Genomic DNA, 72,089 nt, shown 5'->3' with positions numbered 1-72,089 from the left:
TAAGGGTAGGCCCTAGCCATGGTCCACGGTTGGAGCAGTCTCCTACAAAAAAATGACAATGGCTACTCTGGCTGATATCACTTGAATAGTTTTCATTGTTGAAATGAAATTTGTTGTGCTTCAATAGATTCTGGAAGGATGATAGTGATACATGCTGATACCTCTTACACAAATGGAAAATAGCAAGGATTTTTCTTCACTTTTATCCTCATTCATCCCCAAATTTAAACTAACCAGAACAAATCATTGTCCCAAGCATTTTGGTTAATTGAAGATGTACTCCATTTAATTTCACATATCTGGTACAATTTCATCTTCTCTATCAAAAATGCTTACACTTCAGGTTTTCCAAAGGAATGAAAACTTTTCAGAGGCCAGAGTTAAAATATGGTTAGTACAAAAAGCAAGCAAGAAGTAAATTACAACTAAAGGCTGAGTGAAAAAAAAGCACTCTAGGTTCTTGAAACCACATAAGGACAAAAGATAAATATTACCAATTGACATGGTCAAAAGGCTTGGCTGAACTTAGCAAGAAGACAAAAAGCAGTTCCTCTCTATTTTCAGCCAAATGCATTAAATTATCCTGCTTCTTGGCATCAGCTAAGCCATATCTTTGTTAGAGAGACTACTTGTTCTGGGTAAATGAACTTTTGAATCACTTGTAGTAGCAAAAAAAATTGGCCTGCATGTTACTAATGCAATTTCTTAAGGAAATGGGTCTGTAAATAAAAGGTTTTTTGACATCATGGTTTCTGTGTAGGCAAAAGCATATCATTCTCCAAAAACTGAAATGGAAAATTGGTCATAGTAGCAATTACAAAGAGGGAAATTAAAAAAAAAAAAAGCAAAGTTCTTTCAGCACGAACAAATCTTAGGATTAATGAGGCTATGTTACATGGTGTAAGTTGTTGAATTTTTAGAGTATGAAGTTTACCAAAGGTTTCAGAGTATGAAATCACTTGGTTTTGCTAGTGCTTATATGCATATACATACACAAACACAGGCATACATTCAAATGCATGTAATACACACACTAAACATATATAAAAAGAAGCAAGTTCCAAAAAACCTTCTCTCTTGGATGATGCTTCCCAAGTGTGGAAATGTGATTTCATCAGGGATGGAAAAGGATAATCTTTCTCTATCCCCAAAATAATGGTAGCAAAAGCTATTGTTCCCCAAATGAAATATGAATTTAACTAGTCAGGCTTGTACCAAAGGCCCTAAATACCTCCTGTGCTTGTCCCTCTTTTGTGTTTTCTTTCTTTAGTATTGACTTTATAAGCAGAAAAGGCAGGAGTAGATTATAGCAGCAGTGATTGGTTTCTCTTCTCTTGCACCAGAATCATAAGGGGAAATATGCTTATTTAGGAGCAAGAGGAGATGAATATGAGAAGAGGAGATAGAGACAGATATAGAGACCAACAGAAGCAGGCAGAGAGAGAAAGAGAGAGAGAGAGAGAGAGAGAGAGAGAGAGAGAGAGAGGGGGGGGGGTGGTTAATGCCCACCAAATATCAAGGTTAATTTTAATTTTTAATGAGTGTTCTTAATAGAGGTAAAATGTGAAATGACTAATTAGTAACTGTAAAAATTATCTCATTTCTCTGAAGTATCATAAGATTTCTAGCTGACTGTATCAGTCATAATGATTAATCTGCTGAATTGTCTTATCATTCTGCAAACTCTACTATGATTCTCTGGAATTTATTATGACTTTCAATAGAAAAAGAATAAATTACCTAGCCATTCCAAAACTGGTTTCTACCATTTTTACTCTCTCCCATACCCTGTGTTTGAGGGAGTCAAAATATATACTGTTACTGTAATAATTGGGTAAAGGTGATAAGCCATTGAATAATGGAGTGTGGGTAGACCTCCCTTCCCAGGTGTCCTTAGAGCTGAATCTAGGAAAACTATGAAAACTGGTAAAGGATGAGAATTTGTACAGGTCACTAGATCTAAGAATGTAGCAGAGTATTTGTCTCTACTGTAAAATGGAAATAAGAGAGAGAAGCATAAGATGGAAAATTGGCTTTGAGGAACTGACATTGGCACATGCCAACTAATTTTGGAGAAAGTATTCTAGAAGCCAGGGGGAGTGGAAGAAGAGTTGACTGATAAACAACTGTCACTTGGTCCTGGATTTTGGTCTTGGACTGGCATTGAGATTGTGGTCCTACACAAGCAGAGGGAAGAAGAGCCACTCCTAGGAGGTTTTTTTTCTGTCTCAACTCTTTGGAAGAACAAAGGACAACCCTTCAATCCTTCCCTATGGTTCCTGATCAGCTGAAGAGCAGCGTGGAATAGATCATATTATCCCTGTTGTCTGTAAATGTGTGCCAACTTGCCTGGGCTTTATTTTAAGTAAGGTTTGGCTTTGGGGTTCATTCCAGGGTCAAACCCTTCAGAGTGAACTCTGTCATTTTGAGCCACTGTTAACAAACCCTTGAAACCAACTTTTAGGAGTAAAAGGAGGACTTTAGCCAGCAAATCTTAGATTCGGGGGGGATGATTTAGTTAGATAAGGGAGTGTGTCACCTAGCTTCAAGAAATTGAAGAGCTTCATCTTGTGACAAAATGTAGCCAAGGTGGAAGGAGAGGAGAAATTTAGAAGTAAGAGGAGCCCCTCTATTCCTAATCCTAACCTCCTAATTTATTTTTAATTAAATAGCTATTTTTATATATCTAAATATCTCATTGGTTTCAGGGCCTAAGACAATAAATATCATAGAAGGAAATGAATGGGAATAATGAAATGATTTTATAGAGAGTAATATCAGTTCCATTTTTGTCCTCCAAAGTAAAGTAGAAACATAATATGTTTTTGGAGGATTCTACTGATATGTTATGATCCAATTTGCAATGTGTTTTTTTTTTAAACCCTTGCCTTCCACCTTAGAGTCAATACTGGGTATTGGCTCCAAGGTAGAAGAGTGGTAAGGGCTAGGCAATGGGGGTCAAGCGACTTGCCCAGGGTCACACAGCTAGGAAGTGTCTGAGGCCAGATTTGAACCTAGGATCTCCTGTCTGTCTCCAGGCCTGACTCTCAATCCACTGAGCCACCCAGCTGCCTCCTCCATTTTCAGTGTTAATAGCTTTGTCCAACAGAATATCAGGAAACCTTGATTCTAGTCTAAACTGTGGTCATATGCATATCATTAATGGCTTTATACCCCAAGTACCTAATCCACTGTTTCTTTCTATCTTTTTTTTCTATTGAAAAATATATTTCAATTGAATGAGCTTAGAATTGTGTTTTCCAAAAATCAAACCCAGAAAACAGCTAAAAAATAACAATAAACATAATTGCGACTAACAATTCACACAATTTTATACTTTAATATATCACTTTACCATTTATTTAAAGGGAAGAATGTGTACTTGACCTTTAATGAGTGCCAAAGTAGCTCTTGTTCTAAATTTCCCTGCCACTTGTAATTACCTTTATTCGTTTAGTTAGAGCCATTGTGTACCTTGTTATTTTTTTCTACTTTCTTCACTCTACATTATTTTAAATGAGCTTTCTCCTCCTTTCATTTCTTTCCAGGTTTCACTCTGAACTACTGCCCCTCAGTGCTTCAGCTTGATGCTTTCTTTGGCACTAGAGTTTAGACGTTGGATCTGCTTCCTGTATGTGAGGCTTCTTCTGGTTGAATGTTTCTTCCTAGAACTTCCACTTAATGAGGAAGCTCACACTAGACTTGCTTCATTTCTCTTCCACATGTTCTCCCAATCTTTTCAGCTTCCTTTTATATATCATCTTCCAGCCATCAGAATATCAACTCCTTGAGGGCAGAAACACCTTTCTATTTCTATTTTAACTCCTAGTTCTTACTACCTTTCTGGGAATATAGTAAGGACTTAAAAATACTTGTTAACAGACTAACTTTACCCTCTTTGAAATTTTCATTATAATTGTTGCTTATATTACATTATATTCATGTAGCATAATTTGATTACCCACTTCCCCATTTTAATGTTCTTTTCCTATTTTTATATTTAATCTTACATTACATCATTTTAATAATTTTATTTTTCAACTTTATTTCTAAAATAACTGTATTCATCAGTCCACAGATAAGTTGGAGTAATGCTGGCACTATTGTATTACCATTGCTAAGTATGAACAATGAATAGTATCTCTTCCATTAAGATTTCTTTTAATTTCATTGTATTTTTACAGGCTTGTATTTCCTATCCTTTTACTCCCTGCAATTGAAAAGAAAGAAACATAATTGCATTGAATATACATAGCCAAATGGAAGAAATTGCCATGTTTTCCATGTCAAAAATATATTTCTCAATCTGTATCTTGAATCTATCCCCTCTCTAGCAAGAAGTGCGCAGTTGATATCATCATTATCTCTGTGGAATTATGGTTGGATGTTGAGTTGATTAGAGTTCTAAGCTGTGTGATAGAATTGCCTGCTTACTTCTGTTCTACATCATCAATTGATTCTAATACCCATATCTTAAAACAGAGAAACAGGAGAATGGGCCAAACTCTATTCTATAGTTCTTTCCTTCGTCAATTGACTATGGACTCTATTCATGATCTAGGCCTGGGAAAGAATCTGCAGTGACTTCTCCTTGGATCTCACAATGACTATTTGATCTACAGTTCTTCCTAAATTGCTTTTAAAGTAGTTGTGGGAGAGCTGAGCTAGACTGCTTCTTCCTCTTTTACCATCTTTGTCAGTCTCCTTTCCAGTTAATGTCTTCCTTTTTAAAAAATTAATTTGCAAATAGTGTTTTCTGTTTTACAAGTAAATATATCAAGGAAAGTTCCATTTGCTTTTAGATTTCTTGAAAATTTAAGGAAAAAATGAGTATTATATTTTATATATGTCTTTTTCTATACCTATTAACTTTTAATGATTTTTATTCTAAAGACTTACACATTTTAAGCTTGCATTTCTGATTTAAATTAAACTTAACCATAATAAATATTTTGGATTTATCCTTATAGATCTCTTTCACAGTGTTTTATTTCATAGTTTCTCATAAATATTCATTCATATTATTGATTTACATTTTTCTTTTTCCATTTTTCCATTTCTCCTTTGTTAGTCAGGACTATGTTTGTCTCCTGGAAAGCATTTGGGAGAGGACCATCTCTTTTCTTTTTAAAAAGTTTCTTTAGATAGGAACTATTTGTTCTTAAATATTTCATAGAATTTGCTTGTTAATCTTGCTGATACTGTCCCCCCTCCTTTTTCTTTAAAAACGGTTTTTTAAAGATATCTACTTCCCTTATTTATTTTAGAAGTCTTTCTTCTTTCTTTTTAAAAATCCAATTACTATAATTATGTGAATTTCATTATATACTATAACTTTTATATTATACATATTTTGCTAATCATATTAAATTCTTTTTACCTTTATTTTCTATTTTAGTAATAACTCTATGATAAAAGGTCAAGGGAGAGGCAATTGGCTTTAAGTGGATTCCCCAAGGTCACACAGCTAGGAAACTTCTGAGGCCCAATTTGAACTCAGATCTTCTCAACTCCTTGCATGACACCTATCCACTGATCCACTTAGTTGCCTCATTTTTTTCAGTGATTCTTGAACCATGGTATGTTTACTAATTGTTAATATATTATGCATAATTTATATATAATTAGTTAATGATACCAATTCTATTACTATTCTTATATTTTTATTTTGTTTATCTCTCCACAGCTAGGATGATCAGGAAGAGTTTCATAGAGAAAGAGGTGGTTTAAATGCGTTCTGAAGGTAATAAAGGATAGTGAGTAGAAGGTGAATGTGCCTGTCTTAATCCATTGGGATAGGTGGTGAAAAAACCTTCCAATATCATTTCCAAGAAAGCCCCGTGGACAGTATTGATGAGCTATGGTGCATACAAGATCACAAAAGTTCAAACAAGACCGAGCATATGAACAATGTGCCAAGTGTCATGTTAAGGATTAAGAGTACAAAGAAAAGCCAAAGGCAGCTTCTACTCTCAAAAAGTTGAAAACTAATGAAAGAGATAACACACTCACAGTTTTATACCATTGAATTACATACAGAATAAATTCCAGATAATCTACAAAGGGAAGGCATTAAAATGAAAGAGAACCAAGAAAGGATGAACATGAGATTTAAGATAAGACTTGAAGGAAACCAAAGGTTCCAAGGAGAATAGATAGATGGGAGGGAAAGAATACCAAACATGAGACACAAGCAGGCAAAATTCCCAGAGTGAGGAGACAGAATAACTTGTTCAAGGAAGGGCAAAGAGGGCAATGTCACAAGATCATAACTTATATGTTGGAGTGGGAATCTGGAGGGATATAATATGCAAAAATGACCAGAGAGGTGAGAAGGTGATCCTTAAGGTTTATTTTTCATGTGTGTGAGTATAGGTGCATGTGTGCATGGGTTGGCAGGGTGGGGAATAACATGGATAGGTACACAATTTGGCAAGATCATTTTGGCAACTAAATAGAGGATGAAATGAAGTGGAGAGAGTTGCGGTAGAGGAGGTGACAAACAGACAATTGTAATAGTCCAGACATGAGATGAAGAAAGCCTGTCCCAGAATAGTGGCTCTGTTAGGAAAAGAAAATGGAATATATTTATGAAAGATATTATAAAGGCAATAATATTGGGTCTTGGCAACTGATTGAGTATAGTTGATTATAAAGCCTAAGAAATTGAATATAATTGTAGATGCAATCTTAAGTGACTGGGAGGATGGAACTATCTTAGATAGTAACACTAAAAGTTAAAAAAAAAGAACAGGGTTTGGGTGAAAAGGTGAGTTCAGGAGGACAAGTTTAATGTGTCTACAAGAGATATATCTAGTTTAAAAGGTATAAAAGGTAGTTAGAGATAAAAGACTGAATGACAGCAGAGAAGTTTGGGGTTGGGTAAGTAGATTAGAGAATCATCAGCTAAAAGATGATAAACCAAAAGTAGATGATGGAATCACCAAGTGAAATAATGTATAGGAAGAAGAAAGGCAGGGCAGAGCCTTGGGAGAACCCACATTTAACACATATGAATTAGATGGAGACATAGCAAAGGAGACTAAGAGGGAACAACCATATAAGTAGACAGAGACCCAGGAGAGAGAAGAGTTTCTATGTAAAAGACAAGAGAGTTTTACCATGTCAAAGGCTGCAGAGAACTCAAGGATAAGGATTAAGAAAAGACCATTAGATTTGTCATTTAAAAGCTCATTGCCAAATTAAGAGAGAGCTATTTCAACTGAATGATGAGGAAAATCCAGACAGTCAAGATTGAAGAAGAGAGAATAGAAAGGAAGTACAGGCATTATATTCGGTATTTTTCTCAAGAACCTTAACACAAATTGTATTTCTGTATATAATATACATATGTATTCACACACAGACATTTGTGTGTAGTTAAATTCATCTTTTTAGAGTTCTGTTTGAGTAATTCACTATGTAATAGAGGTACTTATATATTCTTGAAGCTTTGTCATTGTTAAACAAATTCTAACAGTGCACCAAGTTTCAAAACTTCAAGAACAATGTCCACAAAACTGTGTCTACTATATAACAAGTTAAGATAAGCAAGTTAACTACTAAATAATGAATTTATTGCTCTTTGTGGCCCCTTTAGGCTGCTGTAATGATAATGATAGTAGCTGAAAGGGGCCAGAAAATGCTAAGAATAATACACTTTTATATAATATGCAAATCTCAGTGTAGCTATTTCTAACCTAAATGTAAAATCTTTGCCTAGTGACCAAAAATTAGTGCTAAAGAATCCAAACATTTGTTGATGCATTATTTCCATAAATATATATCACAACCTAAAAATGTTATAGCTAAGTGGACAAAGTAAATAACAGAGTTGGAAGATTATTTTTTAATTTTGTGTCCCCAAAATAAAGTTTCATGGTCATTCATATGGTCATTTTACCCAATTGTGTCCTCAGTTATTCTAATCAAGCAGACTATCTTGAACATACCCCAATGTATAGTATAGTGAATGAAAAAGGAGAAAAATTTTATGTAGAATTTAATATGAATCTGAGCCACATTAAGAGAAACCTTGACACTGATAAGTGATTTCAACACTTACTTAACACAAAGAAAGACTGTGAAATAAATGTGGGCAACTATGGCTCATAGTTAAGAAATTAAAGCATTCAAAAGCTTTTAAATTATTTGTAAATCTCACACCTGTATTTCATGGATTTTTTTTCAGAAAGAAATGGAAGATAATGGACACAGTATGTTTATAACAATATTTGAGGGGGAGTGAAAAAAATACCTGTATTTTAGTAAATAGGAAACTATTGTCTTACAGGGCAGAAGTCATTTCAGAATCAGTTATTTGTGGACAGATTGATCATTAGTTATTTAGAAAAGAAGTTTAAATTGGCAGATTAATGAAAAGAATATACTCTGTACTTCTCATTGCATTTGACACCATAACAAATTACCTCCTTTAAAAAAGGATTATGAAACAAATAATGAGCTTTTTTTCTGTCCACCTTTGCTAGAAAGAATAAATAACATCTTTTTTTTCAATATATCTCGAAAAGGATTGCCAGACTTTGTTGTAGAATAATCTGTAATGGTGGGAGGGGAGTGAAATTCACTCCAGGAATTTTAAACCTTTAAAGTGCATTAGATATGATGATCTAAATCTATATCATCACTTAATGAATAAAGAAATTGAGGTCCAGAGAAGTTTTAATTTGCCTAAGCTCATGCAAGTAACTATGGGTAGATCTGGGAATGATGCTCAGGTCTCTTGACTCTTTTTCCATTGATTTCCAGAAGCTGAAAGTCAGCATAAGTCAGAGCATCAAGGGTGAGAAGATCTTTGTTAATAGATTTTTGGAATATAAGTCAAACTTACTTCAGAAGAAAACATGTTTAACCTTTAAAAATTACCATATGTACCACAATACAATGTATCACCAGATATAAGATGGTTGTCTAAGAAACAACTCTTAGTACTCTTTCTAATTTCAGAAAGTGACTGAAATCAAACAATTGAATTTATCTCTAAATGTCCTTTTTCTCATTCTGCAAGGGTCTGTCCCAATTGTCTGCTATGCAGAAAAAAGCAAATAAAAACCAACTGTTCACGTAAAAAGAGACTTGGTTTGAGATAGAATTTACATCTATATTACTATATAATTTAAATTGATATGGGAATTTGGAGGAATCATTTACCCTTCAATAATGATTATGGAATAATAGAGTTCAAATTGGAACAATCCAGATTGGTTGTTTATACCCATATTCAGATTGCCATGCATCTCTCATAATTTTTGTGTTTATGCAATAATTCTACTTCCTTCCATTTCATTGTAAAACTGAATTTCTCATATTTATTTTGCTTTGGGGGTATTGAGTACATATTTAAGCTTATATACTCAGGAATAGACTGTAGATCTCTTGCTAATGACCAGTCTAGTTAAGTTCAGACAGAAGAACAACATAGTGATCTGTACACTGTGACAATTCTCAAAAATCAACCACAAACTATGGGGACATTGTCGTCTACATGAGTTGAAACAGTATCCACATAGACAGGATTAAAAATTCTGAAATTAAGTGAATGTTTGTAGCTCACTGAGGAAGCTTTTTCTGATGTTATACAAAACAGAAGGACCAAAAGAACCTAAATAGCTATAGAAAATTTTCTTACTTGGACCCCATACAGGACAGTTCACATGGCACTGGTCAACATCAGTAAACATTTGTCCTAATTGTAAGTCTTTCTTGATATCTGTGATTAGGATATCATTGAACGAGATTATCTCTGTGATGAACTCTATTAAGGACTCAGATAATCTCAATATATATATATATATATATATGAAAAACTATATTGGAGGAAAGTCTTTAAGACTGAATTGTATTCTATTGAATCGAATGCTTTTTTACATGAAAAGAAAAACTCACTAGGAGATTGAATTTCATTTGTGTGACTGAAAATATTCTAAGAAAATTGCTTCTAAAAATCTGCCTAATTTCTTCAGAGAGAGAAAGAGAGAAAGAACACAGTGAGAGAAGGTGTGTGTGGGAGGCATGAATAGCATTACACTACAGAGTTCAATGGCTGTAATTCCAGATAGGTTCACATATAGTTCACTTCAATTGAAAATGAATGATTCCTTAAGATCATTATCAATGGACTAATAAACAGGATGGTGAAATATTTAACATATGTCCAAATTTCATGTGTTTAGATCATGTGAATTCAGTTTCACCTCTCTTGGTAAATGTGAACTTATCTTTAACAATTTTATTCTTTCTCATGATTGCTCTTGAATCATGGATGTGAAGGGTTTTTTTTTCTGAAAAGCAAGAGAAAATCATAGATTATATAAAAGGAACCCAAAGAAGAAACAGGACCAACATAGAATTCACACTTTCCATTCAGAATATTAATGTGTGGGATTGCAACAGTGAGCAAGAAGCAATACGATACCTTGGAAAGAACTCCTTGGAATCAGAAGACCTGGGTTCAAATCCCATCTCTAATATCAGCACTATAGCCTTCAGCAATTCACTTAACTTCTTTGTGCCTAATTCTCTTTTCTATAAAGAAAGAGATTGAATTAGATGATCTATAACAGACTTCTAGCTCCATGAAGGAAGAACACACACAATCAATTGAGTATAAAAATATATTTTACCTTATGGGAAAGTAAGAGGGGAAGGAGATGAGAGAAGGTGAGTAGGGCTAATAGGAAAGGGGCCAAATTAGAGGAGGTAGTGATCAGAAACTAAATGAGAGGAGAAATAGGATAGACACACAGTAAACATAATGATACAGTTTTTTTATGTCTCTCTAATAAAGGCCTTATTTCTTAAATACATTTAGAAATAAGTTGGATGTATAAGAATATATTAATTCCTCAATTGTTAATTGGTCAAAGGATATAAATGGACAGTTCTCAGACAAATTAATTAAAGTTCTCTATCATCATGCCAAAAAGTGCTCTAACTCACTATTAATTAGAGAAATACAAATTTAAACAACTTGGAGGTTCCACCCACACCTATCAAATTGACTATGACAGAAAAATAAAATGAGAAAAGTTGGAGAGGATATGGGAAAATTGAGAGAGTTAATGCATTTATTAGGGAAGTTGTGAACTGATTCAGCCAACTTGGAGAATACTTTGGACCTACACCCAAAGGACTATAAAATTATACATATCCTTTGATCCAGTCATACAATTACAAGGTTTGTATCCCAAAGAGTTAAAAAACAAAAAGGGGAAGGAGGTATATGAACAAAAAATATTTAAAATCAACTCTTTCTATAGGGGAAAAGAATTGGAAAAATAAGGGTTACCTATCAGTTGGGAAATGTCAGTCAAGTTATAATAGATGATTGTGATGAAATACTACAGTGATATAAGAAATGATGAGCAGGAGGAGCTCAATAAAAGCTGGAGAGGATTACATGAAATGAAGCAGACTGAAATGAGCAGAACCAGGAGAACATTGTACACAGTGGCAGGAATACTGTAGGAGGAACAACCATGAATAGCTTAGCTATTCTTAGCAATTCAATGATACAAAATAATCCCAAAGGACTCATGATTAAAAAAGCCATCTGCTTCCAGAGAAGAAAGACTGAGGGAATCTGAATCCAGAAAAAAGCATACTTTTTGACTTTCTTAATTTTTTTGTTTAAGTTTCTTTTCATAAAATGATTAATATCATAAAATGTTTTACATGAATGCACAAGTAAAAATTTGGGGTGGGGGGGATGGACCAAAAGAGGGATAGAATTTATGATTCAGAATTGTTTTCAAAATGTTAGAAACTGTTTTAATGGGGGGGGGATAAAATAACATTTTAAAAAATTAGTGTTAAAATTTTTACATGTAATTGGTAAATATTTAATTAAATAAATATAATTTCAAAATAAGAAAATATAATTTAAGTTAAACAGAAATAGAATGATCTAGCACAGAAAGTAGTAGATTGCTTATCAGTGAACATCTTTAAGTAAAATTTATCTGTCAAGCTGACAGGGGTAGCATTGTAGTTGACATTTCTTTTGTTACAGTTGAACTAGTTGACTTCTATGGTCACTTTCAATGCTGAAAATCTGTGATTCTGCCACTTAATTTTATTTTTTTTGCTGTAGGCTTTTTGCCTTCTGTCAGCCAGTGAAGAAAGAATGGCTTGAATGGTATGGCCCAGATGCCAAAATGCATGTATGCTAAGGATTAATTGACCCAGAAACCAGACATTGCCTGTCCTCACCAACAACTTGGTTGTTGTGCTACAGTTAGTTAAGTTTCCTGATTCCTTGCCCTTCATTCCTTATTCTTTATTAAGCAATTCAGAAAATATTCTGATTTCAGTGGTCCAAACCACTAAACTGCTTTATATCACTAAAGAAAGGCAGTATTCCATTAGTGTCATATAGAATTAGAAAACAACAACATCATCCATCTTAGAATCAATACCTTATTGGTTCTAAGGCAGAGTGGTAAGGATTAGGTAATGGGGATTAAGTGTCTTGCCCAAGGTCACACATCTAGGAAGTGTGTAAGGGTAGATTTGGAACTAGGACCTCCTGTCTCTAGGCCTGTGGTTCAATACACTGAGCCACCTAACTGCCTCTCTCATAGATGCTTTGCCTCAAATTCTATATGAGTTTGAATCATGAGCCACTTGTAGACCTGGATCAGAGTATGGATCTTACTGCATGTCTGAGTAACTAAACTGTCCATAGTGAAAGTGGCAAATGAGGGAATATCTACCTATGTTGTTTCCTTCTGGCATTTGTTTTCCCTGCATTGCTGTACCACTCTTTAAGAATAGCTCCCTCCAATTGTGTATTGATCCAGTCATTCTGGATGTCAATTTGCAACTATGCGCAAAGGACTTTAAAAGATTGTCTTCCCTTTGATCCAGCCATAGCACTGCTTGGTTTGTACCCCAAAGAGATAATAAGGAAAAAGGCTTGTACAAAAATATTTATAACTGTGCTCTTTGTGGTGGCAAAAAAAAAATGGAAAATGAGGGGAAGCCCTTCAATTGGGGAATGGCTTATGTGAAGATTAAATTTAATTCTCCCCTGATTATAACAATGAAAATACTTAACTCCCCCCTGATTGTGAAGATTAAATTATAACCCCTGACTGTTTTTATATTTAATCCCCTTAAGTGTAAACATGGTACTTAAAAGTTAAGTATGAAGATCTGTCCATTTAGTTCTAATCACCAAAAGTGCAAATATCCCACTTAATCATGAAGTGGGAGGTCTGTGACACACAGATGAGATAGTGGATGACTCATCAGAATCGACTGACTGCCTTCTGGGCAGTCCTAGAGCAGAGTGTCAACTGTTATTTGGTAGACCTACAATTAGGGGAAGGTACAGGAAGTGATGTGAGACAAAATGACTTTAAAAGGAGCTGTTACTTCCTGTGAGAATTCAATTCTTCATGCTTTTGAGTTGAGGCTGGAGAAGAAGGGCATAAGGATCTGCTGGCTGGACTGACACATGGTGAGTGAAAAATCTATCCCTTAACCACTGGCTTTTCTCTGAAGAGACTGGCCTCAGGAAAGACCTATCCTCTTGAGAGATACTTCCCAGGTCCTCTGTTTTGCCAATTCTCCCTGCCCATAAGGGCCTGGAGTAAATTATTTAGTACCGATGCTAGATATCTTACCCTATCCTCTCTCTGATTTTCTTCTTCATTCTTTCTATGTTTTGTAAATAAATCTTTTGGAATTAATTAAATTCTTAGCAACTACTTTTTAATATTCAAGTCCAACCATTTAAAAAATAACTCCTTTTCCCCTTATACTTAATAAATTGTGGTATCTGTTTGTGATGGGATACTAATGTACTGAAAGAAATAATTAAGTGGAGGAATTCCATGTGAACTGGAATGACCTACAGGAATTCATGCAGAGTGAAAGAAACAGAACCAAGAGAACCTTATACACAAAGACAGATATACTGTGGCACAATCAAATGTAATGGACTTCTCTACTACTAGCAAGGTAATGATCCAGGACAATTCTGAGGGACCTATGAAAAAAAATGCTCTCCACATCCAGAGAAAGAACTGTGGGAATAGAAACACAGAAGAAAAACAACTGCTTGATCATAGGGTTGATGGGGATATGATTGGGGATGTAGACTCTAAAAATCACCCTAATGCAAATATTAATAATATGGAAATAAATCTTGATCAATAACACATGTAAAACCCAGTGAAACTGCTCATTGGTTACAGGAATGGGATGGGAGGAGGGGAAGGAAAGAATATGAATTGTGTAACCATGGAAAACTATTCTAAATCAATTAATTACCTAAAATTTTTCAAATAAATAAAAGAATAGCTCACACCTCTTTTGACTTGCAATTAGTCTATGGGGTAAAGAATTGTAGCTTTATTCTATATAGGAAGAATGAGAAATTCTATCTTTTCAAGGAAGCAGGCAAAATACCATGGCTTACTTCCAGGTGGTACAGTGAATAGAGTGCTGTTCCTGGAGTCAAATACCAGGTACTATGCTAGGTTCTGTAGTACTAAAGACAAAAATGAAGTAATTCATGACCTGAAGGAACATACGTTATTAATGGAGAGAATATGTACATAAATAAGTCTATACAAAGGAATTCTTTTAAACATAAGGATTCTAGCATCTAGAGGGATGAAGATGTAAAAGATGCCACTTCAGCAGTTTCAAATAAAACCGGAGATCCTAAGAGGTGGAAGTGAGCTGGGAATAGACAGAATTAAGGTGATGAGACTAGACACCAGAGACAATTATGCACTGCAAGGTAGTGAGGCTTGAAGAAATATTTATTGAGCTCCTGCTATGTGTACTAGGCATTTTGTTAAGCATTTCACAAATATTATCTCATTTGATCTTTACAGCAACCCCGAGAGGTAGGGGTTATTATTACCCCCATTTATAGTAAAGAAAACTGAGATAGATCGAAATTAAATGAGTTGTCCAGGACCACATAGTTAACAAATTACTGATGCTCAATTTGAGCTCAGGTCTGTGACTGTAGGCCTAGCATTCCAATACCCAATGTGTCACTTAATTGCCTCTTGCTTATAGGTCCACCTGATAGAAGTCACATTATCCCTAGGCTTCACTTATTTGTTAATACTGTCTTTTTTACTGACAAAGAAAATGTTCATAATTCAGAATAAATTTTAAAATGTGTTATGCATATTTTTTTCAGAAATCCAGCTGTAAAATATTTACTAGCACAATACTGGTTATGAGACTAGTTGATATAATAGAATAAGATTGATATTCTCTATTAGGCCTAATTCCAATATAACTGAAGGAACAGAGGGTAATTCTGACTCTTAGTAGTTACCAACTACCAAGTGTGACTTTGGGAGAGTCCTTCCCCTTTTCTTGGCCTAATTTTGCCTTCTTAAAAATAAGGAGTTTGAGACTTATGACAAAGAATGTTATCTACCATCAGAGAAAGAACTGTGGGAGTCAGAATGCAGATGAAAGCATGTTATTTTCCTATTGTTTATTTGGGTTTATGTTTTGGGAGTTTTGTTTCATAAGATTATTCACTTACAAAAATTAACAATATGGAAATACATTTTATGTAATAAATATATAACCCAGATTGAATCACCTATCAGCACTGGGCATGGGAGGGAAAGGAGGGAGATAAGTTCAATTGTATCACTTGTGAAAACTTGTGTGGAAATTTGTTATAGCATGAAATTTGTAATAAATAAACATTTAAAAAAATAAGGGTGTCTATATATGCAACAAAGTCTTTGATAAAATACAATTTTTATTAAGAACACTAGAAAGCACATGAATAAAAGAAGCCTTTCTTGAAATTGTAAGTAATATCTATCAAAAACCAAGAGCACCTACTATCTGAAATAGGTGTACATTGAAAGTCTTCTCAATAAAATCACAAGTGACTATGGATCTTCATAATCACCACTATTTTTCTATCCTGTACTAGAAATGCTAGCTATAACAATAAGACAAGAAAAACAAATTGAAGAAATAATATGCTATGAGAAATTATGAGCAAGATCATTTCAGAAAAAACTTGGGAAGACATATAGACTCAGGCAAAAAAGAGCAGAATCAGGAGAATATTGTACACAATAACAGTAATATTGTAGTGATAATCGACCTTAAATACTAATATACTTTAATCAGTACAGTGATCTAGGACAACACCAAAAAAAAAATGATGAAAAATACTATCTACCTCCAGAAAGAAAACTGATGAACAGATTGAAGCAAACTTTATTTTTCTTGGGGTTTTCTGTCTGTTTTCTTGGGAAACATATTTGCATAACTTCACATGTATAATTAGTGTTCAATTGCTTGCCTTTTCAAAATTGGGACATTAATGCATTGCTGGTGGAGTTGTGAATTGATCCGACCATTGATCTGGAGGGCAATTTGGAACTAAGCCCAAAGGGTGATAAAAGACTGTCTGCCCATTGATCTAGCTATAGCACTGCTGGGTTTGTACCCCAAAGAGATAATAAGGAAAAAGACATGTACAAAAACATTCATAGCTGTGCTCTTTGTGGTGGCAAAAAAAATTGGAAAATGAGGGGATGCCCTTCAATTGGGGAATGGCTGAACAAATTGTGGCATATGTTGGTGATGGAATACTATTGTGCTCAAAAACTGGAGGAATTCCATGTGAACTGGAATGACCTCCAGGAATTGATGCAGAGTGAGAAGAGTAGAAGCATGAGAACATTATAGACAGAGACTGATACACTGTGGTACAATCGAATGTAATGGACTTCTCCATTAGTGGCAATGCAGTGATCCTGAACAACCCAGAGGGATCGATGAGAAAGAACACTATCCACATTCAGAGGAAACACTGTGGGAGTAGAAACACAGAAGATAAACAACTGCTTGATTACATGGGTCAAGGGGATATTACTAGGGATATAGACTCTAAATGAACATCAGAATGCAAACACCAACAACATGGAAATAGGTTCTGATCAAGGACACGAGTAATACCCAATGAAAGTGCAAATCGGCTGTGGGAAGGATGGGTGGAGGGGAGGGAGGGAAATAATGTGATTATTGTAACCAAGGAATAATGTTCTAAATTGACTAAATAAATTATTTTTTTAAGTGAGAAATCTGCAGATGCCACACAAATCAGGGCTTGATTTCTTTTGCCAATTGTCTAGACTTTTAAAAGTGATGAACAAAATGCTAATAATTTCAAAATATGTCATATGGATATCTTTTGGGGGAGTCAGTTGTTAGACATTTGGCAACATACTCCTGGTTCTACCCTAAAAAAAATTGCTTGCCTTTTCAAAGAGGGGGAGAGTGAGGGAGAGCAAAATAATTTGAAACTCAAAAAAAAATTTAAATGAACTTTAATCTTCAAGGTAGCACAGTGAATAGTGATCCAGGCCTGAAGCTAGGAGGACCTGGGTTCAAATCTGGCCTCAGAGACTTCCTAGCTATATGCTTCTAGACAAGCCAATTGCCTAGCCCTTAACATATATTCTAGGACAAAAAGCAAGATTTAAACATGAACATTAATTTTTTCATGTAATTGGAAGATATTTAACATAATAAATAAAAATATATTTAAAAAATAAAATGAAAGGACTGGACTATACTAAGTAGTTGTGTGTGTGTGTGTTTGTGTGTGTGTGTGTATGTGTGTGTGTGTGTGTGTGTGTTTCTTTTTTTTCTGGCTTTTATGAGTCTGTTAGGATCTTTATCCTTTGTTTTCAAAATTTGACTTAAGGCATTTATTCACTGAGATCCAGAACTGACAGAAACTATACAAGGTGAATTCTAAGGCCATATTCTCCTGATTATATATGTCTGACCTAGCTTAAAGGGTCAATATTCCTCCTTTGTGTCCTGTTTCTTCTTTCTATAAAGGCATTTCCTCCCAGGGAGCACAGCCTCTGCTACTGTTGTGGTTACTCTGCTCATCATATTTTGGGGAATGTATTATGAAATGCCAGATAGGGTGACTCAGGAAGAATAGGGTGGGGGGCAGAAGAAACCAATGTGAGTCTTTTGGTCTTTCTTTGAGTATGTAATAGAACACCAGTGTGGGAAGTTCTCTTTGCCAGAAGAACAGTTCTAATATGCTGTGCTGATAATATTTTCCACTATCAAATACAAGACTATGAGACCACATAAAGAAGGAACATGTGTATGAAATGTTCTAATAACTGAATTCATGGTAGGAACGTGGAAGTGGGTGTCCCCACGACTGTCTAGAGTTCTGTCTGGTGCTTATATAGACTATGTATGACTTGAGAGATGGAAAAATTGGAGATTTCATAAAAAAAGTACTCAACCCATTTTAAAAATGTATGCTTTGGAAAGTGCTTTCCATTCAGGGAGAAGTCGGCCTTGAGGTCTGTCAATGTATTTTAAAGAGATGATTTGGCATTTGGGCTTTTGCCAACTTAGAATGCTCCAGCTCAGACATTTAGCTCTTCCAGAATTTCCTTTATCTTAATCATTTCTGCTTCCACACTTCAAAACTAATTCATGTGGGTGGATGCAGAAATAGGGCTCAAGACAGGAGGGAATTGAATGGGGTTGTGGGAAATGAAAGAAAGGAGACTGTTTCCATAAACAAATCCTTGCTCAAGCAAAGGAGCAATGTCTAATCTGGACCAAAACCTAGTAGGAGACCATAGTGGAAAAAAAGTAAGTAAACTGACATATATAGTACTTTACACATAGAAATGTATGAATTAAATATTTCTAAAATATTCAAACTTTCATGTTTAAAATTCCTTTCCTATGCTAACTATAACTGACTCAACATCAAGATTATTCTGTGCTTATTATTAATAAATCATTATTAATGATCATCCACAATTATTTATTTTAGTTTTTCAAAGAATTTTGTCTTGCTTGGATTATCTCATTTTTATTTATAAAAATACTTATTTTGTACATAAATGTTTTGTTTTATAATCACAAAACATTTATGTAAATGCGTTTTCATTTGCCTACTTAGCAACCCTGAGATATAGGTAGTGGAAATATTTTTGTCCTGCTACCTATATACCACTCTCCTTTGAATTCACATGGATTTCAGATGATTCAAATTTTGGGTGTACTTTTTGGATTCTAATTTGCCTTATCTGTTTCATTTGCTTCTACATTTGGTAAACCAAATTGGGAACTTCTAAATATAATTCCCCCTAGATATTCAGTTTCATCAGGACCTAGAGGGGAAAAAAAAACACAAATAGGTACTGAAAGGTACCTTGACTCTTTAGGTCATTGCATTACTAAAACAATGTTTGTGAACTAAATACAGCTAATATTATTGTTTTGTTTTCACGTGTTTGTACCAAGGTGCTCTTTTCAGATATCAATACCCTGACTGGTGGAAATATGAAGGAATAGAGACATTTGAAAGAAAAACACTGAAATACTGCACCTCATACATAAAAGGCACATACTCAAGGTAATAGGATCCAAAATACCTATTTCCCTGCTTCTAAATTAAATATGAAGGAAGGTAATTTCTGGGAAATCCTAATACCCAGAAATATCTAGTGATCATCAGACAAATGTATGCTGACTGATTATAGTAGTTGGAACGAATTCGCATTTTTATTTTTCACCATGAGGTGAAGGTGAGTGATAACAGTAAAAAAAAAAACAACCCTCTTTTTAGACAAGGAGGATAGGTCACCTGAGCTAAATTTAAGGCTCCTAGAAGAGATCAGAGCTGAGAGATAATTTCAAGAGAGATCTTGGGTTCAGTCTTGAGAGAAGCCTATAATCTTTCATTGATACCTTTCATTGATACTATCTACAATAGTGGAAATTCTTCAGAGACTATAAGGATATATAATCCAAGCCCCAGAAAGCAACACCTTCTAGGAGGCTCATCAGTTTAATCTGACCACTAATTAAATGAACTCCAAATAGATGTATGATTCCTTTTCATTACTCATATGTTTTTCTTGAAGAAGCCATCTGGAAACTACCATACCACCTCTTCTCATATAAGAAGAATTTTGTTGCCATTTATCTTTCTTTTTACCATTGACTAACAGTGACTTTGCATTCTGTCCTAGGAGGAAACAACATAGTCTCTGTCCTGTAAGCCAAGCAAGACAGTGGCAACCCTAAATTTCCAAACTTTCTTTGCCAAAAGGATCCTCTCATGTAAAGGAAATTCAGATATTTCACGTGACTGGGTATAAAGTTGATCTCCCCTTTCCATTGTTATTTTGCTGAGTACATCTTAAAAAAAAAAGAAAAGAAAAAGCAACTTCTTTTGGTTGCTACTTTGCCCTGAGGGGTTTCTAATTCATGTTTTGATTTGTTGCTGCAAAGTTACTTTTGGAAGCTTATTCTGTTGTGCTTTATTTTTTTCCAGTCTTCATTCTGTGTTGAAATCAAACTGTATACCCCATCTAATTTTTAAACTCAACATGTCCAAAGCAGAAATCATTAACTTTCCCCTAAAATTTATCACTTTTCTAAATTCCCCTATTTGTGTGCAGAGCACCACTATGTTCTCATCCACACTGATTTGCAACTTCTGTGTTATCTTCACTCTCATTCACACCTTATATTCTAGTTATAAAATCTTATTTATGCCTTTGCAGCCTTTCTCAGATATATCCTCTTCTTCCCACTCACACAGCCCCCTTCAGCTCAGGCCCTTTTCACCTATTTACCTGTAGTCTTAAAATAACCTTCTAATTAGTCTCCCTTTATCAAATCTTTTTCCACTCTAATTTATCCTTCTCAGAGATACTAAAGTTACTTTCAAAAACATTACTATATTACCCCTCCCCACAATCAATAAATTGCTGTGTCTCTATGGAGAGACAGTTCTTTCTCAGACTCTTTTGGGTAGTGAAACTGAACCTGATAATCTCTCTTTTCATATAACCAATAATTCCAGTTTTTGCTTGATTTTTTTTGTTTGTTTTAAGCAAAGTCTCTGTCCTTGTGTAATTAGGAGAGACAATAGAGAGGTTGGATTCCTAAACATTTTTTCATAGACCCATTTGACAGATTGTTGAAACTTATGAACTCTTTTTCAGAGTAACATTTTTAAATGATTGAAAAAATGTAAAAAATTACTTAGAGGTTAGTGGAATAAGGATGCAATTTTTTTCTATCCAAGTTAACCCACCCCATGAAATTTATCTTGTATTTGAAAATTATTCTCATTTTACAGTTGAAGAAACTAAAACAGAAGTCAAGTGACTTATTCAATAAGTTGATAAGTATCTGAGGTTGAATTTGAGCTTAGTTCTTTCTCACTCCAAATCCAGCACTCTATCAACTACACCAATAGCTACCTTCCATGAAAGGCAGTGTTACATCATGAATAGAAGCCAGTTTTATACTAAGGCAAATATGAGTTCAAAGTCCTGAGTCTAATATTCTTAGTCATGTGACTATGGACATGTCATTTAACCTGTAAGAGTCAGTGAGAAATTGCTGCTATGACTCGGTGAAGGTACTTTATATACTGGGAGTTCCCTGCACCCAGGCAATGATGGGTCTCATCAAAAAGTAATTGTAAAATTATATTATGTATTTCAGATGAGTCAGGTTGGGATGAAAGATGGTAGAAGATTTGATCAAAATCACATTGCTAGCAAGGCACAGAGTTGGAATTCAAAATCAACATCATTGGTGCACTCCCTTTGATAAAATCTATGGCATAGATCTCTATTTTGGGTTACAAAACCTAGTATTACTAGGTAGAAAATTAGTGTTTTTTTCAAATATTTCTACATAGAGTATATGAAAGAAAGAAAACAATACAGAGTGAGGAGAATTAAATTTAGATATTAGCAGGAAACGCAGAATTTGAAGCCCCTGTGGTAAGATTGATACCAAAGGGAGATTTCAATAGTAGAATTTAAAAACGCATATCGTTTTTACATTTAAGCAGTTTGTATTGTATATATTCTTATCTAAATATAAGATTCAGGGCTGGATAATCTCTGGATACTCCCTTTTGACCTATCCTTTAGCATTTTTTCTTCAAATAATGTTTCACTGTTATGTTAGAAACAGCTCATAACTACTCTGTGAACTACACCAGAATGAAAAACACAGAGAGAAGTCTGGGAAAGAATGTAACTTTATAACTTTTGAAGTTGAAGGAAAATCTTGAACAATTAGAAGAAAAACAGTACAAGCTGAAAGGTTTTTCTTTTTCTCCTTAGAATTAATGACCGTCAGTTTTCCTTTTGAAATATAATGGGGATCTGGTGCATACACAGAATGCATCAGCTTCCTTGGCTGACCCAACCTTTCCAAGGGGAAAATGCTTGGGAGGTTTGTTACAAAATAGTGATGATACGCCTTGTAGAGACTGTGGAGAATTTGTAGGAATTTACAAATGTTTCCAGTCTGTGAACTGCATAGTGGAGGAGAACTTTTGGAAGTATTCAGAAAGGCCTGTTAACATTAGCCACCTGCTCCTTGCTTCATTTGTATTTGGGGGAATTTGTTAATTTTTTTTTTGCTTGTGACATTTGGTGAATGACCATGAAAGAAAAGAAGAAAGGTTTTGGGTCTTCACTCCTCTTGATCCATACAACTCCAAGAAACAGAGCCTGGTCCTTGGTTCTTTGTTCTCTTTCATTTTGGTTGATGGGAATAGAATCTATAACTGAGAGTTTGAAAGGTTGGCAAATTAATCCAAAGGAATTCAGGAGTCAAAATCAGGCCAGATTTTTCAATTAGCCCAGCATCAATGTCCTAAAGATCAAAGAGAGCTCTTTAAGTATGTCCTCTCTGGACTCCAGCTGAGCAGAAGAACTTATCTGGCAATTCTGCCATATCCCGGCATGAACTAATGGAACAATGCTATGTAGGTATTAAGCTAAATTCTTAGCCTATTTTTCCAGAGACAGGGGCAATATTTTGGGGAAAAGTTTTGTATTTGGCCTTGGCATATCTTTAAAGTAAATGTCTCTTTTTTAAAACTGATCAATGTTAAATGATTAGATGGAAATTATACTTCATCATCATTACTATCTTGTTATTACTGTGTACAGTGTTCATATTGTTCTGCTCATTTTACTTTACATCAGTTCACAAAAGACTATAGCTTTTTCTGAAACCATTATGTTCATAATTTTAATAGAACAATAGTATTCCATCACAATTATAAACCACAAATTATTGTCATTCCTCCCCTTGATTTCAATTTCTTTGGTACCACAAAAAACCTGTGGTAAATATGAATAGATAGATAGATGGAGAGAGAGACAGGCAGAGGAAGAGGGAGAGGGAGAGGGAGAAGGAAAGATAAACAAGTCCTTTTGATTTTATTTCTTTAGGATACAGAGCCAGTAATTGCATTACTTAGTCAAAGGATATACATGATTTTTTAGCTTTTTGGGAGTAGTTCCAAATTATCTTCCAGAATGGCTGGACTAGTTCACAACTTTACCAACAGAATGTTGTTTATTCATTTCAGTTGTGTCCATTCTTTGTGACTCCATTCAAAGTTTTCTTGGCAAAGATACTGGTGTGGTTTTCCATTTTCTTCTCCAGTTCATTTTATAGAAAAGGAAACTGAGACAAACAAAGTTAAGTGACTTGCCCAGGGAAATACAGTTTCAGAAAATAGTTTGAAATCTTGATCTTCATTTTCTTTTGTGGAATCCTTTCACACAAAAGCGACTGGAAATCTGAGACTACATTCTGTCTGTTTTGTATGTAAACTGTCTCCTCCAATAAAAAAAGAGCTATTTTTGATGAATAGAGATATCTTAGAAAGACAGGGTCTTTTTCATTTTTGTCTTTGTGTGATCAGGGTCTAGCACACTGGTTGGTTAATAGTAACTATTCTTAAATGCCCATTGATTTATTAATTAATGCATTCTAAAATGAAAAAAATGGGGTAAAAATCTACCATGCACAAGAAATTGGGAAGTTAATGATAACCTCTAGAAGTAAACAAATTTTTAGGGGAAAATAAGTTTAAGTTTTAAAATTACTTATTTTAAAGCTGACAGAATGATTTGTAAATAACTTTCTAGTAATTATATTTTTAAATGATCTATTTTGACTACATAGGAGGATTAATTTTTTCTTGGGGGTGAGAAGCTAAAGTGGGTCACTTCTGAGGCCCCTTATAGTTCTAAAATTCAATAATTCCATTATTTTACCTTTGTATATAGGGATGTTGAAATCTACTATTTTAGAAATGAGAAATATTCAATTTTCCTTGTCAAAAATTTCAATTTTATGTTAAAATCTCCTTGAAAATGATTTTTTTAAAAAAGCTTACCAAAATATTTCCAGTCTGAATTCTACTACCAGGACTCTGGAAAGAACATAAATGACATGAATATTTTGACAAGTATAAATTACTAGTGGTAAAATGAAAGACAGATTTATTCCAATGACTAAATGACCTAGAAAGAAAAAAAAATGAGTGTATTGTTATTAAGTGTCATTTGAAAACTCCTGATTATATTTGCCAAGTTTCATAGTTTTCTGTTTATGATAAATCAAATTCTTAGTTAACATTTCTATAGGGAAGGGCATAAGCATTTATTCAGCTACTTCTATGTGCTGGGCATTACACTAAGCACTTTACAAATATTATTTCATAAAACAACCCTGAAAAGTAGGTGCTATTATTATCTCATTTTTATTTTTGGAAACTGAGATGGACAGTGATTAAGGTAAACTATAAAAAGAGTAATCTTTTTAGTTCAAGTAAAGCTATATGTAGAGGTCAAGGGATACTGTGGATTTAGATGACTGAATGAAAATTTTTGTATGAACACACTTTCTGGAAGAATTACAACTCATTGACAAAGCAGAAATCATTTGAAAGCAGTCACCCAACATGGTGAAAACATCAATGATCATTCCATACTAGGATTGATTTAAGGAACTGATGGTGTTTATCCTAAAGAAAAGAATAATTTTGTTTATAATGAACAAATATTTGTTTTCTAATGCCTGACACTGTGCTAAGTGATGAGGATAGAATGAACAAAAGTAAAATAATCCTTATTCTCAAGAAATTAACATGAAGGATTTGAAGGACCTTTAAATGGAAATGTAATTAGACTTCTTCTGTATCTCATTTCAAGACCAGGAACATGAAGCTTTTTCCCTCCCTGTGATCCCCTTGTTAGGAAAATACTCAGCATTTAGGCAGAGGTTTAACTCTTTGCCTTCAATTACATTTACAATTATAATACCTCGGTTTAACCTTGTCCTCTAAAGTTGAAACGAAATTCAAGTTACCCAAAAGATTTAGACAAAAATGCAGCAAATTATGACAAGTACTGGAAAAGAAAGTTGAAGAAAGAGGGAAAGAGTGCATCTTTAATTTAAACTTCACTCTATCCTTGAGGAGGTGGATGATGACATAAGCCCAAATCTTTTCCTCTAGGATGATTGTAAGGCCACTTGATTGCCCTCAGCAACCCTCTTCCCTGCCACTGCTTGGCCATCACTTTCTTTTTGTCCTTTTTATAGTTTCTCCTAGACTCTGCATTCTTTGTAGCGTAGCTCTGGATACTCTAACCCATTCATCTGTATGACCAGACCTTCAATAGCTCTCTCCAGTTGAAAACAAGCTCCTGCTTTCATAGAAACATATCATGACACATGATTAAGTCCAATCAGCATTTGCTTCCTGTCACAACTAGTTTTGATTGATTGATTCAATCAATATGTATTCCCACTTAATAAAGATGAAGACAATCATCAATAAGTGGAAAAATGTTAAAAGTAATGGAAAATATTCTAAATAAAAAAGTAAAATAAATAAAAATGTTATAAGTAATGAATAAAATTTATGAAGTAGATTTATGCTTGAAAAAATACTGAACAATTAGAGCTATTCAGAGGTTGAATGCTCTACTTCTAAAGATCCCCTTCCACGTCTGTCTTCAAGTATATCAAATAGTCCCTTTCAAAAACGTTTTAGAAGACTTTCTGTTCAGCTGAGCCTTTAGATTCCTATACTAAATTCCTTTTGACTTTTTTTTGAGGTCTAATGTCTTTTTTCCAGATGACATGTCAACAAAATTTTAATAATCATTTTCTAAGATTTTTTGATCCATATTCTCTCCCTCCCACTATTTTCCTGTACCAGCAGGTAATATGATATAGGTTGTATATGTGCTATTAGACAATACATATTTACATGTTCATCATGTGATGAAAGAAGACATATATCATTTACATTAGAGGAAAATTCATGGATGAAATAAGGTTAAGGATCTGCTATCAAACTCAGTTCCATCAGTGGCAGTGGAAAGCTTTTTCAGTCATGAATTTCTTAGAATTTTCCTGGATCTTTGCTTTGCTGATAATAGTTAAAATTCACATTTGATAACTATACTTCACTGTTGTAACTGTGTATAATGTTCTCCTGGCTCTGCTCACTTCACTTGCATCATTTCATAAAAGTCTTTATAGGATTTTTTTGTGATGATATTGTTTATTATTTCTTATGGCACAATAGCATTCCATTACAGCCATATATCACAACTTGCTTAGTCATTCCCTAATTGATGGAGATCCCTTCAGTATCCAGTTCTTTGCCACCATGAAAGGCGTCTATGCCAATGTTTTGTAGAAGGAAGTCCTTTTTCCCAATCTTTGGTCTCTTTATGATAGAGATCTAGTAGTGATAAATGCTGAATCAAAAAGCATGCACAGTTTTGTGGCCCTTTGGTAATGATTTCAAATTGCACTCCAGAATGGTTATATCATTTAATAACTCTGCCAACAGTGTATTAGCATCCTGGTTTTACTATATCTCCTCTAACTTTTATAATTTTCCTTTGTGATCATGTTAGCCAATCTGATAGGTGTGAGGTGTTAGAGTTGCTTTAATTTGCATTTTTATAACTAATAGTGATTTGGGAGCTTTTTTCATATAACTAAAGATAATTTTAATTTCTTCATCTGAGAATTTATATGTTCATATCTTTTGACCATTAGTCAACTTGGGAATGCTTTGTATTATAAATTTGACTCAATTCTCTATAGATTTGAGAAATTAGGCCTTTGTCATACACTTGCTATAAATTTTCCCTCAGTTTGTTGTTTCCTTTCTAATATTGGTTGCATTTGATTCGTTGTCCCTTTCAACACTAAGATAACTAGATTCTATGATACTCTAGTAAGAGTCAGACAGATACTAAGTAAAACACCTACTGTAAGACATCAAGTCACCAAACATTGCTTATATATGGAAATAGCCAAAAATAAACAAAGGTAAAGTAAGTCAGTTTTTTTCTTGGGAGATATACTATAACATCAACCATAAGAACTAGACATGAATTCTTTCCAAATAAAGTCCTATAAAGTTTTGAACCACTGATTCAAGTTTACAAAGAATATCACTGAAAGACGGAGATTATTTAATCAACACCCTATTTGATAGGTTTAAGAAAAGTGCTGTCAACACCAGGTCCCTAGAGTTATAGTTAGGACATCATCATAGAACAAAAGAATGTGGTGCCTTTAGAAAACTGGTGATGTCACCCAGTCTGTTCATGCACTGGATCTTCCTCTGCATTCTGTGTGGTAACAGCTCACCCAGAAGGTACAGATGGACAAAATTCCACTTTTGACCTTCCAGTTTAGTCAGCTAAACAACATAAGTCCTTTGTCATACCACACATATCAAACAGGAAATATTTGCAAAATGATTATCTCCAAGCTTATTCTTGGGCCAAAGATGATCCCTGGAAAAACTGTTGGTATGGAAAGATAATGCAAGTCAGTGAAACAAAGAATGCAAATCCGGATTCAAAAACCTTTACTAAAAATATTCCAGGTTGGAAAAATGAATGATTGGAAATGACTTCACTTTTTCATTTCCATTACCTGTATTCTGAAACTTGAAATGATATGGAGACAGTTCTTTATGAGAACAATACACCAGTGTTCCACCTGAAGATAATGTTCAAATTCATAAAATTGAGAGAACACAGAGATGTTTCTGCTTAAGCCATGGATCATGATGATGTGCTATTTATCCTTCAATTAAATTGGAAATAGATTTATATCTCTGTCATTGTGACAATTTATTATAGACAAAAGACAAAAATGAAAGGTTTATGTACCTGAATGTTAATTTTAGATGATGCCTCAGAACCACCGCCTCTCAAATGCTGAAACATCACTACACAAACTGATTAAACAAATACCTTTCCAATGAATGATTGTAGAGGGAAAAAAGAATTGTGTACATACACAGAAGAACACACACACACAGTACAACCACTTAAAATAAAGAGATAATTTTTGTGTCTTCTTTAGCAGTTGTATTAGATTAAATACAGTCATTAATAACATATATTTATAGCCAACAAATAAAAGATCATCAGTCTATGAGATTGCAAAAGGGAAGGTGGATCTTATAATTAGGTACAATAATGAATATCAATTAATGCCATCATATTTAATGAAAGACATCATGGTATGTAGGAAGAAAATGAAACTGATGCCTAGAGAGATGAGTGACCTGGATGTGAATCCTGCCCCTGTCACTGACTATATGACTATGAATAAGTTATTTAACCTCTATGAGCCTTGGTCTTTTCATCTGTAAAATACAGGTTGAAGTATTTGCTTTATACCTTATTGTGTGCATCAAGTGAGTTGATAGCCCTAAATTGCTTTGTAGATCATAAGGTTTATTTAATTTAAACAATTTCAGTTAATATTTTCAGTAGGTACAATGGAGTAAATGCTATGCTACAATATTGTTGTACTCTGATACTCAAATGGAACTAGGATCTCACTCCTCTTGTAGATATAGATTACACCTTATCTCTGTCAAAGTTGGGAATTGTTTTTGTTCAATCATTTGAGTCATTTCTGATTCTTCCTGATTTATTTGGAGTATTCTTGGCAAAGACACTGGTTTGCCATTGCCCTCTTCAGATCATCTCACAGTTGAGTAAACTGAGGCAGTGTTAATTCTTTTAAAAATGGGATTAGATGAACTTCTGGTCAAGATGGCGGCTAAGAGAAAGCTAAAGTTCAGATCTCCGGAAAACCCTTCCCGACTGATCTCAAACTATAAGCTCCTAAGGCGCCGAAATTCAAAACGATCAACAGCATAGACCCTGGGAATCCTCCTCCTGGACCTGGACCTGGATCAAAAGGTACGGCCCCCTCAAAAGCCAGAACCCGAGATCACTAGGACCTAAGGGGTAGGAGCGCAGAGTCCAAGGCTCCAGGAAGCAGCAGCCCCTCCCCGCTCAGAGAGCAGGGTCATCTGAAACAACAGCAACCCTCAGGGTGGGCAAGACAGCCTCATGGGCTGGATCCTTCTATCGGAGTCCCAGTGAAAGTCACTGCCCTCGGGGCTCCTGGAAGCCGTGGCCCATCCCCCCCGCAGAGAGCAGGGTCATCTGAAAAAACAGCAACCCTCAGGACCAACAAAACAGCCTCACAGCCAGCTATTCTGAAGGCAACTTCCAGAAAGCAACCCGACCCCTGCAGGGAAGCAGATAGAGCCGGGGGAGAGTGTGGCCCCCTGGTCAGACCCTTCCATTCCAGTTCCAGAGAAAGTCATTGCCCATACTCAATTTAACCCAGGGAAAGCTCATAGAACCAACAATCTGCCCAGGACTAAAGCCTCTGAACACCAGACAGAGACAAGAAAAGCTAATCCTCCACATTCAGAGATGGCAAACTCCACAGAAGCACAGAAACCCCAAAATCCCAAGAAAAATAAGAAGAAAGGGGCAACTTTGGACACATTCTATGGAACCAAAATACAAAATACAGAGGAGATAGAAGACGATGCACAAGAAAATGCTCCGAAACCTTCCAAAGGAAATGGAAACTCTCCACAAACACATGAAGAATTTGAATCAGAAATGACCAAAAAGATGGAAGCCTTCTGGGAAGAAAAGTGGGAAATAATGCAAAAGAAATTCACGCATCTACAAAACCGGTGTGACCAAACTGAAAAGGAAAACCAGGCTTTAAAGGTCAGAATCAGGCAGCTGGAAGACAACAATCGTGTAAAAGAGCAAGAATTAATAAAGCAAACCAAAATACCAAGAAATTAGAAGAGAACATAAAATATCTCACCAACAAGGTGACAGATCTGGAAAATTGAGGGAGAAGAGATAATTTAAGAATAACTGGGCTTCCAGAAAAGCCAGAAATAGATACCAACTCGACATCATGATACAAGATATAATCAAAGAAAATTGCCCAGAGATTCTAGATCAAGGGGGCAATACAGCCACTGACAGAGCTCACAGAACACCTCCTACACTAAACCCCCAAAAGACAACTCCCAGGAATGTAATTGCCAAATTCCAAAGTTATCAAACAAAAGAAAAAATCCTACAGGAAGCCAGAAAAAGACAATTTAGATATAAAGGAATGCCAATCAGGGTCACACAAGACCTTGCAAGTTCTACTCTGAATGATCGTAAGCATGGAACATGATCTTCAGAAAGGCAAGAGAGCTGGGTCTTCAACCAAGAATCAGCTACCCAGCAAAACTGACTATATACTTCCAAGGGAAAGTATGGGCATTCAACAAAATAGAAGACTTCCAACTTTTTGCAAAGAAAAGACCAGAGCTCTGTGGAAAGTTTGATACCAAAAAACAAAGAGCAAGGAATACCTGAAAAGGTAAATATTAAGGAAAGGGGAAAAATGTTATCTTCTTCTTTTACTCAAACTCTCTTCTATAAGGACTACATTTCTATCAATCTATGTATACTAACATGTGGGGAAAATGTAATGTATAAATAGGGGGTAAAGAAAGACCAAATAGAATAATGGTTCTCACACAAAGATTCACAGGGGAAGGGGAGGGGAAGAAACCTCCTATAAGAAGGAGAGGAAGATAGGGTTTTTTACTTAAACCTTAATCTCATGGAAATCAACACTGAGAGGGAAAAACATCCAGATCCATTGGGATCTTGAATTCTATCTTACCCAACAAGGGTACGGAGAAGGGAAAACCAAGGGTGGGAGGGGGAGAGGGAATACAAAAAGGGAGGGAAAGAGAGGGGGAGGGGGAGGGAACAAAAAGGGATGGACTAGAAAGGGAAACATCAAGGGAGGGGTCAAGGGGGACTGATTCAAAGTAAATCACTGGACTAAAAGGTAGAGCCGAAGAAGAAAAGGTTAGAATTAGGGAAGGCTATCAAAATGCCAGGGAGTCCACAAATGACAATCATAACTTTGAACGTGAATGGGATGAACTCACCCATAAAACGTAGACGAATAGCAGAATGGATTAGAATCCAAAACCCTACCATATGTTGTCTTCAAGAAACACACATAAGGCGGGTTGACACCCACAAGGTCAGAATTAAAGGATGGAGTAAGACCTTCTGGGCCTCAACTGACAGAAAGAAGGCAGGAGTGGTAATCATGATATCTGATAAAGCCAAAGCAAAAATAGACCTGATCAAAAGGGATAGGGAAGGTAATTATATTTTGCTAAAAGGGACTTTAGACAATGAGGAAATATCATTAATCAACATGTATGCACAAAATAATATAGCACCCAAATTTCTAATGGAGAAACGAGGAGAATTGAAGGAAGAAATAGACAGTAAAACAATATTAGTGGGACATTTGAACCAACCATTATCAAATTTAGATAAACCAAATCAAAAAATAAATAAGAAAGAGGTAAAAGAAGTGAATGAAATCTTAGAAAATTAGAATTAATAGACATATGGAGAAAAATAAATATGGACAAAAAGGAATAAACCTTCTTCTCAGTACCACATGGCACATTCACAAAGATTGACCATACACTAGGTCACAGAAACACGGAATACAAATGCAGAAAAGCAGAAATAATAAATTCAGACTTTTCAGATCGCAAGGCAATAAAAATAATGATCAGTAATGGTACGTGGAAAACCAAATAAAAAATGAATTGGAAATTAAACAATATGATACTCCAAAATCAGTTAGTTAGAGAAGAAATCACAGAAACAATTAATAATTTCATCAAGGAAAATGACAATGGCGAGACATCCTTTCAAACCTTTTGGGATGCAGCCAAAGCAGTAATCAGAGGTAAATTCATATCCCTGAGTGCATATATTAACAAACTAGTTAGAGCAGAAATCAATTGGAAATGCAAATAAAAAAAACTCAAAAGCAATCAAATTAAAACCCACCAGCAGAAAACCAAACTAGAAATCCTAAAAATTAAGAGAGAAATTAATAAAATCGAAAGTAATAGAACTATTGATTTAATAAATAAGACTAGAAGCTGGTATTTTGAAAAAACAAACAAAATAGACAAAGTACTGGTCAATCAAATTAAAAAAAGGAAAGAAGCAAAGCAAATTAACAGCATCAAAGATGAAAAGGGGGACATCACCTCCAATGAAGAGGAAATCAAGGCAATCATTAAAAATTACTTTGCCCAATTATATGGCAATAAATACAGCAATCTAGGCAATATGGATGAATATATACAAAAATACAAACTGCCTAGACTAACAGAAGAAGAAATAGAATTCTTAAATAATCCCATATCAGAAAAAGAAATCCAACAGGCCATCAAAGAACTCCCTAAGAAAAAATCCCTATGGCCTGATGGATTCACAAGTGAATTCTATCAAACATTCAGAGAACAGTTAATCCAAATACTATACAAACTATTTGACATAATAAGCAAAGAGGGAATTCTACCAAACTCCTTTTATGACACAAACATGGTACTGATTCCAAAACCAGGCAGGTCAAAAACAGAGAAAGAAAATTATAGACCAATCTCCCTAATGAATATAGATGCAAAAATCTTAAATAGGATACTAGCAAAAAGACCCCAGCAAGTGATCAGAAGGGTCATCCACCATGATCAAGTAGGATTTATACCATGGATGCAGGGATGGTTCAATATTAGGAAAACCATCCACATAATCGACCATATCAACAAGGAAACCAACTAAAATCACATGATTATTTCAATAGACGCAGAAAAATCCTTTGATAAAATGCAACATCCATTCCTATTGAAAACACTTGAAAGCATAGAATTAGGAGGGTCGTTCCTAAAAATAATAAACAGTATATATCTAAAACCATCAGTCAATATCATCTGCAATAGGGATAAACTAAATGCATTCCCAATAAGATCAGGAGTGAAACAAGGATGCCGATTATCACCTCTACTATTTGACATTGTACTAGAAACACTAGCAGTAGCAATTAGAGAAGAAAAAGAAATTGAAGGCATCAAAATAGGCAAGGAGGAGACTAAGCTATCGCTCTTTGCAGATGACATAATGGTCTACTTAAAGAATCCTAGAGATTCAACCAAAAACCTATTTGAAATAATCAACAACTTTAGCAAAGTTGCAGGATATAAAATAAACCCGCATAAGTCATCAGCATTTCTATATATCTCCAACATAGTTCAGCAGCAACAACTAGAAAGAGAAATCCCATTCAAAAGCACCTTAGACAAAATAAAATACCTAGGAATCTATCTCCTGAGACAAACACAGGAACTATATGAACACAACTACAAAACACTTTCCACACAACTAAAACTAGACTTGAGCAATTGGAGAAACATTAACTGCTCATGGATAGGACGAGCCAATATAATAAATATGACCATGCTACCCAAATTTATCTATCTATTTAGTGCCATACCCATAGAACTTCCAAAAAATTCCTTTACTGATTTAGAAAAAAACATAACAAAGTTCATTTGGAATAACAAAGGATCAAGGATATCCAGGAAAATAATGAAAAAAAAATACAAAGGAAGGGGGCCTTGCAGTCCCAGATCTCAAACTACATTACAAAGCAGCAGTCATCAAAACAATTTGGTACTGGCTAAGAGACCGAAATAAGGATCAGTGGAATAGACTTGGGGTATATGACCTCAGCAAGGCAATATATGATAAACTCAAAGATCCCAGCTTTTGTGACAAAAATCCACTATTCGATAAAAACTGCTGGGAGAACTGGAAGACAGTGTGGGAGAGATTAGGATTAGATCAACACCTCACACCCTACACCAAGATAAATTCAAAATGGGTGACTGACATGAACATAAAGAAGGGAACTATAAGTAAATTAGGTAAACACAGAATAGTATACATGTCAGACCTTTGGGAAGGGAAAGACTTTAAAACCAAGCAAGACATAGAGTCACAAAATGTAAAATAAATAATTTTGACTACATCAAATTAAAAAGCTTTTGTACAAACAAAACCAATATAACTAAAATCAGAAGGAAAGCAACAAATTGGGAAGCAATCTGCATAAAAACCTCTGACAAAGATTTAATTACTCAAATTTACAAAGAGCTAAATGAATTGTACAAAAAATCAAGCCATTCTCCAATTGATAAATGGGCAAGGGACATGAACAGGCAGTTCTCAGCCAAAGGAATTAAAACTATTAATAAGCACATGAAAAAGTGCTCTACCTCTCTTATAATCAGAGAGATGCAAATCAAAACAATTCTGAGGTATCACCTCACTCCTAGGAGATTGGCCAACATGACAGCTATGGAAAGTAATGAATGCTGGAGGGGATGTGGCAAAGTAGTGACATTAATTCATTGCTGGTGGAGTTGTGAACTGATCCAACAATTCTGGGGGGCAATTTGGAACTATGCCCAAAGGGCAATAAAAGACTGTCTTCCCTTTGGACCAGCCATAGCACTGCTGGGCTTGTATCCCAAGGAGATATTAAGGAAAAAGTCTTATACAAGAATATTCATAGCTGCACTCTTTGTGGTGGCAAAAAATTGGAAAATGAGGGGATGCCCTTCAATTGGGGAATGGCTGAACAAATTGGGTTATATGTTGGTGATGGAATACTATTGTGCTAAAAGGAATAATAAAGTGGAGGAATTCCACAAAGACTGGAACAACCTCCAGGATTTGATGCAGATCGAATGGAGCAGAACCAGGAAAACATTGTACACAGAGACTGATACACTGTGATACAATCAAAGGTAATGGACTCCTCCACTGGGGACAATGCAATGTCTCTGAATAATCTGCAGGGATCTAAAAAACACTATTCACAAGAGGAGGATAAACTGTAGGAGTAAAAACACTGATGAAAAGCAACTGCTTGACTACAGGGGCTGAGAGGAAATGACTGAGGAGAGACTCTAAATGAACACTCTAGTGCAAATACCAACAACATGGAAATGGGTTCGAACCAAGAACACATGTAAAGCCCAGTGGAATTGTGGGCCAGCTATGGGAGAAGTGGGGCGAGGGAGGTGGGGGGTAGAAAAGATAATGATCATTGTTTCCAATGAATAATGTTTGTAAATAACCAAATAAAATAATGTTTAAAGTTGCAAAAAAAAAGATAGGATACTCTTGGATAGTCTATGCATTTAGTTTACCATTGTCATATCATCAATACAAAGTGATAAATAATAAATAATGCAATGCCTACTACTTGGTAGTGCCTCAACAACCTTTTCTAGCCCCCAGCAGTACCTAGGAATTCTAGGAAAGAAGAAACCATAGTTGAATTCTCATTTGAGCAGGCAAAAAGAGTATAGATAATACAATACAGTTAAAAATGACTGCCCAGCATGTATCTAATAGTAATAGTTAACAGGTGAGAACTCAGGAACTAGAAGGCTTTTTGGATCCTCTTCTAGCATGAGGACATGGATACAAGAATCAATGGACTTGAAAGACTTCCAAAATTAATGCTTTCCTTGACCTCTCTTGGGTTGCCACACCTAGCTAATGCCTCATGGAGCAGGGTATGGAGATCTAGTAGCTGACTTTTTGAAGAAGAAGCCTACACTTGCCTTATTCCCTTTGCCTTAAGATCATTATTGTGTTTTACTTTCCTCCTTAGATGCATCTGATTAGTTTCCATTACTAATTTCACCTTTCATTCTAAGCAAAAACCCTAATTTTATATATGAGAATTAGAAGTAGAAAGAACAATAGGAATTCCACATATACATTTTATAAAATTATTTTCCTTCTAAACTCACCCCAGGTACACCCTCCTCTATGAGATCACCCTGAATTCTTTAGTATCAAAATATTATTCCTGTTTTCAAATTTCCTGCAACAATTTGTCTCAGTCCTCCTTTATCCTATGAAATTATGCCCTACAGTGTACTAAATTTTTCCATTTTATGTCCACTGGTAAATTTTATGATCCTTGAGGACAAGCACTATATAATTTTTCATCTTTGTAATCAAGACCTTCACAGAGGAGATAATATACATTTATTATTTTTCATTGACTTTGACTGACTGTTTTTAATTTTATTACTATTCTTAGGTAGCATTTAATCTGTCACTAGATTATTTGAGTTTGAATCACATCTACCATCCCATGTTGGGAAATGATGCATTCTTTTTAATAAAGATTCAGTATTATCCTAGAATTAGTTATGGGTCAGCTGCAGTTTGGATGTTAAATGTAACACTTTCCATCATCTAGTTTAGAAATCTTACAAACACATGCTAAAGTTCAAATTCCTTCAAGTATTTTGGTGGTATTTTTCAAAGCATTCATCCAAGGAGAGACCTGGCTGAAAAGGACATTTATGGACAATAGTACCTTGTTTCCCAAGTTTTTCTTCAGAAAAAAAGCAAAAATATTTTGTACTTACTGTATCCCCTCGAGCCCCAAATTCTCCCTGAATCATAATTCAATACATTATGAAGTCAATAACATCTGTAGTGATACTTCCTTTAGCCATTTTGTAAATCAAGAGTGCATGAAAAACTTTTTTCATGTAGCATAGTCAGCAAGACCAGAAGATTGGGTTTACATGGTAAGAATGACAGATAATTTACAATAACTAAAGGAAGATGTACAACTAATACCTTCAATTATTTAATTGAAAAAATATTCATTAAATGCCTGCCACATACAATACATTTCCCTAGGACATGAATGTTTTTACTTCAGGTAGAGATCAAAAGAAAATTAAGGAATGGTCAGCTATGGCAGAAGGACCACCAGGATTCAGTGAATGAAGAAAATACCTAAGAGGAAATGAGGGCATTCATGGTGTGAAAAACATCACCAAGGTCAAGAACAATGAAAGAAAAGGGAAGGTCATTGGCTTTACACATTAAGAAATTAGTGAGTGTCCTAGAGAGAATAGTGTCAGCCAGAGGGTAGAGTTAGAACCTTAATTGCAATGGGCAGAAAAAGGAATGGGAAATTTAAAAAATAGAAGCAACTTCTTCTGGTAGTTTGGCTGTAAAAAGAAAGAAAAATATAGGACAAGGGCTTGAGGACATGTTAGGATTAAGTGATAAGGTTTTAAGGCAAACCAATAGCTAACTGGGCAAAGGAATCAATAAATAGGGAGACTACAATATCAAAAGAAAGTGGGTAATTGAAGGAGTAAACTCCATTGGGAGATAGGTGGCATAAACAAATGTATTATCCTTGTTAAAAAGGAAAGCTATATCTTTGTCAGATACTTAAAGAAATAGAAGACAGGTGAAAATATAGAGGCTTTCAGGGGAGAAGAGGAAGTGGCCAGCCATTTACTTCTCCAGTTCATTTTACAGATGAAGAAATTGAGGCAAACAAGTTTTAATGACTTTCCCAGGATCACAAAGCCAAAAACAGTGTGTGAGGTCAGATCTGGACTCAGGAAGATGAGTCTTCCTGATTCCAGGCCCAGTACTCCATCCATTGTGACACCTAGCTATCCACATAATTACTTATAATTGCCACATCTTAACAAAATATATTTTATTTTATTTTATTTATTTTGCTAATTATTTCTAAATCAACATTTTAATTTAAGCACTCCAGAGTGTTGTGGGCCACATATGACTTGAGTGCTACATGTTTTGACATATCTCTTGTAGGGGATTTTAGAAGAAGTAGTAAAAGACATTCTGGGGCATGAAATAATCCTTCTAATAAGATTCATTTTAAAAACAATTTTTCAAATATTTTGGAAAATCATGAAAGCTATTCCCTATCTACCCATTTCTATTCCACTCCACTTCCCATCTCAGAAAACCAAAACTCTGTTTAATTCCAGTGTTTTCCTAATGCTGTTGTATGGTTAGGAATTTTAAAACATAAAAATCATTAAAGCATCAAAGTTGTGAGTGACCCAAAAAGAAAGAGAAGAGTATCTGGTGGGCACAAGTAGGCTGCAAATGGGAAAGAAGTGGCATAATGTCAACAAGGATTTGGTTGATCAGGAAAGATGAGAATCATATAGCAAAAGTAAGAGAAAATAGATCAATATCCTGAATACTAATTAGTTCCACCAAAGAAGAAAAATCTTTAGGAAAAGCTAATCAATATCTGGTGGTTAGCTGGATCAAAGCCTTACATCATAGACATCACATTATTCTTCAGGCTATAAAGGAAACTTTTTCAGTTTGGAACTGGCAGCTTTGTAGAAGCCAAGTTCACCATTATGATATGATAAGACAACAGAAGATTGCCTGAAGGTACCATGCTTTTAAGTTCTTCTCAAAACAAACATTCATATATTATTTCACATATATATTTTCTCTATTCTAGGTTGAATTAAATGTGCTGATAGGGAATAGTATACCTGTCAGATCTATGGGAAAGAAAAGACTTTAAGACAAAGCTAGAAATAGAGAATAACACAAAATATAAAATGAATAACTTTGATTACATTAAATTTAAAAAGTTTACACTTTAAAAAGTTACACAAATACAACCAATGCATCCAAAATTAGAAGAGAGGCAACAAATTTGAATAAAAATATCTTTATAATAAAAGCCTCTGACACAGGTCCAATTTCTCAAATATATAAGGAACTAAATCAATAGTACAAAAAATAGTACCATTCCCCAATTGATAAATAGAACATGAATAGGCAGTTTTCAGATAAAGAAATCAAAACTATCAATAAACACATTAAAAAGTGTTTTAAATCTCTTATAATTAGAGAAATGCAAATCAAAACAACTCTGTGGTATCATCTTATACGTAGCATATTGGCTAAAATGAGAGTAAAGGAAAGTAATAAATGTTGGGGGGATGTGGCAAAATTGGGACATTAACACACTGTTGATGGAGTTGTGAATTGATCCAACCATTCTAGAAGGCAATTTGGAACTATGCACAAAGGGCTTTAAAAGACTGCCAGCACTGTGCCCCAGCCATAACACTACTGGGTCTGTACTCCAGAGAGATAATGAGGAAAAATATTTGTACAAAAATATTTATAGCCTCACTCTTTGTTCTAACAAAAAAAATGGAAAATTAAGGGATGACCTTTGTTTGGGGAATGGCTGAAGAAATTGCAGCATTTGTTGGTGATGGAATACTATTGTGTTGAAAGAAATAATGAATTGGAGGAATTCTATATGAACTAGAAAAACTCTAGGAATTGATGAAGAGTGAAGGGAGAAGAACCAGAAGAACATTGTGCACAGAGACTGAATGTAATAGACTTCTCTACTAGTAGCAATGCAATGATCCAGGACAATTCTGAAGGACTTATGAGAAAGAACACTATTCACATTCAGAGAAAGAACTGTGGGAGTAGAAACACAGAAGAAGAAAACATTTCCTTGATCATATGTTATGATGGGGATATGATTGGGAATGTAGAATTTAAATGATAACTATTGCAAATATTAATAATATGGAAATAGGTCTTGATCAATGATACATGTAAAGCCCAGTTCAATTGCTCATTGGATATGGCATAGGGGAGGGAGGAGGAGAGGGAAAGAATACAAATCATGTAACCATGGAAAATATTCTTAATTAATTAATTAAATTTAATAGAAAACAAATATGCTGATGGGAAAAATCCATCCCATTTAATTACATTTTGATGGTATTTGAGACCAATACATGCAAATAAATTCAATAAGAATTTAGGACATTGATTTCTCTTCCTACAAAATAAAAGTATTATATACGAAATTATAGTGACATCTTTATAGATCTAAATATATGATCATATATGTTAATTAACTTTTTATTATATTTCAGGTACCAGTCTATGCCCTAAAGTTTTATAGAATCTGGTTTGAGAATAAACCTCTGATTTCATTGGTACATACTAAGGATACAAAGACAAAAAAAAGTCTGTCTACAAAGACTGGAAAACCATAAGCATGCATGTAAAAGATTGCAATATCTATGCTTTTAGAATCCTTACCAAATAATCCACATTAAATGTTTGAAAGTAAAGATGATTTAAAAGGGAAAACTTCAATAGAAGAGAGAAGGGAATGAGATAGCTATAAGGTAAGAATTAACTTACCAATTAATACACATTAAATGCTTGAAATTGAACACTAAATGTCTGGGGCTACAACATCTTGATGTCTTTGCACTCATGCTATAACTAGATTTATCATGCTTGCAGGACCAGTGATGCTGGTCAGCTAGATGCAGGGATTTTACTCCTTCCCTTTTATCATGTGAGTTGAGTAACAGTTTTCATCATGTCCCAGTGAGAGCCAGCCTGACTCCAATTGTTGCTGTTTTGTATTGCACAAGAATCCTCTGGGACATGTAGCATGTAGATAGGAATGCTTTACTGCTCAACTTTGTCAGCCAACTAACTAAACATGAGTCATGGTCTCTTGCAGAGTGAGAGTAAGGCCAAAGTGAGTTCTGTACTCTCCTTAATGGACCAAGCTGCACTATAAACAGAAGCATGAGTCTCCAGATTAGGTGCAAACAGATTGTGATATCCATCAGACTTTTTGCCAAGTCCTCCATTCAACCACACATCCTTGTCAAAGGTTATTTTCATAAGAAAATGATGTCTTAAAATCATATTCTTGCATTATTTTATTATTTATTATTTTATTGCATTATTTTATTATTTATTATTGCCTTCCAGACAGCTTCATGAACCATCCTCAATCTTTCTCCCTCCCCAAAAGGGTAAGAATGATTTCATGCTTGGGAAGATTTATTCTTACTCTATCCCTTCATACTTCCCACTCACATACTCCAACTCATCAGGTACTTCTCTTATAAATTGGCCCAAACTTATTTCTATATTGTCTCTCCAGCACTTAAGAAAGGATTCTGCAATGAATCCAAGAATAAAAAGTGACATTGGGGTGATATCATTATTGTTAGCTGCTAATGCCAGATTTATCAAACTGGATGGATCTTCAGGACTGTGGTCTTAAATCTAAAACTCTCTACTTGTTTTCATAGTTTCAGATAGCATGCCATCCTTACTGGTCAACAAAATGAAATTCTAAGGAACAGCTAGAATAGAGAATCAGGCCCATAGATGGGAGATCTTGGGTTCAAATATGACTTCACATACTCCTACCTATATAATCCTATGCAAGTCAATTAACCCCCATTGTCCAAGCCCTCCCTTTTAAAGTTTTGGAATCAATATTCAGTTGTGATTCCAAGACAAAATGTAAGGGTTTTAAAAAAGAAAAAGAAAATTCCATTGGCTAATAGAAATGCCCTTTCTCTTGCTGTGCTTTCTAATAATTTAAACCTTTGTATTAATTTGTGCTCTGGGAACAATTATTTTCAAGATGTGTGCCAGAATAAGATGTAAGAGATCATCATGAAAAAAGTATTTAAATAGAAAAATAGTATTTCTCTAGCATTCTGAAGTGATAGAAAATTTAGAATGATACCTATTTCCAGTTCACAAAAGGTGAATTGGACAACACACTCAATTTGAATTTGAAGGATCAGGGCTTGATAATAGAACTATATGTTCTTAGGTGTCATCCTCTATAAATGTTTTTATGCAGATAATGTAATTGAGAGACTAAGACTAGAAGATATCTAAAGTTCTACATTTTAAAATTCTATGAGCTAAAGAACCTGAGAGGACTTCTTATGATAAAATGTTTAGGAAATTAGGAAATACAATTGAGATCAGCAGTGATTAAGCAGAAGAGAATGATTATGATTAAATGTCAAATCCTTTTTATTATACTTTGAACACTACCTTTCCTGAGACATAGGCAACTCACCTTCTAAATAGTGATTAGTTCATTTGTTACATATGGTTCAATTATGCTTTCATTACTTTGGAAACCTTCCAGTATTTCAATACTACAAAAATTAACAATAATTACATAATATGAATAAAATTAAAATCCTATGAGCCTATAAAAACCCAAGTTGAATGAATCATATATTCATTAATTTAGAGCTGAAAAGAAATCAGGAGTTCATCCAGCACAATCTTTGCTTATAGATAAAGAAACTGAATCAAAGAGAGATTGAATCACTTGAACAAGATCACTCAAGAAATAAATGGCAGTAGAATTTGAGACCAAACCTTTGACTCTAAATCTAGTACCCTTTTATCATCATCTAAGATGTATGTATTATCTGAGTTGCTTGAATAGAGGGGTTGTTTGATATTTGCATTTGTATCCTTAAATCCCTAGATACAGACTTAATAAATACTTTTTTATTGATTAATTCATTGGTTTAGCCTACACTTACCTCAAGATTCTTCACATTTTCATGTTATCTCTCTGTTCCCAATATACTCTATAGACCAGCCAAATTGCCCTACTTGAGATTTTCCCTACAAGACATTCCATCTCTAGACTCCACCCATGAATAGGCTATATTCTATTTTCCTCCACAAGTAGCATTGTTCTTCCTCATAATTTGCACCCCTGAGAATCTTTGGCTTCCTAACATGTTTAGTTCAAGTTCTATCCTTATACAAAGTGCTTCCTATTTTCCAGTTGTTAGTACCCCTCTCCAAACTCATTATTTCAATATGAAGTTTTGTATATTTTATTGACTTGTGTATATGGGCTGTTTTCCATAATCCTTACCCAGTCACACATTCTCCAATATAACTGAAGCCTCTTGAGGACTGTTTCATTTTTTCTTTATATCCCTAGTACTTAGTTGACTGTCTGGCACACATTAAGTGATCAACACTTGGTAGATTGAACTGAAATGAATTTAAAAATGAGAAAATGGGAATGGAAATATTATACATGGCCTATTTTTACTGGAATTTTTATATGCCCACCAAGAAACTAATGTCCCGTGAATGACATTGATGTTTCCATTCTATTAAAGATGTCTTTCTGCTCTTGATTTTCACATAACATAAAGCAAGAACTCACTCCTTTCTTTAGTCCAGAATCCTAATTTTTTTCCACTTCTAAAGTCACCCATCATGTGCCAAATGGTATATAGTCTAACATATGGAATTGCTGAATCAAATTTGAGAAACTCCTGATTCATAGTCTTGAATACCACTAAAAAAAATCCAGTGGTTGCAAAAGAATGATGTACTTAAAAAAGGCAAGGAAAATCCCTAATCCAATGTGACTTGCATTTGGAGTTCACAAACAAGGCCAGATTTATTGTGTCTATGCTGGGAAGAGCTTCTTTAGTGTATCTAGGGACTAACTATTCTTCAGCTGTATGCACATGTGTAGCTACCATTATGAGAAATAAGGGCTAATAGAAGAATAAATCCTTTCATGACCTCACACATATGCATTTTTCCTCTAGGTAGAATATTTGTGGGATTTGCCTAGAGAAATATGGTAACATACTGGGGAAGCAGCAAGGAACAGTGGAATGAATCCTCTCTTCAGAGTTAGAGGATTTGGATTAAATCCTGATTCTGCCACTTTTGGCAATCAACTCCACTCTTCAGAGGCTCCATTTCTGCCTGTGTAAAACAAGAGAGTTGGACTGACTGTACACATTTTGAGATCCCTTCAAGTTTTAAACTAATGTTCCTGAAACCTTGTAGTGAGCTAAAATAATACCTGTTTACCTCTTTTACTAAAGGAAGACTTCCATTTTTATAAGATCATGCCCAAATTATGATTTCTTCATTTATATGTCATTTCTTACAAAAAATCTAAAAGAAATATTGAAATTAAATGACAGATTATTCCCTTTTCATTTTTAAGTATCTCATTTATTTCATTAAATATTTTGTAATTGCTTGTAAAATTTTTAATATACTTTTTAAATTTTGAGTTCCAAATTCTTGCTTTTCCTCCCATCAATCCTCCATCTTTGAGAATGAAATAATGCAAAATAAATTTCCATATTAGTCATATTGCAAAAGAAAAGAAAATCAAAAAGAGAGAAATAAAGAAAGTTATTAAAAGTATTTTTCAAAATGCATTCAGAGTTCAATTCTTTCTCTAGAAGTGAATGTCATTTTTCCTCATCAATCCTTGGGAATTGCCTTGGATCTTTGTCTTGATCAGAGAATCTCTCATTCATAGTTGATCATCCTTAAAATATGTTTGTTACTGTGTACACTCTTCTCCTACTTCTGCTCACTTCACTATTTATGAGTTAATAAAGTCCTCTGAGGATTTTTTCCCATTTGAATGAGTTTATTTAGTTAATTTAGAACATTATTCCTTGGTTACAATAATCACATTATTTCCCTCCTTCCACTCCACACACTCTTCCCTCAGCCAGCAAGCAATTTCGTTGGGTATTACTTGTGTCCTTGATCAGAACCTATTTCCATGTTGTTGTTTACACTAGGATATTCATTTAGAGTCTATATCCCTGATCAGATCCCTTCCACCCATGTATTCTAGCAGTTGTTTTTACTCCCACAAGTGTTTCCTCTGAATGTGGATAGTGGTTTTTCTCGTAGGTTCCTCCGAATTGTTCAGGGTCATTGCGTTGTCACTAATGGAGAAGTCCATTACATTTGATTGTACCACAGTGTATCAGTCTGTGTAAAATGTTTTCCTGTTTCTGCTCCTCTCACTCTGCATCAATTCCTGGAGGTTGTTCCAGTCCCCGTGAAATTCCTCCACTTTATTATTCCTTAGAGCACAATAATATTCCATCACCAACATATTCCACAATTTGTTCAGCCATTCCCCGATTGAAGGGCAGCACCTCACTTTCCAATTTTTTGCCACCACAAAGAGTACAGCTATGAATATTTTTGCATATGTTTTTTCCCCTATTATCTCTTTGGAATATAAACCCAGCAGTGCTATGACTGGATCAAAGGGCAGACAGTCTTTGAGTGCCTTTTGGGCATAGTTCCAAAGTGCCCTCCAGAATGGTTGGATCACTTCACAACTCCACCAGCAATGCACTAATGTCCCAACTTTGCCACATTTCCTCCAGCATTCATTATTTTCCTTTGCTGTCATGTTAGCCAATCTGCTAGGTGTGAGGTGAATTGTTTTGATTTGCATTTCTCTGATTATAATAGATTTAGAACACTTTTTCATGTGCTTAAAAACAGTTTTAATTTCTTTAACTAAAAATTGCCTATTCGTGTCCCTTGCCCATTTTTCAATTGAGTAATGGCTTGATTTTTTGTACAACTGGTTTAGCTCTTTATAAATTTGATTAATTAGACCTTTGTCAGAGGTTTTTGTAATGAAGATTATTTCCCATTTTGTTACTTCCCTTCTAATTTTGGATGCATTCGTTTTGTTTTTAGAAAAACTTTTTAATTTGATGTAATCAAAATTGTTGATTTTACATTTTGTGATATTTTCTAGCTCTTGCTTAGTTTTAAAGTTTTTCCTTTCCCCAAGATTGTGCAAGTATACTATTCTGTGTTAGCCTTCTTTACTTATAGTTTCCTTCTTTATATTCAGGTCATTCACCAGTCTGAGTTTATCTTGGTGTAGGGAGTGAGATGTTGATCCAAACCTAATCTCTCCCACACTATCTTTCAATTTTCCCAGCAGGTTTTATAAAAAAATTGGGTTTTGGTCCCAAAAACTGGGATCTTTGGGTTTATCATAGACTGTCTTGCTGAGGTCATTTACCCCAAGTCTATTCCACTAGTCCTCTTTTCTGTCTCTTAGCCAGTACCAAATTGTTTTGATGACCACTGCTTTATAGTGTAGTTTGAGATCTGGGACTGCAAGTCCTCCTTCCTTTGCATTTTTTTTTCATGATTTCCCTGGATATCTTTGATGTTTTGTTCTTCCAAATGACCTTTGTTATGGTTTTTTTCTAATTCAGTAAAAAAGTTTTTTGGAAGTTCAATGGGTATAGCACTAAATAAGTAAATTAATTTGTCTAGGATTGTCATTTTTTATAAGTTAGCTCATCCCACCTATGAGCAATCAATGTTTTTCCAATTGTTTAGATCTAGTTTTAATTGGGTAGAGAGTTTTTTGTAGTTGTGTTGATATACCTGTGTTTGTCTCTGCAGATGGATTCCTAAGTATTTTATATTGTCTAGGGTGAGTTTAAATGGAATTTCTCTTTCTAATTCTTGCTGCTGAAATGTGTTGGAGATATATAGAAATGTTGATGACTTATGCGGGTTTATTTTGTATCCTGCAACTTTGCTAAAGTTGTTGATTCTTTCAACTAGCTTTTTAATTGATTCTTTAGGATTCTTTATGTGATCATCATATCATCCTCAAAGAGTGATAGCTTGGATTCCTCATTGCCAACTAGAATACCTTCAATTTCTTTTTCTTCTCTAATTGCTACTGCTAGTGTTTCTAGTACAATGTTAAATAATAGAGGTGATAATTGGCATCCTTGTTTCACTCCTGATCTTATTGGGAAGGCTTCTAGTTTATCCCCATTGCAGAAGATGTTTGCTGATGGTTTTAGATATATACTGTTCATTGTTTTTAGGAAAGACCCTTCTATTCCTATACTTTCTACTGTTTTATGAATGGGTGTTGTATTTTATCAAAGACTTTTTCTGCATCTATTGAGGTAATCATGTGATTTTTGTTGGTTTCCTTGTTAATATGGTCAATTATGTAGATGGTTTTCCTAATATTGAACCATCCTTGCATTCCTGGTATGAATCCTACCTGGTTGTAATGAATAACACTCATGATCACTTGCTGGAGTCTTTTTGATAATATCCTATTTAAAATTTTTGCATCTACATTCATTAAGGAGAATGGTCTATAGTTTTTTCTCTCTGTTTTTGAACTACCTGGCTTTGAATCAGTACCATGTTTATGTCACAAAATGAATATGGTAGAACTCCTTCTTTGCTTATTCTTTCAAATGGCTTGTATAATATTGGAAACAGTTGTTCTTTGAATGTTTGATAGAATTCATTTGTGAATCCATCTGGACCTGGGGATTTTTTCTTAGGGAGTTCTTTGATGGGTTGTTGAATTTCTTTTTCTGATATGGGTTTTTTTGGTAATTTATTTCTTCCTCTGTTAGTCTAGGCAGTTTATATTTTTGTAAGTATTCATCCATATCAAGTAGATTGCTATATGTTTTGCCATATATTTGGGCATAGTAGTTTTTAATGATTCCCTTAATTTCCTCTTCTTTTAAGATGTGGTCGTCCTTTTCATCTTGGATACTGTCATTTTTTCCTTTCCTTTTTTTAATTAGACTGACTAGTACTTTGTCTATTTTATTTGTTTTTCAAAGTATCAGTTTCTAGTCTTACTCATTAAATCAATAGTTCTTTGACTTTAAATTTTATTAATTTCTCCTTTGATTTTTTTGGATCTCTAATTTAGTCTTCATCTGAAGATTTTTAATTTATTATTATTATTATTAGCAAATCTGCTAGGTGTGAGGTGATACCTCAGAGTTGTTTTGATTTGCATCTTTCTGATTATAAGAGATTTAGAACAGTTCTTCATGTGCTTATTAATAATTTTGATTTCTTTATCTGAAAACTGCCTATCCATGTCCCTTGCCCATTTATCAATTGTAGAATGACTTGGTTTTTTGTATAATTGATTTAGCTCTTTATAAATTTGAGTAATTAAACCTTTGTCAGAGATTTCTATGAAGATTTTTTCCCAATTTGTTGTTTCCCTTCTGATTTTAGTTACATTGGTTTTGTTTGTACAAAAGCTTTTAAATTTGATGTAGTCAAAATTATTTATTTTACATTTTGTGATTCTTTCTATGTCTTGCTTGGTTTTAAAGTCTTTCCCCTCCCAAAGGTCTGACATGTATACTATTCTGTGTTTACCCAATTTACTTATGGTTTCCTTCTTTATGATTAAGTCATTCACCCATTTTGAATTTATCTTGGTGTAGGGTGTGAGGTGTTGATCAATTCCTAATCTCTCCCACACTGTCTTCCAATTTTCCCAGCAGTTTTTATCGAATAGTGGATTTTTGTCCCAAAAGCTGGGATCTTTGGGTTTATCGTATACTGTCTTGCTGAGGTCATTTGCCCCCAGTCTATTCTACTGATCCTCCTTTCTGTCTCTTAGCCAGTACCAAATTGTTTTGATGACTGCTGCTTTGTAATGTAGTTTAAGGTCTGGGACTGCAAGGCCCCCTTCCTTTGTATTTTTTTTTCATTATTTCCCTGGATATCCTTGATCTTTTGTTATTCCAAATGAACTTTGTTATGTTTTTTTCTAAATCAGTAAAGAAATTTTTTGGGAGTTCCATGAGTATGGCACTAAACAGATAAATAAGTTTGGGTGGGATGGTCATTTTTATTATATTGGCTCGTACTATCCATGAGCAGATAATGTTTTTCCAGTTGCTCAAGTCTAGTTTTAGTTGTATGGAGAGTGTTTTGTAGTTGTGTTCATATACTTTCTGTGTTTGTCTTGGGAGGTAGATTCCTAGGTATTTTATTTTGTCTAAGGTGATTTTGAATGGGATTTCTCTTTCTAGTTTTTGCTGCTGAGCTGTGTTGGAGATATATAGAAATGCTGAGGACTTATGTGGGTTTATTTTGTATCCTGCAACTTTGCTAAAGTTGTTGATTATTTCAATTAGCTTTTTGGTTGAATCTCTAGGATTCTTTAAGTAGACCATTATGGCATCTGCAAAGAGTGATAAAACTTGGTCTCCTCCTTGCCTATTTTGATGCCTTCAATTTCTTTTTCTTCTCTAATTGCTACTGCTAGTGTTTCTAGTACAATGTCAAATAGTAGAGGTGATAATGGGCATCCTTGTTTCACTCCTGATCTTATTGGGAATGCATCTAGTTTATCCCATTGCAGATGATATTAGCTGATGGTTTTAGATATATACTGTTTATTATTTTTAGGAATGACCCTTCTATTCCTATGCTTTCTAGTGTTTTTAATAGGAATGGGTGTTGTATTTTATCAAATGCTTTTTCTGCATCTATTGAGATAACCATGTAGTTCTTGTTAGTTTGCTTGTTGATGTGGTCAATTATGTGGATGGTTTTCCCAATATTGAACCAGCCCTGCATCCCTGGTATAAATCCTACTTGATCATGGTGGATTACCCTTCTGATCACTTTCTGGGGTCTTTTTGCTAGTATCCTATTTAAGATTTTTGCATCTATATTCATTAGGGAGATTGGTCTATAATTTTCTTTCTCTGTTTTTGACCTGCCTGGTTTTGGAATAAGTACCATGTTTGTGTCATAAAAGGAGTTTGGTAGAACTCCCTCTTTGCTTATTATGTCAAATAGTTTGTATAGTATTGGGATTAACTGTTCTCTGAATGTTTGATAGAACTCACTGGTGAATCCATCAGTCCCTGGGGATTTTTTCTTAGGAAGTTCTTTGATGGCTTGTTGGATTTCATTTTCTGATATGAGATTATTTAAGAATTCTTTTTCTTCTTCTGTTTGTCTAGGCAGTTTGTACTTTTGTATATATTCATCCATATTACCTAAATTGGTGTATTTATTGCCATATAATTGGGAAAAGTTATTTTTAATGATTGCCTTAATTTCCTCTTCATCGGAGGTGATGTCCCTCTTTTCATCTTTGATGCTGTTAATTTGCTTTTCTTTCTTCCTTTTTTTAATTAGACTAACTAGTACTTTGTCTATTTTATTTGTTTTTTCAAAGTATCAGTTTCTAGTCTTATTTATTAAATCAATAGTTCTTTGACTTTCAATTTTAGTAATTTCTCCTTTGGTTTTTTGGATCTCTAATTTAGTCTTTGTCTGAAGATTTTTAATTTATTTGCTTTCTAGTTTTTTTTTTTTAATTTGCATGTCCACTTCATTGACCTCTGCCCTTCTTAATTTCCTAATATATGAACTAAAGGATATAAATTCCCAAGTGAGTACTATTTTGGCTGTGTCCCATAGGTTTTAAAAGGATGCCTCATCATTGTCACTTTCTTCAATGAAGTTATTGTTTCTACGATTTGTTCTTTAATTAGCTGGTTTGGGAGAACCATATTGTTTAATTTCCAATTAATTTTTTTTATTTCTCCATGTACCTTTACTAATTATTATTTTCATTGCATTGGTATCTGAGAAGGTTACATTTATTATTTCTGCTCTGTTGCACTTGTTTGCAATGTTTTTATACCCTAATACATGTTCAATTTTTGTGAATGAACCATGTGCTATTTGTTTATCTCCACATATCTACTAACTCTAATTTTTTTAAGATTTCATTCACTTCTCTTACCTCTTTCTTATTTATGTTTTGGTTTGATTTATCTAGTTCAGATAGAGGAAGGTTCAGGTCTCCCACTAGCATAGTTTTTTATCTATTTCATTCTTGAGCTCCACTAGTTTCTCCTTTAGAAATTTGGATGCTATGCCATTTGGTACATACATGTTAAGTGTTGATATTTCTTTATTGTCTCTATTGCCTTTTATCAGGATGTAATTACCTTCCATATCTATTTTAACTTGATTTATTTTTACTTTGGCTTAGTCAGATATCATGATTGCAAAGCCTGCATTCTTTCTATCAGTTGATGCCCAATAGATTTGGCTCCATTCTCTTACTTTCACCCTATGTGTATCTACCTTCCTCATGTGTGTTTTTTGTAGATAGCATATGGTAGGGTTTTGGATTCTAATCTGCTCTGCTATTGGCTTGCATTTTATAGGTGAGTTCATTCCATTCACATTCAGAGTTACGATTACTAGCTGTGTATTTCCCAGCATTTTGATTTCTACTCCTGATCTTGCCTTTTCTTCTTTCACTATTTCCTTCTACACTGTCATGTGTTTTTAATCTATCCCCCTAGTCCCCTACCTTATTTTACTTCCCTTTCTATCCCCCTCCCTTCTTATTCCCCACCCTTATTTCCCTGTAGTCTTTCTAAAATTACCCCCCTACCCTATCCCTCCCTTGAACTGCTTACCTCACCACCAATCCATTTATTTCCCTTCTACTCACCTATAGGGTGTAAATCTATTCTCTGACCCAATGGATTGGATTGTTCTTCCTTCTTTGGGTCAATTTCAAAGCACGTAAGAGTTGAGCATTTCCTATCTTCAATCTCTTTACCCTTCCAGTGTAGTGATTTTCTCCTTACTCCCTCCATGAGCTTCTTTGTGACATAAATTTACCCCCATTTGTTTCTTTTCCCATTTCTTTTAGTATTAACCTCATTTTTAGCTTTGGTTGTATATATATACACATGTATATGTATTTATCCATGCATAGATCTATATACATATTTATGTCTTGTCCGTTCATCCTATACAGTTTTTCACTGTTCCCTCTAAAGGTAATTCTTCTAGCTGCCCAAGTGATAACCACAGTTTTTAAGAGTTACCAGTGACCTCTTTTATTATAGGGATACATGTCATTTTAACTTATAATTTTTTCTTTGTATCATTTTGTTTTTCCTTTTTCCCTCTTTTTAAATTACCTTTTGATGATTCTCTTGAGTTCTGTACTTGGATGTCAAATTTTCTGTTCAGTTCTGATCTTTTTTTTGCAAATTCTTGGAATTCTTCTATTTTGTTGAATGACCATACTTCCCCCTGTAAGAATATAGTCAGTTTTGCTGGGTAGTTCATTCTTGGTTGCAGACCTACTTCCCTTGCTTTCTGGAATATCATATTCCATGCCTTTCTATCCTTCAGTGTGGATGCAGCCAGATCCTGCATTATCCTCACTGTGGTCCCATGGTATCTGAATGTCTTCTTCTTGGCAGATTGTACTATCTTTTCTTTGGTCTAATAGTTCTTGAATTTAGGCTATAACATTCCTGGGTGTTGTCCATTGGGGATTAAGTACACGAAGTGATCTGCATATTCTTTCAATCTCTACTTTTCTCTCTTCTTCTAGAATATTGGGGCAGTTTTCTTGAATAATTTCCTGTAGTATTATGTCCAGCCTTTTTCTTTTGTCACGGTCTACTGGTAGACCAATGATTCTTAAATTGTCTGTCCTCGAATGTTTTTCTAAATCCTCTGTTTTGTGAATGAGATGTTTCCTATTTTCCTCAATTTTTTCATTCTTTTGGTTTTTTTTTTATAGTGTCCTGTTGCCTTGTGAGGTCACGTAATTCTAGTTGTTGTATTCTGGTTCTTAAAACATGGATTTCATAGCTGGCTTTTTGGTCATCCTTCTCTTTCTGGTCTAATTTTTTATGGAGGTCATCTTTCATCCTCTTTAGCTCATTTTTCATCTCCTTTGCCTCATCTTTCATCTCCTTTGCCTCATTCTCCAGCTGATTAATTTTGGCTTTCAAGACAGTGTTTTCTCTTTCCAGATGACTTATCTTGCTATAAAATTTGTCTTTATCCTCTCTTAATTATGTTTTGAATTGCATTTTGAGTTCTTCCACAGCCTATAATCCTATTTGCTGGGATTTCTGATTTATCGTTTGTTGATCTCTCCCCCTCTGTTCTGTTCACTGTATAGAAGCTATCTATTGTAATTTCTGTCTTCTTTTTCTGTTTTTTGCTCATATTCACCCCCTTTTTGCTCCCCATATTTGTCTGTGCTATTGCTCCTCTCATTTTTTGGTTTTGAGGCCTTCTGTCAGTCTCCCCTCTTAGAGCTTTGACAGAAGATCTCTTGGCACAGTCTCTGGGGGAGGGTTGTTTGGGGTTTGAGCTTCCCTGTCCTCTTGAATCTTTTGATTGGATCAATGTCCAGCAGTCAATGTGGGATGAGTGTGAATCCTGGACTTCCTTGAGTTCTGAAGACTTTTGATGGTATTAAGTTCAGTGTGCTCTGAGGCCAACACCTCCTGGAAGACTGGAACAAATATGGAGGATCTACATAGCTCTGGCCAGGCTGCCAGTTCTATGCTCCCTCTCTAGCTCCTTCCCTTACATCTGTGTTAGATGTTCTGAGCTTGGCACAACCCTGCCCACAAGGTATACCCACCAGACTAGCACCTTTGCCCACCCAGAAGTTCCCATTGCCCATGGAGTCTCAGCACTCTAGGTGGCATTGGGACAGGTCCTAGAACCTTCCTTCTGCCTTCCCCCTAAACCCGAGTGTTCTCAGATTCTGGATTTTCAGGGGAGTATACCTTTTGAATTGAGTCCAGCAGGAGGGTTCCTTGGCTCTGTCTTGTTAGATTTCGTTTTCAGTCCCCTAGGAGCATTCAGTTTGTGATCGATATGGAAGGGTATTCAGAGGTCTGAACTTTTGCTCCTTTTGTACGCCATCTTCCTCTCAGGATTTTCTAAAATCATCCTGTTCATCATTTCTTATAGGATTCCATTGTCTTTCAGAATAATTACATATCCAGTTCTTTGCCACCACACCAAGAGTTGCTGAATATATGGATCCAGGACAACCTCAAGGGACTCATGACAAAAAAATTCTATCTACTTCAATTGAAGAAATTGAGAATCTGAATACAGATTCAAGCATGCCATTCTTCACTTTATTTACCTTGGGAGCAAGATAAATATTCTTTAATAACATGATGAACATGAAATATGTATGGTATGAACCTATATCATATTACCTGCCATATTAGGGAGTGGGAAGTTCTGAGAAGAAGAGAGGTAGAGAATATGGATCCCAAACCATCAAAAAATTATTATTGAAAATTGTGTCGACATGTAATATAGATTTTTTAAAAAGATCTATTTTCTTTTTCTTTAATTTCTTTCAGATACAGACCTAGAAGTCGTATTGCTGGGTCAAAGGGTATAAACAATTTTATAACCCTTTGGGCTTAGTTCTAAATTGTATTCTATAATGGTTAGACTAATTTACAACTCAACCATTAAGACATTAGTGTTCCAATAATATCACATCCCCTCCACCATTTATAAATTAATTTTTCTTTCATGTTAACCAATCTGAAAGGCATGAGATGGTATCTCAGAGTTATTTTAATTTTCATTTCTCTGGTCAGTAGAGATTTGGAGCATTTTTTCCTGTGATTATTAAAGATTTTGATTTCTTCTTCTGAAAACTGCTTGTTCATACTATAACATTTCATTCAATTACAATTAAATTTTGTGTTCCTAAACTGTTCCATTGCACTCTATTTCGTGGTCAGTAGCAGATTTCTTTGATCATTAGCCCTCTGTAATTTAAAATCCAGAACTAATAGTGCACCTTCATTCCATTTTTTTCATTGATTTCCTTGATATGCTTGACCTTTTGTTCTTCCATATGACTTTTGTTGTTATTTTTTTTCTAGCTGTATAAAGTAATTGTTTGGTAGTTTGGTATGGCATGGAATAAGTAATTTAAAAGGTAGATTTGTCTTTTTATTATATTGATTCAGCCGACCCAGAAGTGGTTAATATTTCTCCAATTGTTTGACCTATAAACATGTGAAGTGCTTTGTAATTGTGTTAATATAGTTCCTGTGTTTGTCTTGCCATACAAACTCTGAAGTATTTTATGTTGTCTGGAGTTATTTTAAATGCAATGTCTCTAGCTTCTCCTGTTGGTTTATTGTTAGTATTATATAGAAATACTGATCATTTATGTATTTTTATTTTTTAACCTGTAATTATGCTGAAGTTGTTAATTGTTTCAACTAGATTTAATTGATTGTCCATGGTTATCTAAGTATACCATCATATTAACTGCAAAAACTGATATTTTGGTTTCATCATTGTCTATTTTTATTTATTCAGTCTTTTTTCTTGTGTTAGCTAGAATTTATACTATAATATAGTATATATACTATAAATAGCTAGCATTTATACCAGAATACTGAATATTAGTGATGATAATGGACATTCTTGTCTCACTCCTGATTTTTAAAAAATATTCAAATTCATCCTCATTACAGAAAATTCTTCCATTTGGTTTTAGAATAATGCCATTTATCTCTTCAAGGTAAGTATGTACTCTTATGCTTTCCAGTGTTTTAAATAGGAAGGAGTGTTGTAGTTTTAGGAATTTATTTTCATTAATTAATTTTTGTATCTTTTTTCCATTGGACCAATTATGTTTTTAAGGTGTTATTTTATTCAATCTTATTTGTGATTTTTATCAAACTGTTATCTTTTCCAAATTTTCTTTCTTTGCTCTCATTTCTTTACCTAATTTTTCCTCTAATAATCATTTCTTAGCTCTTTCAATAGTTCTTGTTAGGTTTGTGTTCAATGTTCTTTTTTTGTTTTGCTTTGCACCTACCTGTTTTGTTTAATTAATTAATAAATTTGTTTGTTACATTCCCTCCATCTCTCCCCACCCCACATTAGAGAAGGTATTACTTGTCAAAAAGATATATGTATATATAAAACTATGTCTTACTTATTTCTAGGTATTTCTTTCTCTAGAGGTAGAAATATAGAAGTCTTTCTTCAAATAATATTTTGATGCTACATATAATGTTCTTTTGGTTCTGCTCATTTCCCTGTTCATAATTTTGAGTAGGTTTTCCCATGTTTTCCATAATGAACTTGGTCATCATTTCTAACTGTACAGTAGTATTTCAACATAATTATAAGCCACAACATGTTTAGCCATTCCCCAAATGATGGGTATCCCTTCAATTTCCAGTTCTTTGCCATCACAAAGAGTTGACATAAATATTTTAGAACACATATGTTCTTTTCCTTTATTCTGATCACCTTAAAAAAATAAACCTAGTATTGCTATTGCTGAATTTAAAAGTATACGTTGATTCATAAGCTGAAGCATAATTCCATATTTCTTTCCAAAATCATTGGATAAGCTCATAATTCCACCAATAATTTATTGGTGTCCTAATTTTTGAATATTACCTTCAGCATTTGTCATTTTGTCCATTAATCATTTTAGCCAATCTGATTGATGTCAGATGATAGTTATTTTGATTTTCATTTCTGTAATCAATAATGGTTTAAAGCATTTTTTCAGATACTTATATACAGATTGGATTTCTTTGTCCAAAACCTTTCTGTTTATAACTTTGGAAAATTTATTCATTGGAGATTGGCTCAGTCAGGGGGGATAAACTTGCTATTGAATTATTTTAATTATTTTTGCCAATATCATGCAAAACTCAATTGTATCTATGCTTCTTAAGAGCATCAATGTAAGAAGTAAAGGATAGAGTAAAATTCGTGGATTAGCTTTAAGAGGAAAAAAGGAGAATTTGGATATAAGTCCTGAAAGAAAAGAATCTGGAAAGAAGAAGAAGAAGAGAATCTTGGTGTTTGACTTGTTTTAACTTTCACTCTTTCGGGATCAGGCTTTTACTGAGCTGGAAGCTGGAATTACTCTGGCAGTTTTCCCTTAGAAATGCTAATCTTATGGAAAGGTTAGTGATTCCTGAGTTTCAGAGTTTGCCTTGGAGTATACTGTTTTTCCCAGAAGTACAGAGACCATCTGCCTGAGATTCATCTGTCAGAAATCTACTTGGTGACGATACACTCTTTGGTTTGGTCATTTGGGACTCTGGGTATGCCTAGAAACAATTCAAAGCTTTAGGTAAGGTCTCAAATACATCTGTGAATCCTTCCTCATTACCCTTTTTTGATAATCCATACTAATTAGTATAAGAGGATAGCCTGATAGCTGATTTTTCTGGATCTTAGTTAGAAATAAGGAGTTTAGAGTACCTTGAGTGAATTCTCAAGAAGAAAAAATAATTCACTATGGGGTGAAAGAGATTGGATGAAGATTAGATCAATAGTTTTAGGAACCTACCTATTATTTCCCCTTACTCCTATTATTAAAAATAAACTTTGTTTCTAGAGCCCAAGGGGTTTTGTGCTTTATAGACCCTGAAGAGGTCCCTCTGTGGGTGGTTATCACCTCCCATCCATCTAGTAAGGATTTTTATTTCAGATAGTTAAATACAAGTTTGATTTCTTTTTCCAAAACCTTTCTGTTCATATCTTTGAAACATTTATTAATTGGAGATTGGTTCAGTCAGAAGGGATAAACTTGCTATTAAATTATTTTTTTATTTTAAATTATATTAAATATTAAATTATTATTCTTGCCAACATCGTGCAAAACTCAGTTGTATCTATGCTGCTTAAGAGCTTCAAGTACTGCCATTGCCCTCTGAATTTCACCATCCCTAATAAATGTCCAGAAAATCTTATTTTCATTATAGCTCTCTGTTGATCATACTTTTTGTCAATTGAAGTAACTTTCTTTGTCACTTTTTACTCACATTTTCTGAAAACAGGCATAGATTATGGAGCAGTTTTTATTTATTTATTTATTATCAGAAAATAATATGCAAGTTAGGACACTAAAGAACCACTGAATTCCTTTATCCTTACCTAATCACTAACCTCTCAATTTAAGTAGTACTTTTAAATACTTTGTGTTTAGTATTTGATGTCATGGATTTACTGAGTATTTAAACAACCAAAAAACCCACAATGTCCCCACCTAAACTGACCACATATCCCACAGTTCATACCTCTTTGATATTAAGAAACCCTCTAACTACTGTTTTTCATATTTTTGTAATTTTTGTCCTAGAATTCTTAATGGGAACATTGTTGTTATGTCTGCTTGGTCACTCAAACCTAATAGTTAGGTTCATTTTTTCCTAGAGACCCTTAATTCATGATTTCTCCAACCTAAATTCAACAATAAACTCCTTTTACTAACAAAATTTCAAAAATGTCACATTTAGAAGGGAAATCAAAATTCACTACCATAAATCCAGCCTAACAACTAACCAAATTCAACCCAGAAATCACCTCTACAGCATACCTGAGTAGCAGTCACATGGTTATGAATTCAATTCAGTAAATAAAATCCAACACCATTTACCTTGCCATGAGCAAGACAATGTGTTTGGTGTTGTGGATACAAAACCAAAAAAAGAAATAGAGCTTATTTGTAAGATACTTACATTTTACCAAAGAATTTGAGTAATGGTTAATTCACTATCACTAGAGGATTTCCTTTCCTCTTTTTGATAGCTCTAATATTTGAGACATTTTTCCTCACTTTGAGTCAAGCCTCTGCAAACTCAAGGCATTGCTCCTACTTTTTCCTAGTCTCCAACCAAGCACATGACAATAATGGTATTCTGCTTCCTTTACACCAATTTACAATTCTCTTCAATAGGATGAACATAGCCAGTTCCTACAACAAAAAATTTAAATCCCTCAATCACTTTCTACTGGACACAATCCAATTTGTTCCTCTTTAATTGAAGAATTGAATGCAAAATGAAGATTTCCAGAATTGAAGAAATTATTTAATTTATGATTTAACCAGTATAGACTGTAGCATAGCTGTTTATTCTCAACAACACTTTTCCCATGTTACTAACATTTTATTAGCTTTTTTGACTGCCATATCATATTATTGACTTTTATCATGTTAAAGTAAAACTCAACACTTAACCTCTCTCCCTTTCTACATAGTTTATTGTATTGTGGGATAGAGAATTAGTTTTTTGTCTAGTTTTAATTAATGCAATAGAATTATGGAATAACAAACTTTTTAGAGTTGATGGAAACTTTAAATAACATCTTGTCCAAGTTCCTCATTTCTAAAATAAGCAAAATGAAGGACTACCAGACATTATTCAAAATGTCATTTATATTTTGTAACCTGACACCCAGTCCATTGGATGCTTTTCCTATATTGACCTTGGGACAGGGATTACTGATTGAGAGGTATCATTTTAAAATCACTAAAGAGAATATTTTGAGAGTTTAATTGGAAAAACTACAGGAATATAGAACTCAAAGTGATTAGATTCTGAATAAAAAGAAGCAAGTAAGAGGAGCTAGGGATGAATGTGAAGCAAGCTTTTATATGTCAGATTGCTAGAAATTTTGATAAATCTAAAAATGTTAAGGTTTTATTTATATTTTTTTCAGATTCTTATGTAATCCATTTTTCTTTTCTATGTTTCTTTTTAAAAATATTTATTTAGGTTTCTTTTTCGACTTCCGGTCAAGATGGCGGTGTAGAAGCAGCAAAAGTTCAGACCTCGGAAACCCTTCCTTACTGATCATAAACAGAGTTCTCCTAGGCCACCAAAATTCAAGCTGAACAACAGGATAGACCTGGGGAAACCTCCTCCTGGACCTGGATCAAAAGGTACCACACCCCAAAAGCCAGAACCCTAGATCACTCGGATCTAAGGGGTAGACAGAAAGAAGGTCCCAGGACCCATCCCCCCCCAACCCAGAGTGCTGAGCCCAAGGCAGCAGCGGGAACCTCAGGGCTCTATGGACTCACCTTGAAAGCAACCCAAGCCAGTCTCCGGGGCACCCAACACAGACAGCAGGGAACCATAGAGAGAAGGGGGAAGCCTGTAGCCCTCTGGCTGGGTTCTTCCATCTGAGTCTCAAGGGAGGTCCCAGCTTTAGGGCACCAGCTGAACCCAATCCCATCAGGAGCCCTCAGAGTCCAGGCAAGCCACGACCCCTCCCCCTTTAGAGAGCAGGGTCTTCTGAAAGAACCAGCTGAATCTAATCCCATCAGGAGCCCTCAGAGCTACTGAAAGGACAGAAAATGCAGGGCTGGCAAAGGGGTTGCTCCAAAGAGCTTACCTTGAAAGTAACCTGGGCCATTTTCTGGGCACTCAACACAGACTGTGGAAGAGGAGGTTGCTGCTTTTTTTTTCTTCCTTTTTTTGGCTTGGGGATCTTTCGGCCCACACCACCTGAACCTAATCCCATCAGGAGTAGAGATGGCAGCCTAGAAGGAGCATAGACCTGGCAGCCTGGCCAGAGCTTTAGAGATCCTCCATATCTGCTCCAGCCATCCAGGAAGTTTAAAACTCAGAATAAACCCAGCCCAACTAAGCTGAACTCAATCCCATCAAAAGTCTCCAGAACACAGGGAAGCCCAGGCTCCCCATCCATCCTCATTGACTGCTGGACTTTAAGCCAATAAAAAAAGCCTCCATAGGACAGGAAAGCTCAAACCCCCAACAACCCTCCCTCAGAGATTACACCAAGAGATCCCCTGTTAAAGCTCCAAGAGGGGAGACTGATAGAAGTCCCTAAAAAACAAAAAAATGAGAGGAACAAGAGCACAGACAAATACGGGGAGGAAAGAAGGGGTGAATTTGAACAAACAACAGAAACAGAAGAAAGAAACTACAATAGACAGCTACTACTCACCAAATGGAACAGAGGGGGAGAGATCAGCAAACGATTAACCAGAAATCCCAGCGAATTGGATACAGGCTATGGAAGAACTCAAAACACAACTAAGAGAGGCTGAAGACAGTTGGGAAAAGAACTTAAAAATTAAGATAAGTCATCTGGAAACAGAGGCACTTGAACTAAAACAAGAAAATAGTGTCCTGAAAGCCAAAATCATCCAGCTGGAAAATGAGGCAAAGGAGATGAAAGATGAGGCAAAGGAGATGAAAGACGAGATAAAGAGGATGAAAGACGATCTTCAAAGAAACTCAGACCAGAAGGAAAAAGACGACCAAAAAGCCAAAGATGAAATCCAATCTTTAAGAACCAGAGTAAAACAATTAGAATCAAGTGACCTCACAAGGCAGCAGGACACTATAAAACAAAACAAAAAGAATGAAAAAATTGAGGGAAATGTGAAGCATCTCATTCACAAAACAGATGATTTAGAAAATCTTTCAAGAAGAGACAATTTAAGAATAATTGGACTACCAGAAGACCACGACAAAAGAAAAAGCCTGGACATAATACTAGAGGAAATTATCCAGGAAAACTGTCCCAAAATCCTAGAACAAGAGGCGAAAGTGGAGATTGAAAGAATCCACAGATCACCCCCTGTATTTAATCCCCAACTGACAACACCAAGAAATGTTATAGCCAAATTCAAAAACAGTCAGATAAAAGAACAGGTATTACAAGCTGCCAAGAAGAAACCATTCAGATACCATGGAAACATGGTGAGGATAACACAGGATCTGTCTGCATCCACATTGAAGGACCGAAAGGCATGGAATATGATATTCCGGAAAGCAAGGGAACTAGGCCTACAGCCAAGAATAAAATACCCATCAAAACTGACTATATTCTTACAGGGGAAAGTATGGTCATTTAACACAACAGAAGAGTTCCAAGCATTCATAAATAAAAGACCAGACCTGAACAGAAAATTCGAAGTCCAACCACAGAACTCAAGAGAATCATCAAAAGGTAATTTAAAAAGAGGGGAAAAACAACAACAACAACAAAAAAGGTTTTTTTTAAGAGACTCAATAAGTTAAAATGATATGTATCCCTATAAGAAAAGAGGTCATTGGCAACTCTTAAAAACTGTTGCTATCACCTAAGCAGCTAGAAGAACTATACTCAGAGGGAACAGTGACAAACTGTATAGGATGAAAGGACAAGACATAAATAGGTATATAGATCTATGCATGCATAAATACATATACATGTGTATATATATATATATATATACATGACTAAAGCTAAAAAAGAAAAGAGGTTATGACTAAAAGAAATGGGAAAAGAAACAAATGGGGGTAAATTTATATGTCACAAAGAAGCTCATGGTGGGAGGGGGAGAACATCGATACACTGGAAGGGTAAAGAGGTTGGAGATAGGAAATACTCAACTCTTACGTACTTTGAAACTGACCCAAAGAGGGAAGAACAATCCAATCCATTAGGGAAGAGAATAGATTTGTGCCCTATTGGGGAGTAGAAGGGTAAAAAACAGACTGGTGGGGAGGGAAGCAGTACAAGGGAGGGAGAGGGTGGGGGGGAATTTTTAAAAAGACAACAGGGGAAAATAAGGGAGGGAATAAGAAGGGAGGGGGTAGAAATGGAAATACAAGGGGGACTGATTTAAAGTAAATCACTGGACTAAAAGGTAGAGCTGAAGAAGAAAGGTTAGAATTAGGGAAGGATATCAAAATGCCAGGGAGTCCACAAGTGACAGTCATAACATTGAACGTGAATGGGATGAACTCACCCATAAAACGTAGACGAATAGAAGAATGGATTAGAATCCAAAACCCTACCATATGTTGTCTACAAGAAACACACATGAGGAGGGTACATACCCACAAGGTCAAAATTAAAGGATAGAGTAAGACCTTCTTGGCCTCAACTGACAGAAAGAAGGCAGGAGTGGCAATCATGATATGTGATAAAGCCAAAGCAAAAATAGACCTGATCAAAAGGGATAGGGAAGGTAATTATATTTTGTTAAAAGGGAATTTAGATAATGAGGAAATATCACTAATCAACATATATGTACCAAATAATATAGCACCCAAATTTCTAATGGAGAACTAGGAGAATTGAAGGAAGAAATAGACAGTAAAACCATATTAGTGGGAGACTTGAACCAACCATTATCAAATTTAGATAAATCAAATCAAAAAATAAATAAGAAAGAGGTAAAAGAAGTAAACGAAATCTTAGAAAAATTAGAATTAATAGACATACGGAGAAAAATAAATAGGGATAAAAAGGAATACACATTCTTCTCAGCACCACATGGCACATTCACAAAGATTGACCATACATTAGGTAAGAGAAACATGGCACACAAATGCAGAAAAGCAGAAATAATAAATGCAGCCTTTTCAGACCACAAGGCAATAAAAATAACGATAAGTAATGGTACATGGAAAACCAAATCAAAAACTAATTGGAAACTAAACAATATGATACTCCAAAATCGTTTTGTTAGAGAAGAAATCATAGAAAAAATTAATAATTTCATCGAGGAAAATGACAATGGTGAGACATTCTTTCAAACCTTTTGGGATGTAGCCAAAGCAGTAATCAGAGGTAAATTCATATCCCTGAGTGCATATATTAACAAACTAGGGAGAGCAGAGATCAATCAATTGGAAATGCAAATAAAAAAACTCGAAACTGACCAAATTAAAAATCCCAGCAGAAAACCAAACTAGAAATCCTAAAAATTAAGGGAGAAATTAATAAAATCGAAAGTGATAGAACTATTGATTTAATAAATAAGACAAGAAGCTGGTACTTTGAAAAAACAAACAAAATAGACAAAGTACTGGTCAATCTAATTTAAAAAAGGAAGGAAGAAAAGCAAATTAACAGCATCAAAGATGAAAAGGGGGACATCACTTCTGAGGAAGAAGAAATAAAGGCAATCATTAAAAATTACTTTGCCCAATTATATGGCAATAAATATACCAATTTAGGAGAAATGGATGAATATATACAAAAATACAAACTGCCTAGACTAACAGAAGAGGAAATAGAATTCTTAAATAATCCCATATCAGAAAATGAAATCCAACAGGCCATCAAAGAACTTCCTAAGAAAAAATCCCCAGGGCCTGACACATTTACCAGTGAATTCTATCAAACACTCAAAGAACAGCTAACTCCAATACTATACAAACTATTTGACATAATAAGCAAAGAGGGAGTTCTACCAAATTCCTTTTATGACACAAACATGGTACTGATACCAAAACCAGGCAGGTCAAAAAGAGAGAAAGAAAACTATAGATCAATCTCCCTAATGAATATAGATGCAAAAATCTTAAATAGGATACTAGCAAAAAGACTCCAGCAAGTGATCAGAAGGGTCATCCACCATGATCAAGTAGGAGTTATACCAGGGATGCAGGGCTGGTTCAATATTAGGAAAACCATCCACATAATTGACCACATCAACAAGCAAACCAACAAGAACCACATGATTATCTCAATAGATGCAGAAAAAGCATTTGATAAAATACAACACCCATTCCTATTAAAAACACTAGAAAGCATAGGAATAGAAGGGTCATTCCTAAAAATAATAAACAGTATATATCTAAAACCATCAGCTAATATCATCTGCAATGGGGATAAACTAGATGCATTCCCAATAAGATCAGGAGTGAAACAAGGATGCCCATTATCACCTCTACTACTGGACATTGTACTAGAAACACTAGCAGTAGCAATTAGAGAAGAAAAAGAAATTGAAGGCATCAAAATAGGCAAGGAGCAGATGACATGATGGTCTACTTAAAGAATCCTAGAGATTCAACCAAAAAGCTAATTGAAATACTCAACAACTTTAGCAAAGTTGCAGGATACAAAATAAACCCACATAAGTCATCAGCTTATCTATATATCTCCAACACAGCTCAGCAGCAAAAACTAGAAAGAGAAATCCCATTCAAAATCACCTTAGACAAAATAAAATACCTAGGAATCTATCTCCCGAGACAAACACAGGAACTATATGAACATAACTACAAAACACTCGCCGCACAACTAAAACCAGACTTGAGCAATTGGAAAAACATTAACTGCTCATGGGTAGGACGAGCCAATATAATAAAAATGACCATCCTACCCAAACTTATTTATCTATTTAGTGACATACCCATGGTACGCCCAAAAAATTTCTTTACTGATTTGGAAAAAACCATAACAAAGTTCATTTGGAATAACAAAAAATCAAGGATATCCAGGGAAATAATGAAAAAAAAACACAAATGAGGGGGGCCTAGCAGTCCCAGACCTCAAACTATATTACAAAGCAGCAGTCATCAAAACAATTTGATACTGGCTAAGAGACAGAAAGGAGGATCAGTGGAATAGACTGGGGGCAAGCGACCTCAGCAAGACAGTATATGATAAACCCAAAGATCCCAGCTTTTGGGACAAAAATCCACTATTAGATAAAAAAACTGCTGGGAAAATTGGAAGACAGTGTGGGAGAGATTAGGAATTGATCAACACCTCACACCCTACACCAAGATAAATTCAAAATGGGTGAAAGACTTAAACATAAAGAAGGAAACCATAAGTAAATTGGGTAAACACAGAATAGTATACATGTCAGACCTGTGGGAGGGGAAAGACTTTAAAACCAAGCAAGACATAGAAAGAATCACAAAAAGTAAAATAAATAATTTCGACTACATCAAATTAAAAGGCTTTTGTACAAATAAAACCAATGTAACTAAAATCAGAAGGGAAACAACAAATTGGGAAAAAATCTTCATAAAAACCTCTGACAAAGGTTTAATTCCTCAAATTTATAAAGAGCTATTTCAATTGTACAAAAAATCAAGCCATTCCCCAATTGATAAATGGGCAAGTGACATGGATAGGCAGTTTTCAGATAAAGAAATCAAAACTATTAATAAGCACATGAAGAAGTGTTCCAAATCTCTTATAATCAGAGAGATGCGAATCAAAATAACTCTGGGGTATCACCTCACACCTAGCAGATTGGCTAACATGACAGTTATGGAAAGTAATGAATGCTGGAGGGGATGTGGCAAAGTAGGGACATTAATTCATTGCTGGTGGAGTTGTGAACTGATCCACCCATTCTGGAGGGCAATTTGGAACTATGCCCAAAGGGCGATAAAAGAATGTCTACCCTTTGATCCAGCCATAGCACTGCTGGGTCTGTACCCCAAAAAGATAATGGACAAAAAGACTTGTACAAAAATATTCATAGCTGCGCTCTTTGTAGTGGCCAAAAATTGGAAAACGAGGGGATGCCCATCAATTGGGGAATGGCTGAACAAATTGTGGTATATGTTGGTGATGGAATATTATTGTGCAAAAAGGAATAATAAAGTGGAGGAATTCCATGGAGACTGGAATGACCTCCAGGAAGTGATGCAGAGCGAGAGGAGCAGAACCAGGAGAACATTGTACACTTAGACAAACACACTGTGGTATAATCGAACATAATGGACTTCTCCATTAGTGGCGGTGTAATGTCCCTGAATAATGTACAGGGATCTAGGAGAAAAAACATTATCCATAAGCAGAGGACAAACTGAGGGAGTAGAAACACCGAGGAAAAGCAACTGCCTGACTACAATGGCTGAGGGGACATGACAGAGGAGAGACTCTAAACGAACACTCTAATGCAAATACTAACAACATGGCAATGGGTTCGAATCAAAAACACATGTGATACCCAGTGGAATCACACATCAGCTACGGGGTGTGGGAGGGAGAAAAAGAAAATGATCTTTGTCTTTAATGAATAATGCATGGAAATGATCAAATAAAATACTATTAAAATTAAACAAATATATATTTATTTATTTAGAATGTTTTCCCACAGTTTCCTGATTCATGTTCTTTCCTTCCCCTGTTCCTTCCCCCCTCCCAGAGATGACAATTAATTTCACTGGGTTATACATGTAACATTGTTCAAAACCCATCTCCATATGCATATTTGCAATAGAGTGATCTTTTAAAGCCAAAACCCCAGTCAAATCCCCAACAAGCCATGTGATTGATTTTATGTTTTGCTTCTGCGTTTCTACACCCACAGTTTTTTCTCTGAATGTGGATAGTGTTCTTTTTCATAAGTTCCTCTGCATTGACCTGGATCATTGCATTGCTACTAGTAGAAAAGTCTGTCACATTTAATTGTGCCACAATTTATCAGTCCCTGTGTATAATGTTCACCTGGTTCTGCTCATTTCACTCTGCATCAATTACTGGAGGTCTTTCCAGTTCACATGGAATTTCTCCCATTCATCATTTCTTTCAGCACAATAGTATTCCATCACCATTAGATACCACAATTTGTCCAGCCATTCCCCAATTGCTGGACACCCCCCATTTTCCAATTTTTTGTCACCACAAAGAGTTAGGCTATGAAAAATTTTCTACAAGTATTTTCCTTATTATCTCTTTGGGGTACAAACTCAGCAGCAGCATTGCTGGATAAAAGGGCAGACAGTCTTTTAGCATCCTTTGAAAATAGTTCCAAATTGCCCTGCAGAATGGTTGGATCAATTCACAACTCAATCAACTGTGTATTATTGTCCTAATTTTGCCACATCCTCTCCAACATTTGTCACTTTACTTTGCTTCCATATTGGACAGTCTGCCAGGAGTGAGGCCTACCTCAGAGTTGTTTTTATTTGCATTTCTCTAATCAAGAGGGATTAGAACACTTTTTCATGTGCTTATTGATTGTTTTGATTTCATCATGTGAAAACTGCTTATTCCTATCCCTTTACCATTTGTCAACTAGGGAATATGTTTTTATTTATATTAAAGATATATATATATATATATATATATATATACACATATATATATACACATTTTGTTACAGCATTCACAAAGTCTTCTGATTAATTTTCCCACATCAATTAGTCAGTCAATAAGCATTTCATAAAGTTCCTGCTGTTTCCCAGGCACTGTGCTAAGTGCTGAGATATTTCTTTATTCATTCATGACTATTAATTTGCTTATTCACTAGCAAATATTTATGAAGAATCAAGTATCTAAAAAAATTGTGTAAACTCCTGGGACTTATATACTATGTAGGAGAGAATAAGGATTCCTATGTAAATCTAAGGAGGTTGATGAGGAAACCACATCTTTTGAACTTGACTATGAAGGGAACAAAATTTAGGTCACAGATATTGGGGGCCAAAATCATTTGCAAATTTTCATACATCAAAACTGCATTACCATGAAGCATTCCTTTGATTCCTCAAAAGATAGTGGGTGATGATTAACAAGTGTATCCATTCTATTAACTGCAATCTCCACTCTAATTTCATACTCCAGGACTTCTATTTTCAAGGCATTCTGCACTATGCAATGACTCAAAAATCTAGGAAGCCACTTGGATAAAGCCATATTTAGATGAAAACTAAACCAAAAAAATAGTAAAAGAAGTGAAAGCACAAGAAAGGTTACTTAGGATATCAAAGCTCTTAATTCTGATCAAAGGTAAGCTCTAACATGATGTGTTTGGTGTCTACTTTCAAAAGCCAATTGTCCTTTGATCATTTCAAATGGATAATGAATTGAAAAATGTCTGATTATTCTAATGACAGGTGCTGGATGGTAGGACAGCTTTAGCAGCCAGGAATGGCTGCCAGTAGATTGCTTCCTTTCTCCTACAATAAACACTTCTTCATATCATTCTGTCCAGACAAGATTCCTGGGATGCATTCCAGCTGGGACTGGCACATGGGTTAAACAAGGCATTGAGCAGTTGATGCTTAAATTGGCTTATCTATCTATTGAGCTGGGCAGACCAGATCACTGAGGTAGCATCAGCTTCATTCTCTGCTTTTTGAACTGCCATGGTAACACATTCAAGGTAATTATCTTAATTTCCTAAATCCTCAAATAGGCATTAATATTTCAGAAACCTCCTTGTGTCTAAATTTCCAGCTTATAGTGTGGATCCACCCTTTAACTTGCAATTTCTAGACCAGAGATCTCATTTAATTTAATTTAGATTATTTGTTATCAGGTTTTTTAATACTACAAGTAAATATTTGTAATCTACAAAATAAACAAAAAGGTCTGTTGGATAAGCAAAATGATAATGTCTTTGCAAGGGATTTCTGATGTTTCTGTTGATCATTTTATTCAGTTAAATATCTAGTTATAAATATATATGTATTTATATTTATAGAGAGAGAGATAACATATATTACTTATTTAACTGTTAAGAACTTTTAAGATGGTAGTCCATAATAAATAATACTGCATTTTATAATTTTCCAATTAATAATACAAGTCAAAACATAAAAAAGAGTTCACCAAAGATGTTTCTACTGCCATTTAGAATGAAAAAATGGAAGAAGAACCCCTGTGGGTCAGATATTCTTAATATGGGATCTATGAACTTGTTTTTTTAATACTTGAATAAGTGAATTTCACTGTCAAATTTGGTTTACTTTTTGTAAACTGAATATTGTTTTTTCTCTGTAATAATATTATTCTGAAGGAAGGTCTATAGGTTTCACCAAACTGCCAAGAGTTTTTTTTTATAACACAACAAAAGTTGAGAAGCCTTTGGTTTTTAGAGATGGGAATAATATTAATATCAATAGCTTTACAGGAAGGTCCCCTAATATTCTGGGTGAATACTCAATATAAGAATTGTGAGAAAACATTGACAAGTATTCCACAGGATAAGATGTTTTCATAGATTATTATCTGTCATTGAGGAAAAACCAACAAATTGGGTCCCTTGAAATGATTAAGAGCAAGTGATTTAAATCTTAAATTCAACTGTACAGACGAATTCTGCTATAGAAAATTCCCTACAAAAAATTATCAATTACCTTCTCACATTTTAGTAAAGCATGTGCTTGAAAAATACAAAGATTATTTTCATATATATTTATATTAATAAGAAATAAAGTTTATGGGTTGCTGATATCTCTGTGTTTTCTTGGTCATATTTTATTCTTTTTAAATTTCTGGTTAAAAAAAGATACTTCCATGATCTTCTTATACTTTCCATAGATTCCATGATCTTTCTCTCTTTGAGCTACTATGAGAATTCACCCCTATGTAACTTCCATATTATGTTGACTCCTTCATAAATTGCTTCTATTAAGTTGTTGGTTAGATTCAGTGACTCCTCCCAAATTCTTCCTCAGAAACTATATTTCTACATTTGTATAGAGATGATAGAGGATATGAAATTTGGTTGTGCTTATTGTCTACAGTTGGGTCTCAATTAATGTGAACAATATTCCTTGTGAAATGGTCACATTATTTGAACTTGTACTGGACTTGTATTTGTACTTCCACCAGACTTAATATAATTATCATCTTTTGCATAATGATAATTTTGAATGGTATATATGAAATCTTTGAGGAATATATTATTCACATTAATCAGGGCCTAGCTGTAGTAATTTCAAGAAAGTATTTGATTGAGTAGGGAAAAGTGCAGCTCTGATAGCTCATTGAAATAAAAAGATGCCTTTAATGTGTTTTATAAAGTCATTCAGGATATGTGCTTGTCAAAGATCCAGGAATATTTACAAGAAAAAATATTTCTCAATAGATGATGAGGTTCTACAAATACTCTCATTCAAAGGAGATGTCATAATAAATGCATTAAGTTCTTCTCACAGTGATATACAGCAATGTAAAACAGATTGGTCAAACCATCCATAATGGAACAACAAAAAAGGATGAAAGTTATATTTTTCTCAACTATGCCATCAAGCTATTTTGGAAGTATTTATAATTAGTATGCCAATAAATGTATCTTGAATCAACACTGCAAATGGATGAATTGGCTCTAGAACTGAGAGGATTGGACTAGATTGTAGTAGTAAAATTGTGCTATGTTTTCAATTATCTTAAATTGCTTATCACAGCAAAAACCCATTTTAAAATTCTAATATTCTTCCAGTTTTTCCATCTTACTTCAAATTAGTACACAAGTTCAGAAGAAGTAATGTCACAAAATGAATCAATGACCATGAAATGTCCTTAAAAGACATACTAGAAAAGGAGGTAGCCTGGTCATGTGTGAGAACAATGTAAAATCAAGGGACAAATGCTAATACTTCCATTATGCTGGAAAAAACAATATGATTGCATTGTTTGGATCCTCTATATAGGTTTATAGAAAAATTAAGACAAGAAACACTTAGAATAAGATATGGAGGAAAAATGACCTATACCAGGTAAGGAGAGTGACTTGCCCAATGTCACAGATCTAGGAGTCTGAGGCTAGATTTGAAACCAGGTACTCCCAACTCCAGGCCTGATTATTTATCTATTGTGCAACCTAGCTGCTCCTCAGTAATACAATCCTTAATAATTTACTCTTCCAATTGGGGAAATATGACTGGTTTCTGAATTATACTTTCAAATTTTTTGTGGGGAGGCAAATATAAATATTATGTTTTAAAACATAGCCCTTAAATATTTCCCAAGATCCCATGACAATACTTGTAAGGATTGGTTTGGGTTGCTGAACAATTACCTTGGCTTATATGCTTTTAATTATTACTTAAGGATTTTATTTTTCAGAAATTTTCACATCTTTGATATCTAAAAGGTAAGATACTATCATCTTCATTGCTATTAAAGAACATCTTTTGGCATTTATGGGTCAAGCAGTTTTACTGAGAAGATATTTAAATGGTTGCTAGAGTTCCATTTTGGAAAGTAGAAAGAATGTGGGATTTGGATCTGAATAAGTTTTTCTCAAATCCTAGCCAAATAATCCATATTCAAATCTGCCACGTAGTATCTATGTGACACTGGGGCAAATAACCTAACTTTTCTAGTCTTCAGTTTTCTTCCCAATAAAATGAGGTGGCTGAACTTAAAAAAAGTTTTAAAGTTTCTTCTAATTCTAAGCCTCTCATCCTTTGAAATATTTCATTTATCTAGTTAAATTTTTTGTTTGTTTTCTTGTTTACATTTTTGGACTCAGATTGGATTCCGCCAATATGGATTCAGACATTCTCTACAACTTAAGAGTTTAGAGAATTATCAGGGGTTGAGAAGGGTAGGCAGTGACAGGTTAAGTGACTTGCCCATTGTCAAAGAGGAAGTATGTGCCAGAAGCAGGACTTGTTCCCAGTACTTTTTAAGTCTGAATCTAGTATTACTGACTCTGAAGTCAATCATGGCATAATTAATAAGTAAAAATTAATAAGTAAAATAAAAAATTATTCTCACCAGGAGAATACTGATAATTAGAATAACTTTGACTCATAAATGCCAATAGAAAAAAAAGATCATGTCTCCTTGGGGTTTCAGGTTGAACTATTTTATTGGCCACTTTAATCAAATAGCTATTATTCTGATTTATTGTCTAATGGGTTTTTTTTTTCAGTTAAATTACCTGTATCAACTTTTTGTTTAATGATATGAACATTAACAGCTTATATTCAGTAAACTAAGTTATTTTACCAGCTGAAATTTATATTTGTCTGTGCGTGGATTCCTTAATCTTCAAAATATGAAGAACCATATTTCAAAGTGACATATGGAAAATTAATTTGTGCAGCAGGCAGCTTTGAATCTCTTCAATAAGAAACACCATATTGAATGACAAATGGTAATATATTATAAAGAATTTCTTCAAATGAAGTGTCTGTAACATCCAAGTCATACAGAAGTAAAAGACTGTGTATTAAACTAACCATTTATGACTATTAGAGAAAACAGAATATTGTAACATCACAATAACTTTAGTCTAGTCCTGTTGAGAATCTGATCTGGTTTTGCCAGACCAGAAAATATAGTCATACTCTTAAATGAGATTTTAAGTAAGACTAGGACATTAAAAATGTTGGCAAATTTGTGGGATGTGGCATTTAAACCAAGACAAAAATATATACTCTTTAATAGGAGTCATTTACTTTTAATTCCATATTTGGTAATTTGAAGTTTTTGCTCATATGTATAGATGTGTGTATGTGTTTATATATCATCTATAGCTATATATATATATATGCA

This window comes from Monodelphis domestica, chromosome 2 (genome assembly GCF_027887165.1).
Source record: "Monodelphis domestica isolate mMonDom1 chromosome 2, mMonDom1.pri, whole genome shotgun sequence".
In the NCBI taxonomy this organism is placed as follows: Eukaryota; Metazoa; Chordata; class Mammalia; order Didelphimorphia; family Didelphidae; genus Monodelphis; species Monodelphis domestica.
Note: the sequence above shows the minus strand (reverse complement) of the source record.